Source organism: Artibeus jamaicensis, unplaced genomic scaffold (genome assembly GCF_021234435.1).
Source record: "Artibeus jamaicensis isolate MK-2021 breed Jamaican fruit bat unplaced genomic scaffold, CSHL_Jam_final contig_648, whole genome shotgun sequence".
Lineage (NCBI taxonomy): Eukaryota > Metazoa > Chordata > Mammalia > Chiroptera > Phyllostomidae > Artibeus > Artibeus jamaicensis.
The window spans coordinates 801,240-853,395 of NW_026521912.1; the positions used below are offsets into that span (position 1 = coordinate 801,240).

Genomic DNA, 52,156 nt, shown 5'->3' on the forward strand with positions numbered 1-52,156 from the left:
GGAAAATATTCTAGGGCTAAGCTGCTCACAAGGCTCTTTGGACAGTCTGCCACTTTAAGGAGCCAGGCTGCAACAGAATGAAATGCCTCCTCCTTCTGACACCTGTGGGCAGAGTGCTCTTGCTGCAGACACGTTCCTGAACAAGAGGAATGCTGCTGGAGGCTCAGCAGCCCTCTTGTCAGCACAGAGCTGGGGAAATACATGCAAGAGTAATAATTATTTCTCAAAGATTCACAGGTCTCTGTAACTGGACTCAGATCATGGTGAGGGGTGGGGGGGTCAACCCAACTGGGAACAAAGGGATTGAGAAACTTCGTACTCCTCCTTGGATCCCTTTTGAAACCTGAGCACCCACCCCTTGCCTCATCCCTTCTCCCTTCCCTCAACAATGAAGATGCTCAGACTCCAGACTCTCTTATGATAGATTTGACAATTAGTCCTCCCATCTTCTTGAGCTAGGCCTTCTTGATCAACAAACCTTCCCTTGTCCCAGACTTTGTTCTCTTATGTATTGACCATTCTATTAAAGCATCAGACACACAAACCCTGGGCCTATAACAAGGCCTAACCTCTTAGCAGTGCTAAATTATCTACCTAACCACAATACTTTGAGGCTAGCCCTTTCAAATGTTTCAATTTCTTTTAAAATGAGAAGGAAAAACATTTAATGTAGTCTAAATTATATTCCTCTCTAGGCCAACTCAGCTGTAAAATATAATTTTTAATTTTTTTAAATGGAGGAGGGACTCATGAAGGCAGAAGTGCCTGGGGCCCATGGAAGTCACCGTGGGGTGTGCTTTTAGCAAGTTTCTTGGGCCTTTTCATGCTACGGTCATCTCCTCAGCCTTGGATGTTTCATTATCAACTCCTCTTCTGTTACCATGTCTTGGGAAGGGAAGCTGGGGTTGGGAAAAAGAGAAAAAAACAGTGGGACCAAAAGATTTTTGCACACCTTTGTTCACAGTAGCATTATTCATAATAGCCAAATGGTAGAAGCAACATGAATCCATCAACAGATGATAGATAACCAAAATATGGCCTGTCCTTACAATGGAATATTATTAAGCTACAATAAGGAATGAAGCCATTATGCATAGTACAACATGGGTGAACCCAAACATTTTCTAAGTGAAATAAACCAACATTTTCCCCCTATTTTTAAAAAATTGGTTTTATGGAGGAAGGGGGAGAAACATTAATTTGTTATTTCACTTATTTAAGCATTCACTGGTTCATTCTTGTATATGCCCTGACTGGGGATTGAACTTGCAACCATGGTGTAGGGGGATGATGCTCTAACCCGCTGAGCAACCTGGCCAGAGCTTAGCCAACAATTTCTCAAATGCACAAGAGCTCTATGGGCAAAGAGCCATTCCCAGAGAGCTCTCAGCATTCGGGTGGGTTTAATAGATGGATCCCATGGCCTCTCCCCCAGCTTAAACTACCTTATGCTATAGATTGGTAGGTTTGCTTGAATGGCAGAGTATTTCTGGAGGGTCACACTCAGGCAGTGCTAGGAAGGAGAGCTGGGTGGCTAGAAAACCTGACAGAGGGGAAGTCTGGCTTGTGTGAATCATTCCACAGGCTCTGAGGCACAGGTGCTATCCCTGGTTATCTGGCTGCTGGCCCCAGGGTGATGGGGCAGAGGGGTGGGCTGACAGCCTGATGGCAGGGGTGGTTGGGAGGGGCAGCTTGAATTGGTCAATCTGCATTTAGAAGACCTGCTTCTTGGCAAGTCTCTATGTACTGGACACCCCTGGGAGGGGCCACCCCTCCAGGGCCAGCAATACCCCAAGATATCAAAGCCTCAGAATACAGAAAATAAAAGACCTGGTTAACATGCAAAGAGAAGGAGCAGCCCAGCCAAGGATCCGACAGGCTGGAGCAGGACTGGGGGCTGGAAGTCACCATCCTAGTGGGAAATGGCTGATCTAAGATATGGAGGCAGTGGGGAGTTGGGAGGCCCCCCCCCCCAGGACTTCAGCCTTTGAGCATTGTCTGGGAGGGGCTGAGGACACTGTTGGTACCCAGCCAGGGCTCCACCTCTGGTGTGCCCTCCTGGCCTCTGGCACACTCAGTTACTTATGGATGTCTGTCCTTTCCACAAGACCAGTGCTTTTCCAATAGTCTGTAGCAAAGGAGCAAGTTTTGGATTTTGCCCCTTTACAAATTTCTAATCTATTGAGAAACAATATGTGGTTCCCTGTACACCCAGTGACTTCAACACCATCCTAATTGGTTGAGAACCGGGGCAAGGAGATTAGTCAATTGAGGATGTAGAGACAATGTCAAATCGCTTTACATCCTTCTAAACACTTCCACTGGAATCCTGTGCCTCTCTAAGTGTGGAAGACTGTGAGCAGGGTAGCACTGTAAGGACAGGAACTACGTCATTTCAGCTGGTCTTTGTGCTCTCAGAGCTGGCACACAGGTGACTGTAAAGGGTTGAATTGTGTCCTCATAAATGTATATGTTACAGTCCTAACCCCCAGAGCCTCAGAATGAGAGCTGCTTGAGGAATAGGTTCATTGCAGATGTAATCAGTTAAGACAAAGTCACACTGGAGTGGGGAGAGCCCCAAACCCAATCTGACTGGTGTTTTTATGAAAAGGGAAAATTGGGACACAGAGGAAAGATGCCATCTGAGGATGAAGGCAGAGGTCTGGGTGGGGCTACCAGAACTGTAAGATGCCAAATTCCCATGCTAGCAAATAAACACACATCTGTTGAGAGTCCACAACCTGCTCAGGAGGCCAAAACACTAAAGGGGAATACCCCAAGGACTCAGCACCCATGAACGGGACAACTGGTATACCGTGCATGTTAGATGCTTGGCAGGAAGCCCCTAAGAAGATGTTTATTTTTTTCCCAAATATATTTTATTATGTTATCACAGTTGTCCCATTTCCCCCCTTCATTCCCCTCCACCCTGCAGACCCCCTTCCACCCACATCCCCCCCTTTAGTTCACATCCATGTGTCTTAAGTTCTTTAGCTTTTACATTTTCCATACTACTATTGCCCTCCCCCTATTTTCTACCTACCATCTATGCTACTTATTCTCTGTAACTTTTCCCCCCTCTCCTCCTCCCACTCCCCTGTTGCTAGCCCTCCATGTGATCTCCATTTCTGTGGTTCTGTTCCTGTTCTAGTTGTTTCCTTAGTTTGTTTTTATTTTAGGTGCGGTTGTTAGTAATTGTGAGTTTGCTGTCATTTTAGTATGCATGTTTTTTATTTTCTTCTTCTAAGATAAGTCCCTTTAACATTTCATAAAATAAGGGCTCAGTGATAATAAACTCCTTCAACTTGACCTTATCTGAGAAGCACTTTATCTGTCCTTCCATTCTAAATGAAAGCTTTGCTGGATAGAGCAATCTTGGATGTAGGTCCTTGTCTTTCATGACTTAAATACTTCTCTCATTAAATACTTCTTTCCAGCCCCTTCTTGCCTGCAAGGTCTCTTTTGAGAAATCAGCTGACAGTCTGATGAGAACTCCTTTGTAGGTTACTATCTCCTTATCTCTTGCTGCTTCTAGGATTCTCTCCTTCATTTTTATCTTGGCTAATGTAATGATGATGTGCCTTGGTATGTTCCTTCTTGGGTCCAACTTCTTTGGGACTCTCTGAGCTTCCTGGACTTCCTGGAAGTCTATTTCCTTTGCCAGATTGGGGAAATTTTCCTTTATTTGTTCAAATAAGTTTTCCACTTGTTGCTCTTCCTCTTCCCCTTCTGGTACCCCTATAATTCAGATGTTGGAACGTTTAAAGATGTCCTGGAGGTTCCTAAGCCTCTCCTCATTTTTGAATTCTTGTTTCTTCGTCCTTTTCTGTTTGTTTCTTTCTTCCTTCTGGTTCACTCCATTGATTTGAGACCCTGTTTCCTTCCCATTACTATTGGTTTCCTGTGCATTTCCCTTCATTTCACTTAGTTTAACCTTCATTTGTTCATCTAATTTGTGACTGAAGTCAACCAGTTCTGTGAGCATCCTGATCACCAGTGTTTTGAACTGTGCATCTGATAGGTTGGCTACCTCTTTGTCACTTAGAAGTATTGGCTCTAGGGCTTTGAGCTGTTTTTCTGCTTAGCCATAATGTTTTGGTCTGTTCGCACCTGTTACATATGAGGGGCGGAGCCTTAGGTGTTCACCAGGGTGGGGCAACCCAAGTCGCTGGGTTGTGACACTGTATGTGGGGGCAGGGTCAGAGAGGGAAAAAAAATGGCACTTTGCTCCACTCTCTGTTGTACCTCAGCCTCATCCACTGCTTCCCCCAAGCAAATTGAGCCTTTCTGATGCTGATTCCCATGTGGGTGGGCTTGTGTGCATTCTAGGACCCTGTGGGTTTCTCCAATAAACTTTCCTGTGAGGGTGGGAATCTCTTCCTAGGCCTCAACTCCCACAAGTGTTTTCAATTGGTGTTTTGGGGCTTTATTTCCTGGCACTAGGACCCTGGGTTGCACGGTCTGCCTCGTTCCCCAGTTACTGTGCACGAATGTGGGATTGCTGCCTGGTCAGCCAGTCCCCTTGCACACGGTGCCCCGCTTCTCAATCACCACCTCGCGGGGTCTGCCCATTGCCGCCCCATGCCCAGGGTCTGCCAGCTGCTGCCTGGGTGCCCAGGGTCTGCCCGGTGCCTTCTTGCTCGCCCATTGCCGCTTTGTGCGCCAGTGTCACCGCTTCCTGTGCCACAACCCCTCTCCACTCAGCCGCCTGACAGTGCCCCACCTCCTGGTCTGGATGAATGAGTCTATTTTAACTCTTGGTTGTCAGACTTCCATACAGTTTAATTTTCTTTCAGTTTTGGTTGTTACTTTGTTTCTGAATTGTTGTTGTCTTTATTTTGGTTGTTCGAGGAGGCACAGTGTGTCTACCTACACCTCCATCTTGGCCGGAAGTCGTCTTTTTAATTGAGGTGAAATTCACCTAACAGAAAATTCATTTTGAAGTATGGAATTCAGTGGCCTTTCATACATTCGCAATGTTGTGCAACCACCACCCTGTCTAGTCCCAAACATCTTCATCCATCTCAAAGAAATCTCTGTATCCATTAAGCAGTTGCTCCCTGTTCCCTCCCACCACCCCCAGCCTCCGGCAGGGTCTGATCTACTTTCACATGAGCGGATCACACACTGTGTGGCCTTTTAAGTCTGGCTTCTCTCACTGAGCATCATGTTCTCTAGGTTTATGCACATTGTAGAGTGTGAGAGAGCTTCACTCCTTTTCGTGGCTGAATAATATTCCAGTGTCCCGATGGACTGACTGGCCTAAATAAAATGTTTTCCACAGTGAATATGTGTGGACTGAGTAAGAGAATGGTTGGAAGGAGACACAGAGAATGAGTGAACTGTGGGAACAGAGAACAAGTGGCCCAGGCCCTGCGGCCCTCTGAGGGCCAGGAGTCTGGTGGGGAGTCTACAGTTAGTCACAGGAGTACAGAGGAGGGACATGGGGAGCGTGATATGGCAGGGTGGTGGTAATGGGTGAGGAAAGCAAGCTCTGTCTGAGAGTGAGAGCGAGAGGAGTGAGAGGCTGCTGGCAGGGGATACACAGGTAGCAGACAGATAGCCACCATGGGACAGACAGGGTGCTAGGTAGTGAAAAGGCAGATCTTGGAAGCTGGGAGCAGTTCTGGATGTATGGCCCAAAGGGAACTGGCTCCCTTGTAACCTACAGGGGCTTAGGACAAGGGCTGACCTGCTCCCCTCTCCAGGCCAACTGAGGCAGACCTCCCCCTGCAAGTTTGGAGGGGCAACACCCAGACCATGGTAGGATGGAGGGCAGGATTCCGCCCTTGGAACACCATCTCCAGCCATCTTGCTTCTCTTTATTCCAGGTGTAACTGGCCAGCGAATTCATTGTAGATTTTCACACACACAGACCTGGACCAGACCTGCCCAGTGCTGTAAACACCAGCTGCGGGGAGCAGGTTTCTCTCCACCTGAGCATCAAGGGCAGGGAGTCTTGGCTGCACTGGGAAGGTTCCGGCTGCATGCAGCAGCAGGTATAAAAAACACCCAACTAGGCCAATGTTGGCCCCTGGGTTGGCCACCTAGGCAAGGGACTCATGCAGACACACGAGGTCCCAGCTTGCTTTTATGCTCTGCCATTGCTGTCTTGAAATTCTTATTAATTTTTAAAATAATTTGATTCTTAATTGTGATAAAATACATATAACATACAATTTACCATTGTAACTGTTTTTAACTGTACATCTCTGTGGAATTAAGTACATTCACATTGTTATACAACCATCCCTGCTGTCCATCTCCAGACTTTCTCGTCTTCCTGAACTGACACTGTCTCCATGAAACACTAGCTCCCTCTGCCCCTCCCCCAGCCCCTGGCTCCCACCATCTACTCTGTCTTTATGGGTCTGACTCCTCTAGGGACCTCCTGTGAGTGGAATCACACAGTATTTATTCTTTTGTAACTGCTTATTTCACTGAGCATAACGTCCTCAAGATTCATCCATGTTGTAGTGTGGGTCAGAATTTTCTTCCTTCCTTTTTAAGGCTGGATAATAATCCACTGATGAATGGACAACACTTTGTTTATCTAAAACTCTTAATTTTGAAAATGAGCCCCATAAATTATGTAGCCCAACCTGCTGGCCTCTGTTACACTAAGTATGTCCTACCTGCCTGCTTGGAGGACATCTAGGAATGACTTGGACAGTCGTGGCCTCCTCCTTCCCTGGTCCCTCTCCACTGTCGTCCTTGGCATGCTGTCCACACCTCCCAGTGTGACTGTGGGATTTCTAAGAATGTAACTTGCATGACAAAGAGGAGGGGGAGCAGGGAGGTAAGGGGAAGGCTCAAAGGGCCTGAGAAAGAGGTAGGAGAGGGAAGGTGGTACTTTATACATGTCGCTCTTTAAATTAAAAATGTTTAAGGCTGCATCTTCACGTGCAATTTCAAACTGAAGGGTTTAAAAATAACTTGCAGCCCTGGCCACATGGCTCAATTAGTTGGAGCATCGTCAGTACACCAAGTTTGTGAGCTCAACCCCCAGTCAGGGGTGAATGAGAGGCAACCAATAGATGTTTCTCTCTCTCTCACCCCCCTTCTTCTCGACCTAAAATCAGTTTAAAAAAAGAAAACATCCTTGGGTGAGGACTAAAAAATTAAAAAATGAGAATAACTTGTGAAACACTGCAATTTTATTTTTTTTCTTCAGTCACAGAAGCAGATGTGGAATGTTTTAGGATTAAAAAAATTACCAGAAAAAATCAGAAAACCTATTCACAAAGTATAGTAAAGGTTTGAGTTTGTTTTTCTGTGGGTCTGAGCCCCATTTGACTCCACAACCAATCATCTTCCTCTGGATTTCACTTTCACTCTGTGCAGTGCTCAGACCTTGCTACCTCCTTCTCTGACACATCCCTTTCAAAGATTCCCTTATTTATTCACTTTTCATCTTTACCTTGAAACAGTTGCACTGTGGTCAATTTGCTCATCACCCCCACTTGGCATTCTCCATCAGGGCATATACCATCGCCAGACACCCTGTAAAAACCCTTTAGCATGTCCCCTAAACATTGTCCCCTCCTGGCCCTAGCCTGGCAGGTGGAATTTAAGCAGAAAGAATGAGCAAAGTGACAAGGCCACTTTCAGCAGGAGCAACAACCCTCGGAGAAAATGAGCACCAGTTCCTCTTCACCCTTGGCATTAATGACCCTGGCATTCAAGGACCACTCCCCACCTCCACCTCTCCTTCCTCAGCCCTGCCTGTTGGGGAGACTTTCGAACCTTTGAGAGACACCCTTGATGCAGCCCCTTCCCCATGGAAAGGCCTGCACACCTTGTAGACTCTGCTAAGAAATTATTGAAGTTAAACCAAAAAACCCCAGGCATAGGGATGGAGGGGTTAGGCCCTCAGAGCCTCCAACATGAAAACATCCTGTTCTGGGCAGTCAGTCCAATAGCAAGAGCTTGCTACCTGGCCCAGGACTCAGCTTCTCTGGGCTTGAAACTCTGGGTGAGGGGACTCAGAATCCATCCCGAGCACTGCAGGGGAGATGGGGCAGCAAGGCTTTGCTAAAACCACACCCACTTGAAGCACCCTCTCAAACCTCTTGCTTCTCAAAGTGGGTCCCTGGAGTATGGGCCCCGCCTGGGGCTGACTAGGAATGCAGAGTCTCAGGCTTACCCCAGACATGCTGAAGATGAACCTGCTTTTACACAGCTCTCCTCCTCCCACCTGGAAGAAGAACGATACACTGCATGCAGAGAAGCCCTGCTCCCTGACCCATTCGGAAGGGCTGGCCCCCAGGTCCCTTCTCCTTAGTGCAAAAGTGAGATGACATCTGGGACTCCCTACACCCAAGGAGATGCCCAGAAACCACAGGAGCCCCAGCTGAAGGCCCTGAGCTGGCCTGTGGGTCTTAGCACGCAAGACACCCTGAAGCACCTCCTGCTGGAGTATGCTACTTCTTCCCCAGGCACGACGGGCCTGCCCTCTATGACAGACACAGACTGGACATTCTGAGGCTTCCCTAGAAGTCATGGACTGTTTAGCCAGATCTGGAGAAAGGGAGATGAACAAAAGCTGCAGAAGACACACAGACACACACAAAAGAAAACCCTGAGACTTTAGAAGAGGCCCATGTACGGGTTCCAATGGAGCCCACAGGCTGTGGGGCAGTGTTGAGGCTTGCTACTCTCTGCAGACCCCAACCTTGCTTCTGAATGCTTCTTGGATTGAGTGGCTATGGTATGTGTAGTACCTACTTGATCTATTCTCCTTTTCAAAGAATCCTGTGGGATGGGTGTTACAGATCCCATTTCAGATGGGGACACTGAGGCTTGCTTGGACAGTCAGTGTCTTGCCCCCAGTGCAACACTGGGGAGAGGGCAGAGCCAGGATTCAAACCTAAGTCTGTTGTACTTCATCCTGTCTCTAGGTCAGAATTTGCTTTCCCATCACCAAAGATTGGTGTCAGAAGACAACTCAGAATGGCCATCTGGCTTAGGTGTGAGAAGCAGGACAGGAAACTCCCAGGGACGACGATGCAGGAGGCCCAAGAACATTTGAACGTGGAGAAGAGGGGCCTGTGAGTCTCAGGGGAGGTGAAAAAACCTGGGCAGAGGCACAGGTCCATGGGAGAGCTGGTCAAAGAGCAAGTCATAGTGCCTTCCCCACAGCACCTCCAGCTGGGCTAAGGATCTCTCTCTCCTTGCATGGGCTAAGGCCATGCCTGGCACACAGGGAGACCTCAGCAGATGGTAGCCCGAGCTTACCTAGGAGGAAGGCACCCACAGCCTCGGCTGGCGCTGTCGGCGCTGCGTGCTGACATGGTGCACACCATCACTCTACACCACCACCTCTCAACGACCCCACTTCATTTATTACCAAAATATCGCAGAATTCCAGCCATAGTCACATATAGGGCTTAGCACAAACCTGATACCTGTGGAGAGAACTAGGTATTCGGACAATCGAATGTTTGGAATTGTTAACACCCCAAACCATTATCACTCTGTACTCCAAAAATAAGCTTTGAGAGCTTTGGAAACTGAATTAAAATGTCTACACAGCTATGAACAATTGTTTAATAAAACTTTTTCATGTTTCCATTACATGTAAATATATCAATTTGGCATCTCTATAAAAACTCTGAAAATGGTGCAAAAGTTTCATTCTCTTCGAGAAAGCCATTGACAAAAAATATTCACACTTCACTAAAATTTTGAAAAATGGTCTTCTTTCAAAGCTTCTTTATTAATCTGAAATCTTCTGAATTATCAAAATCTAGGTTTGCTTTTTCCGCTTAAAACACTAAAGAACATTTATGCACAAGGATAAAAAGGCAAATGGGGAGATGGAAAACTGAGAAGGGCTCCCCCCAAAAAAAACTAAAAAAAAAAAAAAAGCTATTACATAAGCACCCTCACAATAACACAGTGGGCTTCGTTTTATTGTTGACTTTGGACAGCAGTGTCACACTTTATTGAAAACAAACCCATGTAAAAACAAAGTTAAAATGAAAAATGGTATCTGAAAAATAAATTACTTTATATAAAACAAATCAGTAACTTAAAACACCAATGTACAAAATGTCTACCCACCTACTGTACACAACATGGGGATCAGCCAGTGGAGCCCCCGCCCCCAGAGCGAGCCGCTGTGAACAGAACATTGCCTGTGAAGAGGGTGGTCCTGACCAACAGACAACCCCTCTCGGGTGTGTGTGGGGGGGGGAGTGCAGTGCAGCCCTCTCCAAGCCACTGCTCAGACCATTGGTTAGCCAAAGATAGATCCTGGCAGTGACTTACAAGTATTTTCTTTTTTAAAAATGACTAAGCAGAAAACTGAACTATGTTACCAAAAGGTTGTGGAAAGTAGCCACTACAATCATTAGAGGTCAGAGGTGAATGAAAAAGGGTTAGAACCTTCAACCCTGCGGAAGACCTGGGATTCAGGCTCTACTGCTGCTGTAAAGAAGGATCCATTCTCAAGGCCACACACCATAAAGCCCTGGCGACTTCCGTTGGTGGCTGGCCTGGGGATCTGATGAATGGGAGGGAGGTAGGTGCCTTAGGTCCAGGGAAGATGGGAGGAACTTCAGGTGCAGGGCTGGGGTTGGGGGTGGGCAGCTTATTCTTATTCTTTTTTTATCCAACCTAGGAAGGCTGCAAAAAGCAGAGGAAAAAAATATCAGGCTGAATCAGATGTAACAGAACAGCTGGGTAATGCTACCTTTGATTTTCAAGCTCAACGGCAGCCTTAGGTCAAAAGGCCCTCATTTGGAGGTAAGCCAGAATAAGGTACTGCCAATCACTGTCGCAGGGTCCCTCTACTTGTCTGACCCAGCAAGTCCCTCTCAGCTGCCTAGTGCAGCGCCTCAAAGCTGGTTTCCAGCGCTGATGACACCAAGTGTGCACTCTCAAAGGTTAAGGTAGCTCTTTGACAAGGGAAAGACTCGCCTGAATAAAGAAGGCAGAGCCCACCCAGCACCATCTGCTGATGAGAGGCACAGCCAGCGCAGAAAAATCACAGCCTAGCATGTTACACTGAAAGCTAAAGAAGGGCAGAGCCAACGGTGAAAAATGGGCAACTCCACTGGAACCAGGTTCACAAGTTCAGAGCTGCTTAGCCTATGACTGTTAGGACAGTTACACAGGCCCAGAGAATTCAACCAGAGCCTCTGGTATTTATGTACCAAACTAAACTTCTGATAAATTAACTTTATCTACTCTTAATTCTTTTTCATCAAATTCCCAAATATGAGCATTCATTTTGTGAAATACAAATATGATTGATTTACGTAAAACTTTTTAAATGGTTTCTTTCAGACTGTGACTTTCAAAAAAATGGCTCTTCCTTTTGCAAACAAGCCTGGGTAAGACACAACGAACTTTATGGACACAGGACCAGCATCTGGATGGGGATGACAGTTGCTTTTCAGGAGAAACATATCAAAAGCAGAATCCTGCCACACACCTGTACATCCAAACTCCTAAAGAAACACAATGGGGTTTTAGCCAGAAGGCTGTGCAGAGAGTGATGGGGTGACCACATAACGTGAGAATTCAACTGATCTGAGAAACTTCAGGCAGTTTTCAAAGGCTCACATGTTCTTCACATCTCCTCATCCAAGCTGGCATCAGAACCATCAATAGGGTTCAAATAAAAGGAAGGGGGGAAAGAAGCCGGGGTGCCAGCTGCGGACCCAGCATCATTTCAGAAAATGAGCAGAGGGCTGACAGGAATGTGTGTCGATGAGGAGGTTTGAGAGTCAGTTTCAGAAGTGGGACTCTCACTTCTGAGAGGGTGATGGCTCAGGGCCGCACAGCCTGAAAGGCACACTTTTCTAGAAAAACATCCCACTCCCAGGGTGAAGAGCACTCTGGGGCAACACAGCAGGGACTCTCCTTGAGCTGGGTTCAAGGAGGAAGCATGCCAACTACCTTTGACTCAGGACCTAGAAAACTATGTTGGAGGAAGGCGACCCTCTATGGCACAGGCCAACTTATGAGATGAGGCCCCAAGGTATGAACTTGGCCTTTAGTAGGAAAAGAACATGGCAACTTCTTATATGTGGGAGGATAATGCAAGCAGCTGGCAACCCTTCAATAAGGAATGAGGGTAACAGGGTGGGGACAAGCAGCCTTAAATTTAGCAAGGGCTTCTCAGAACACTGATCTGGCCCCCCAATAAATAAATAAATAAATAAATAAACAAACAAACAAATAAATAAATAGACAAGTAGATAAATAATGCTGCAATTCCATGATCTCAATAACTAAAAAACAGCCTATCATTATGTGTTTTAGTCTCATGTCAAGTTAAAAACTGCTGGTACTAAGTTATCTTGTTTTTTATTCTCCCTGTACACTAGTTATTTATAAAAATCAGATTGTGCTCTGAGAAGCTGCCTGGAGAGCGGCCCTGGCTGCTTCTCAGGCCCTCTCTTGCACTCTCCCAGCTGGCTCCCCATTTTAAAAACACCACCTGAGACTGCACAGTCCCACATCACAGATTTGTAACTGCTTTGTCTTGAGGCAAGATTTTGTTTCTTAAGGTCTTATACATCCTCCCTGAATGCTAAGCTATCCATACCTCACCTAGCCAAAAAGAAAGAAAAGGTAAAATAAAAAACAAAACAAAATTTGAGCAAAACAAAATCAAATTTAATGGTCTTAAATGCAAAAGTAAAAACAAAAAACACAAAAAAGCAAAAGAAAATTAACAGAACAGAACAACCCAAAATGTCAAAGCAATTATGAAGAGAACTTTGAGGGTTAATCTTTAAAACTACAAATCAAAAGGTTTTTTTGTTAATAGATAATTGGCAAGAAGTACTTTTCTGCTGAGTGTTCATATGAAAGCAAAGTTTCAAAACAAAATCCAACTAAACAGAAAAGGCTAGCACTCACAAGAAGGGATGCGAGAAATACAATGCTCAAATGTTTGTGTTATTAAAATAGAGCTATCTTAAGCATCCGAGCTATGTTAAATGCTCTCGGAAACTGGAGAAATGGCTGTGAACAACAATATCTGATGTGTGGGGCACAGTGCATGCAATGTGTGGGCAGGGACTCAGGGTGTCAGAGCAGCAACACATCTTCCCGCATGCCTGGGCTTAGATCTGACTCAGGAATATATGGAGTTTCCCTGAAACTCTTTGGTCCATTCCCACTGATGCCTGGGCTTAGGAAACACTGTGTCCTCCTCTGGAGGGTCTGGCCTGGCATTCAGCCCCCTTCCCTGGTGGCAGCCCACAACAGATGAGCCCAAGATCGATGCCAGGACCAGTTGGCAGAGCCTGGGGCTGAGTGAAGAGGGGGTGGCAATGGGACCTGCTTAGGGAAGCAATTTTGTGTCAACCAAAGCAGAAATCGCTTAAAATGTTGAAGCAGTTGAGAACATACACTCAGCATCTGTCTAACATCTTTAGATTAAAAGTGAAAACTAACAGGTTGTTCCTTTTGTTTTATCCAGTTTGTGGAGACACCGAATGAAACAGGTGTTAGACAGTTTCAGGAGTTAAAGCATGCTTCAGTTTCACCACATCCCGAGGGACTGGGAGTCAACGCAGGCTACTCAGATGTCTGTTTAATATATATTTTAAAGGAAATAACTTAAGAAACTTAAAGTTGGTCTACCATTGTGGGAATTCAAACATTTGAACATGTCGGTTGCATCTCAGAGTATAAAAACCTTTTCATTTCTCATATAGACTAAGACAAACACTTGTGAAAATTGGCGCAAAATGAGTTGTACACTAACAAAAAAATTTCAACTTCTTCACTCTGAATTATCTATTCCGTACAAAAAAGCATGAGTGAGTTATTTGTGGGACTTGTTGGTTTTGAAGGAAACCTGTAATATTTTGTCCCCCAGGCGGTAGCCGTTCAGGCTTGCTATGGCCATCGCGGCTTCTTCATAGTTTGTCATGGTCACAAAACCAAAGCCTTTGCACTTGTTGGTGTTGAAGTCGCGAATCACTTTCACATTGGTGACGGCGCCAAAGGGGCCAAACATCTGCCAGAGGATTCCCTCATCAGCATCTTGACCAAGGTTGTAGATGAAGATGCACCAGCCCGAAGACGCGTTGCCTGGGACATTGACACCAGAAAGCCCACTCATGTGATCTACACCCATAGGGGAGAACCTAGCAAACAGAGAGCACAGCATTCAGGTCAAGGTCAAGGTCAGTGTGGGCCGGGATGCCACCACCACTGGGGGAGCAGACAGGGAGCCACATGACTGGCTCAGGCCCTTCCCTCTCTTCTCAGCCAGGAGTGGAATCCCAAGGCTGGCACACCCCACCAGGCACCAACAAGGTTTCTTCTTCGTAACTGAGAGGAATTCAGTAGGGTGGCTGAGGGAGGCAGCTGATTCTGAGAAGGGACACTTGTGTCTGGAAGGTCAGAGACTCAACCGATTTCACTCGAGAGTGTTGGCCTGTCAGTGGCTGACCAGCTGCTCCCTCCACCCCTCCCACAGTGTGTGTGGCAGGGAGTTCCTACTAGTCATTTCCACGCTTCCCACATTCCAAATGATGGAAGATTCTCCATACCCTCTGAGGGGCTCTTACACCCTCAGACTGCCCTGGAGAAAATGCTTTCCTCATACTCCATAAGTGTGTGCTGGGAAGGCCTGCATCTTTTTCTTCTCTTTTTCCAAATTTTGTACCTTCCCTGGTTATGACCTGCAATCTCCAAGGGCTCACAGCTGAGTAGTGCCTGGTCACACATGCCCGTGGGGGACCACTGCCGGCACAGGGAAATTCCTCGCTAAAGCTCTGGGCACCTTCTGTGGCTGGTTCCTAACAGCCTAAAAGGGCCAGGGGCCAAACTACAGAGTCATTGAACTGTACCAAGAATGTATTCAAAATGACACGTTTAGTTACATCAAACTAAACCTTCTACCAGTGTGTGGCCATTGCAACAAGGATTGAGGCAGACAACAAAATTGTTACTGAAGCTATGTGGCCCTCTAGGTGGTTCACAAATTAAAAGGTCATATAGTCTCAAGTCGATTTAAGAAGATCTTAAAGTACAGCATCTGTGAAGCCACATATGCAAATGGAGCAGTACTGCCCACTCCAAAACAAAGTGGGGCTTCAAGCTGTAGGGCTTATCTAGGGGAGAGTGGGCCCTTTCAAGAACCATTAAACAGATTCACCCTCTGACCAGACGTGACCCTAGGCAGGGTGACCAGTCCCTGAGGTACAACCAAAGCAAGAGTTCTGTTCAACACAGGTATTGAAGAATCCAAATATATCGTTTGCCATGGTTTTGACTTGGCAAGAATAATTTTAAACAGCCACACCGGAATGTCTGAATTGATTCAGTAACTCTAGTAGCTTGTCAGTGATCCTGAGTCTGTCTGGGAGGACAGTGAGACCCCAACAGCACTGAAATGGGGGTGGGAAAAAGGCACCCAGGTAATTCTCAATGAGAACTGGAAAGGGGTTCCCACTTTAAGAGGACCCCCTTTCCTCTAAATTTTGTAGGGTCCCAAATACAGACTTGACTTACAACCTCTTTATGTAGCAATTATACTGCCAACAATTTGATGTAATATTTTACTTCCTTTTACTGACATGATTCTCGTTCTTATGAACCAGTGTTAATCAGTTTTTCTCCTCCTAACTGGAGCTGATTCCTTTCATCCTGAGACTATATTCTCTGATGGCACAAAAGGATGGCTGACCTTCCTGATCTGGGGCTCTCCTCAATATGAAAAGAACAGAGGCACTCTCTACTCTTCTAGGTCTTTCTCTCACTGGCTCTTATCTTAATCTGCCTTCTGCAGTGAGTCTTCTCTCCCCTCTCCTTCCCCCCCACCCCACCCCACCCCACCCCACCCCACCCCACCCCAGCATGTCCTCTGTCTCTTTCTGCTCTGCTCCTCTGGCAGTCATGACCCCTTTGCCTGACTGGCCAGCAGCCCGGTTCCTCTGGCCTCCCCTTTCTTTTATACTCCTTGTTGCTGTGACCAATCCTCCCTCTCCTCCTCTGGCTGCCCCTGGTTTTTCAGTTACCTTGCCCGACAGGCAGGGAGATGGGCTGCGCTATCTGACTTCCACACTAGCTCTACCTCCAGATTTGCTTCTAAAGACACTCACCCTGGAGAGGTGGGTGAGCTCTGGAACCTGAGGTAGCTGAGAACTCTGGCTTAGGGGCTGTAAAAATGACACCTCGCTAAATGGCATCTGTAGAAATATGGGCAGGGCTTTGTCCAACCTCACTGCTTAAAACAAAGACAGGACACCTGTCAAGTGGCAGAGAAAAATCCTTAACATGCCTTAGTAAGCCTTGATGCCACTTCCTGAGGGCCTGACAAAAACCAAATGGCCCCTCAGTGGAGATGGCTATGATTGGCGAGGGCTAATACACCTGATCCTGCAGGCCAGGTTACTGACTCGAACTGTCCCTGTTGCACTAGGTCCTGGCAACTGGAATCATTTTCAGTATAGAAAGACTAAGGAATGTGGGAAAAATGTTCAGCTCTATGATGGAGCTTTTAAACAGAGGGTGTATAGTTTGTATTCACCACAATAACTCCACGAGGTAGGTGGATGAGCAAGGGCTGCCTTAGGGCTGATGATCAAATTGTCTCAAGACCCTTAAAAAACTCTGGAAGGAGAACAGCTCTTGCTTGGTATAGCTAAGGCTGCATCTTTTTCTCACGGAAGTAGAATGACCTTTTACCTTCACAGCTCCGCCCTCGTGCCACTAGAAACCACATGCTGGATGGAATGTTGTCCCTGCTCTCCCAGTAGCTGCTGAGAGCTGGCACCGTCTTGTAGATTCCAATCAAAGACAACACTCGGTTGAAAAGATGTGGCTTTTGTACAGTTAGATACCTTTATGATGGAGACCAGGACTTGGAGACACAAAATAATTCTGAGCATAGCCCTCCGATGAGATCAGTCAGGCACACCCAGTGCTTCCCACTGCATGCAGCTACCCAGCCATTGGGACTCTAATAGCTTTCGAAGCACTTGGGCCATGGTGGGAAGAGGCTGGTAGGTAGCTGAGAGCACTGCCCTCCTGACCCACCTGAATCTCTGTGCTTGGTGATGCACGGGGCCTCCAAACCGTCTAGCTGGCGAGTGGTACAGCTGGGAGAGCAGGGCCATGTTTTTGTTCTGGTTGGGGTTGGCCGCAAACTTCACTGTAATGGGCTCGGAGGAACCTGGGGGTTTATGACCATTGAAACTGGTAATTGCCTCTTCTGCTTCCGAACGTTTGTCAAACCGGATAAACGCAACCCCTCTGGACAAACCTTTTTAACAAACCAACAAAAATGGAGTTAGGGTGAAAAATGCAAGGATTTTTTAAAAACTGAAAAGCAAAAGTCAAGTCAGTCTACTGTGGTTCAAAATGAATGCCTGGTTAATGAGATAAACAAAAATTAAACCTAAATATGAAACAAATGAACAAATTAAAAAAATGACTAATAAAAGATTAAGGTTTCAGACTTTCTTCTGAGTTTCTTGGTGCCAAAAGATATTTTGATGATAGACATCCCAAAGAGACAGCCACATCAGAAGCAATCACACCCCCCAACTTGTCACTATTTCAACACCAGGTGCCCACTGCAGTGTGGGAGCCTGGAAGGGCTGGGTCTGAGGAACTCTGCCTGCACTCTGGGCCCTGCCCACCCTGTCTTGCCAGCATGCCCAAGAAGCCACAGTGCTTCTGAAGGCCTGTTGTGAAGTAGTGAACAAGGAGCAACCTGGCCTCGCAGCCTGGACAGGCCTTCATAGCCTGCTGTGCTTCCAGCGGACTGATAGACTCCCTAGTTATGTGGTGCCCAGCTCGTCCTTCCCCTTCATCCTTGAAGTGTGTGGGGTCCCAGGAACCAAGCCTCATCTGAACAGATCTTTCCTGCCATGACCTCCCTTACCACTGTGTGGTCCTGGGACCTCCTGGGCCCTGAACTGCCCTCAGAATCAAGTGATGCCACTTACTCTTTCCCCCTAAACTACATAGGCACACATAGCAGTGCCACAGCCCCTACAGGCCCCTAGCAGGTTAAGAGTTACTGCCTTAGGCCCACTCCATACCTGGTCCTGTTCCTGCATGGGATGGGCCAGGGACCCCCTGGCATGGCCTCCATCTGCCTCAGGAGGCACCCTCCCTGGCTGCCTAGGCTGAAGCACTGTAAGTAAACCCTGAGTCCCTTGGCACAGCAGGAAGGTGCCCAGGCTGCCTGAGGTCCAAGGCCCAAATGCTAAAAGCAGTGTCTAGACAGTTGGCACAAGTGCGAGACTGGAACAAATCAGTGGGAAAGGGCTTAGCTGCCCGTACCTCCCTGTCTACCCATACTCTGGGTCTGGGGGGGGAAATGAGCAGATCTTGGCCCTTGGAGAACTCAAGGAAGGGGGTGGAGCTAGGGTGAGGGAATCTGGAGCCACAGAAGGACCTGGCTACTTCTCTTGAGGAGAAGGAATGGGGATCAAGTGTGAAAGTCCAAGTGTAGTGGAGAGATGACAGTGAGGGCCAGTCTGAGGGTGATGTTACTGGGCTGGAGTTATGGGTGTCATTGGTGGGGGGACTGTGGTCGACAGCCCTATCCTAGATACTCATCATGCCTATTAGTCACAGGCTGTCATAAGTCACATTTTCTTCCCTAGACAAAGGCTTTCACCACGTGGTGAATGAAACTGATGAAATCAGGAAAGCCCTTGGCTGGTGAGGCTCAGTAGGTTGGGCACTGTCCTGCAAACCAAAGAGTTGCAGGTCTGAATTCTGGTCAGGGCACATGCTTGGGTTGTGGGTTTGGTTCCCAGTTGGGTCATGTGCAAGAGGCAACCACATATTGATGTTTCCCTCTTTCTCCTTTCTCCTTCCCTTCCTCTCCCCTTTTATTGACTCTCTAGAATCAATAAAAAATAAAGTAAAACAAAATTCCAGTACCTCTCCTCACTATTTCCCACAGGGTCCTACCAACTGCCTCCATTATGGGTACCTGGCATGGGGCATGGGTCTCCTTGACTGGTCTGGAGACCACAGAAGGGCACAGAGTGACTCAGGAACATCTTAGTGGGGTGCTGAGATGACAAAAATCACTGCAAGACATGGTTGACCCCATGTTTGGGCCTGACTTGGATGTGGCACCGTGGGCCCTACTGAAGCACACAGTGAACAGTCAGGGACCCTGGCACCAGGATTTCTTTGTTGACAACTGTAACCTACAGTGGACAGCCCATGGTGTGTCCTAAGGCACACACTAACGCTCTCACCGGGAAGCTTCTCCGACCCCTAGCACAGAGCCCAGGGGCCATCTAGCAGCTCCCAGTAGCCTTCAGGCTGCCCCCAGCAGTGGCTTCCTAGCTCCTTAAATATAGCTTTCATACTCGAACAGGCAAACACTCACTGAGTTAGTGAGGTCAGACCAGGCAACTCACATGCGTGCCCCAGGAAATTCTAGAACTTGATTTTATTTTTCAATTTCAATTCAAAAGAACACCTAAAAATGTTCTTTTTATTTGTTCTTGAAGGGCATGAAAAAGTTTAGACAGATGGAAACCTGAATAAAATCTACCTACAGGCAAAAGATGCTGAAACCTGGAGCTGGCTGGCTCCTATAAGGAGACAGCTTCATTCTATTTATAAAGACCTCAAGATCAAGCAGAGAGAAAGTGTGTGTGCAAGTGGGACTTTCCTGTTTGGTTTTGTCAAATGGCTTTCAAATGAAAACTTACATAGTGCAATGGACAAAACCTGAGAAAGAGAAAGAAAATGTTATTTTGAAAACATAAAAATAGTGGGCCTGTGAACCAAAGGATTGCGGTTCAATTCCGAATCAGGGCACATGCCTGGGTTGCAGGCCAGTTCCCACCAGGGGAACCACGAGAGGCAACCATACACTGATATTTCTCTCCCTAAGGCTTCCCCTCTAAAGATAAATAAATAAATAAATAAATAAATAGACAGACAGACAGATAGAAAAAAGAGAAAAATGTTAGTTAACGCAAGGGGATGTTAATTCACATGTTTGCTGAATATACATATACTTTTGAAGATAGCTTTGTAATGTTTTTTTCCTTCTAGTGTTTTTTTAAAACTTCATTAGTTATTTTTAGAGGGAAGGAGAAAGAGAGGGAGAGAAACACTGATAAGAAAGAAACATCAATAGGTTGCCTCTCACATGTGCCCCTACTGGGACCAAACCCACAACCCAAGCATGTGCCCTGATCCAGAGTCACTTTGTGGGACGACATCTAACCAACTGAGCCACACAGGTCAGAACCCTCTAGTGTTTTTTGGAATTAAGAGCGGAAACCAATAAATGGCACAATCTCCAGATGAGTAAAGTATAAAGTTCACAATTAAAATGGATGAAGAAGCAAAGAAATTTAAAAAAAAATTAAGTTCTATGAGTTCAGGTTGTAAGGTTTCTTAAGAGAGCTTCCCCATTTCAATAATAAAAAGCATTGTCATATGAAGGCAAACCTGCCTGCCACACTGTCCTCTGCCCCAGCCCTCTATGGGCTCCATGGAGTACCAATAGAGCAGCTCTGGGTGGGTGGCCTCCTCTAGAACAGAGGGAAGAAGGGGAGCCTACAGCCCTGGGGGGCTCACCTTTGTACTTTCTAATTCCACCCCCAGGTCAGAAAGCAGAGCTGGTGGAGGGAACCCCTCATCCCTCCCTTCCCTTCCCTCTTCTCCTCTTTTGAGGATTCCACGACAGAGAAAGGTGTGGGGTGGGGACTCCCATCCCTTCATTGAAGGCAAAGGCTGGCAGGGAGGCCTGAGGGAGAGAGAGGGTGCAGGACACCACCCTGAGGTCACAGCTAAGCCTGGAGGGCAGCTCTGGTTGCCCCTAACACTCTAGGAGACAGAAAGAAGGCAAAATCCCCAGCAAATGGTTGAGGGAGCTGTTTACAGAAGGGACATAAAAACTAGGTGGCCAGGGGAAGTCTCCTCAAAGTGGCTGGACTCCAGCTCTAGAGAGCAAGGCAGTGCTCAGCAGAGCTGGACAGAGATCTGCAGAGGCAAAGCTGGGATCGTGTGAGCTAGAGAAACAGGGCTGTGGAGGCAGAAGGTGGGCCCTAGGCAGACGCTTCTATACAGGTGGAGCTGGGAATCCATACATGCACTGACCAGCTGACCACATCATTCCCTCTTAAAGGGGGCTTTAGGAACCAAAGGAAACTTATCTGGTGCAGGCCAGGGGGGTTCATCCCAAGTAAACAGTGTCCTTACCTGAACACCCACCCTCTACCTCAGAGTAAAGGGGTAGAATAAAGAAGGTAATATGGGTGGGGTAAGGCCATATACCTTCCCTACGCCCTAAACTGCTGTCATAGCAGGTGTCTGTCAGACTAGGGGAATACCCAGAGCTCCTATGAAATACCCGTGGCCTGAGCCTGTGGACCACACACCACAAGCCACTTTTCCTCAAGCCACTGGGGCACTCAAGCTGCCCACTCCTCTCAAGGCCAGGCCTCAAGAGGCACCAATCTCAGCTTCCACAACCAGGGCTGGAGAAAGAAGAACAGCAGACAAGGCTGCCTTGTCCTGAAGCACACAGCATAGGGGCAAGGTGGAAAACTGTGTGTGCCCCCACTCCGTTCTTCTTCAGAGTCTGCTCTGCAATGGGTAGCTCACCTCAGAGCTATGACGTCCTGTGACCTAACTACTCAATATTATTATTATTTTTTAAAGCCTCACCTGAGAATATGTTTATTAATTTTTTTTAGAGAGAGAGGAAGGGAGAAGGGGAGAAAGAGATAAGAGAGAAACATCGATGTGAGAGAAAAACATTGCTCAGTTCCCTCCTGTGTGCACTTCAACTGGGAATGGAAGCCACACCCTTCCGGTGTATGGGACAATGCTCCAAACCACACGAGGCACCCAGCCAGGGCCTAATATTAGTTTTAATACCACAGACAAGGGGGTGGTGCATACTCTGTGTCAGAGGAACATAACAATCAACCACAGACAAGTCTACTAGCTTCCCTGGTCTCCGTGGGCAAGAAGCTTCCTTTCTAGTTTGTTGGAATATTCCCATTCCTAGTGGGAACAGAAGTGAGGAGTCATAAAGTAGGCATGGCCCAAGCTTACTGCTCCCCAGATAGAGGCTCGCATAGCAATTGGCAAGCGATGTTCCAATCCCAGTTCCTTGGCCAGCAGGGCATGCGGGCCACACAGTCAGGGTCAGAACCCAGATTCCTGCCTACCTGCCTTCCAGGGCTGCTTCCAAGGGTGTGTGTGGAGCCTCAGCTCAGCTGTGCCTGACTGCTTCATGCAAAACCCAGAGCCCAAGCAGCTAATGTCCTGAACTGAAATGAACTGAGCAGGGCCTGGGTGATCAGCAAGAGGAATTCAGCACCTTTGAGTTCTGTGGGTGGGTTATCTAAATGAGAAACAGTTGCCCTGGTAGCTTCAGGGCAGTAAAAAGAACTGGACCATGAGGTAAGCTAAGTGCCTGCAGTAAGAATAGCAGCGAACCCTGAACCCCCGTCACAGGCCAGACCAGGACATTTGGGTATCTAAGGGAAGGTGTGTCTTGGTGCCAGAATGTTTTGGTGTTTTTACCATAAAATGCCAGCTTGACATGGGGACTCTTTCATGCCTCTTTCTCATAAAACAAAGGCCAATGTCATCTCACTTCAATTCTGTCTTCATTGGTAGAACCACTAACAACATTAAATTTACACATGACCTGTCTTCCCTAGAAAACCCAGCCCCTGCCCTGGAGGAAAACCTCACCACGCATCCCAGGCCACAGCTGTACCTGTCGTCTGGTCCACCAGGACCCGGGAGTTGATGATTCGCCCAAACCGAGAGAACATGTCCTCCACATCCTTCTGGGTCATGTTCCTGGGGAGCCCGCTGATGTACAAGTTGGCATCTTTGATGACCTCTGAGCTCGGGCGAGCATATGACACCTTGAAGACAAAACCGCTTCCTGGGGTTAGGGCAGGGAAGTGGCCAAAACGCCAAGTGAGGGAGTTAAATTCCGGAGTGAGAAAAAGCCAGCCTATGGCAGGAGAGCACACAGACACCCGCCACCCCTGGGAGTGCCTGCTGGGCCAGGCAGTGAGGCAGTAGCTGGCAGCGTTTTCTTACCTGGCCCTGACGTCTCCGTGAGAACATTATTCCTATTTTACAAAAAAAGTGACTGAGGGCCCACATCTGGTTGATGGCAGGGCAGGGACCCAACCCTGTTATCCGTTCTCCTACCAAGGCCTTATGCTTCTCTGGATGATGAGCTAGGCTGAAAACAAGATGTGCCAGAGAAGAGCCCCTGGGGTGGGCAAGAGCTAGCTGGGTGCTGCTGAGAGTGGGACACGCACCTGCCCAGAGGCAAGCCAGGAGCCCAGGTGGGGCCCACCAGTGCAAGGGGAACCCCAACTTCCACACTCAAATCCTCAATATTACATGACTCTAGGCCTCTGTGTTTATGCTTTCCAAAAGTGAAGAAAGGCTAAGAGGAACTTTTGTAGTGGCTCAGATGAAATGGTGTGTGTGTGCACTAGAGGTGGTGAGGGAAGGCTCCAGGGGCTGATGGGAAGAAAAAGTCTTTGGTGCTTTTTCAAAGAAAAGGTCTTTGAAGAAAAAGCAACAGCTTTGTGGTCCCTGCAGGCCAGAAGGAGGGATGGATCCAAAGTCACACTCCTGCTGGGAAGGGGAAGCTGCGAGGAAGCCCTTCTGCCTGCAAAGGGGCGATCTGGGGAAATGGGACTCAGTAACACCCAACGGGGTCAGAACCAAGAGAGGAGGCTGGGAGATGGAAGGGAAGGAAACAGAACCGTGTGCTCCAGAAGTTAGGGACTGTGCAGAACTTTCTGAGAGTTACAAAACTGATGTGATTGATGAGTGGCTTAAGTCCATAACATAAAAGCAAACATGATCTCTTGGTGTCACTAGGCAGAGAGAGAGCACAGACAACAGGTGTCTGCCACAACAGAGCTCAGGCCTGCCAGGAAGGGCAGGAGTGTGCCAAGAACACATGCACACCTGGCTCTGTGAGGGCACAGAATTTGTCTGATTTGTTCACTGTCTGGTATGTAGTAGGTGCTCAATAAACATGTGCTAAGTGACTACTGCATGCAGTGGCTGTGATGGGGTAGAAAGGGGAATACTGCTGTGTCACTGCAGTGAGCCAGGAGTGGGCAGGGCAGAGGAACAGGGCTGCACAAGGATGGGAATGTTGCAGCTGGTTTGCAGCTGCAGGGCAGGCCTGAGCCAGAAAGGCCTGGGTAGCCCCAGAGGCTACCCCTGTGTGTGTGCCCTTCATGGGGACCCTCCCTTTACTGGTGGGGCTGGGGAAGCTATGAGCCACAATTGGAGGTCTTGGACAGTTACCACTTAACACACACCTGACATGCAAGGCCTCAATTGTGAGCAAACAGGGGGCTCCCCAGGGGCTTTGGAAATGCCAGGGTTCCAAGGTGCTGATGGCGTCCTTGACAGTAACAGTGAGACAACATGGGCTTGGTGTCAATGCCAGCCCAGGGCAGGAATGAATGGGGTGGTGCTGGCCACTCTTTACCTTAATGGTTTTGGACTGGAGCCGCAGGCCGTTCAGTGTATTCACTGCTCTTTCTGCATCCTTTGCAGTCACGTAGTTCACAAAGCCATAGCCCAGGCTGTGTCCTGTGGGAGAACACAGGCACACTGGTAAACCAACTGAGAACGTGAGTGAGAGGATAAACAGGTTGTGCCCTCCTGTGTCTGGCTGGGTTCAAAAGAGCAAGGCCAGAGGAAAGACACAGAAAAAAATACAGGGATGTTAAGAGCTAGGGCCTGCAGGAAGTGAGTCACAGTCTACATTAATGGTTTATTTGTTAATACATTTTTGGCAAACTTGTACATTTTAGGAAAAGAACAAATGTTACTTTTGTAATAAAAAGTTATTTAAAAAGAAACATTGTGCTACTGACTACATCATGGGGAACCAATCACCAAAGCAATGACAGTGACCAGCCCCATTGGTGATGGCCACTCTGTGGGTTTCCAAGGTGGCCTGGGTCTGGGAAGGGTAGGAGGGAGGTTACGAGTGGCAGACGGGCATTTCTCCACCACTTTCAGGCCCAGAGTGGGAAAAGCTCACTGGGCCCTGGTGCCACCCAGCCTCAGTTCCACTTACTTTCCCAACCCTGCACCTCAGTTGGGAGCAGAAGGAAAGGACAGCATGGAGGGTGGTGTAGCCCCACTGGGCCCTGCACTGCCCTCACAGCCCTGGCCAAGCTGGCAGGCTCCCCTCGGCAGTGGCCTCCCTGTGACAGCACTGTCAGCTGAAGTCTGGGGGAGTCATAGGGATGCAGAAACTGAAGTTCTCACCAAACAAATCCCAGGTTACAGGTAGCATGTCCCCATCCCTTCTTTGTGAAACTTTTAGAAGTGAGATTGACCCACTAAATACCCACAGGGGACTCAGCAAAGTCGGTGAGGGACTGTGGGTTCCCAGGATGTCAGACAGGAGCAAAGGCTGAGGGTCAGAGGTGGAAGGACCCTTCCACCTTTACACCTTCATTGCAGGGGAGGAGCAGGAGGCTCAGGGAACCACCAACATGACAACTGACCTGAGCACACGCCATGCTATAGGGCGGGCCCCCACTACACACAGGGCACTGCCCTGGGCAGAAATAGACCTGTGTCTAAGACCAAGACCCACCCCCACTGAGCTTTGCTCCATTTCTCCAGCTGGCAGAGAGTTATAATGAGCAGGTAAACAATACAACCAGGCCTTGAGCACAAAAAGGCTGAGCTCCTCATCGCAGCTATGTAGGCTAGCCCATAGTGCTGGGGGAACCAACCCAGTGGACAGCCTAACTCGGTTTTGCCATTTAAAATAAAAACAACATTTTTTTTTAGATTTAAAGAAAAATTACAAAGATAATACAGGGAGTTCCCATATACCCCATGCCCAGTTTCCCATTAGTGACAAGTCATCCTAGAATGGATGGAATACTTGTTATAAGTAATGAACCAGCAGAAATACATTACTATTAATTGCAGTCCACACTTGATTTCCATTGCCTTAGTTTCCCCCTAATGTTTTTTTCTGTCCCAGGATGCCATCCCAGATCCCATGTAATATTTGGCCCTCATGTCTCCTCAGGCTCCTCCTGGGTGGGACAGTTTCTCAGACCTCCCTTGCTTGTGATGACCTCAACAGTTCTGAGGGCTGCTCAGGGATGCTGTGGAATTGCCCTCAACCTGGATTTGTCATGTTTTTTCGAATGGTGAGTTTGGGGTGGTGGGTTTTGAGAGGGAAAACAGAGTGCAGTGCCCTTCTCACCACATCACATCAGGGGTGCAGGCTGTCTGAGTGACTTAAGACAATGTTGACCGTGATCCCCTGGCTGAGGCAGGTAGTTTGGCAAGTTTCTTCTCCATTGTAAGGTCACCCCTGCCCCCATACTGTAAGCTTTGGAAGGAAGTCACTGTGTAGCCCACACTCAGGAAGTGCTTTGCGGAATTCCCCTTTCCCTCCTTCAAGGAGGAGCAGCTATAAATTATTTGCATGGCCATTTTCTATTTTTAAAGAAACAAAAACAAAACCTGACCCTCCAGAACCATATTTTCAAAACCCCAAGTATCTCAAAGACTCAGCTCCTGAGCCCCAGAAAGTGAGGACCCTGGAGAGCAGGTCTATGGGGCTCCAGCCTATCCAGCAGGAGAGCCATCCTTGCAGCTCAGAAAGCTACAGCTGGCTCAAGGTCAGGGACTTAGGGTCCTTGCAAACAGTCCAGACCACAAATGTAAGAGCTGAGAAGGCAGAAGTCTGTGGTATGAATTCCCAACCAAACTTCAGCCTGGCTGGGAGCTTTACTCCCAAATGCCAGCTCTTCAAATCCAATGTGACTGCCTGTTACCACGGCCAAACCAAGAAGCCTGTCCTCTCTGGACCAGCCCTGGACAGGCCCATTTGCCTCTCTGATCAGCACCACCTGCACATGGGTCTCTTTGTCTTTCTGCTCTTCCAACAAGGTCAACCCCACCCTGGAGCACCTGCCTTCTTCCTACTACTGCCTCAGGTGGCCTAAGCACTGCTGGGGAAAACAGGCACAAAGAAGGCTTACCCAGGCTCTGTTCCTGTGTCTTCAGCTGTGGCTGGCTCCTCTTAGCATATAAACATGGCCCTGGCTGGCTCCCCAAGGTGGTCAATGCTGACTGCCAGCACCTTCAGCAAATTCATCCATGATACCTGCGTACTGCCCCATGGACAGTTTCAGGACAGTTTCCTGAGCTCTCAGCTTGAGGCACTAGCTCCCCTATGATGTGACAATGGTGCCAGGTTTTCCTTCTCCCCGGCTGTCCTTCTTTAGGTTTGTTCTCTGCCCATTTCATAGAGATGGTCCCCAAGCTCCTGCCTATAGTTTTTATCTTCATCAGAGTATTCCTGGGTGACCTCTCTGACTATCTGTATGCCTGTTTCTGCCAATGTTACCTAGGAAGGCACATACCCTCCAACGGCCACTGCCTGCCTTCCCCAGTCCTGCCTCCATTCCAGTTCTCCCCAACAAGTCCACCCATATTAACCAAGCACCGAGTAGGTGTCATAGCCAAGGCCAAGCTGGCTGGGGTGGAGGGATAGTTTGATGATGATCATAAAGGAGGAGTTTGTACCTTAGTAAAACGCACATCCCAGTAGGCAAGGAGGACAACAAACTAGCAAGGAGGAAGAAGTAAAGCTACCACACAGGCGCTATGGGGAGAGTCTTTCTGTGGTGAGAGGCTGACAGGATGGGTCCTCGGTAAACAGGGTGGCTAGAAGCACCCTTAGAGAAGGTGATAACTGAAGTAATACCTTTGGATGGCAAGCATTCCAGACTGAAGAGCAAATGCCAAGTCTATGAGGTGAAGATGATGGGTGTGTTCCAGGAAATGGGAGAATGGGCCAGAGGTGGCTGCTGGTGGACAGCAGATAGTGAGTCACAGCAGGCAGGGCCCAGTGGAAAGTCTATTAGCTTAGGAAGGTTTGAGATGAGGGTGGTGGGCACCAGAGAGGGGGCAGTGGGAAGAAGGCCCATGGAGACTTGCAGATGGGCTGATGCAGGAGGGAACTCGGGGGGGGGGGGGGGGGGGGGATGCCTAACATGCCAGGGAGCAACTCTTCTGCCAGCACTCCTGGACTGAGCTGAGCCTTCTGGGGCCAGGTGGGGAGGGACCTCTGCATACACCTATCCCCAGGGCTGGCTCTGTCCCTTCAATCTGTTCTACCTTCTCTGGTGGGCAGCTGTGTGCAGCAGGAGGAAAGGAGGAGGGGGGAACAAAGAGGAGCCCATGGTTTTCACCTAATTGACAAGGCTGTAGACCAGAGTGCTTAACAGTGCTGAGCACCCACTTCTACCCTTTCCTTTACCATAAACCAATTACTTTCATCTTTGGCAGACCATCATAATCACCAGGGAAGCTTCTAAAAAGTGACCACTGCCAGGCAACATCCCAGACCAATGAAATTGAAATGGGGTGGAGTGGAGCAGGGGTGTGGGTGGCTTCGCTAGCTCTGAAAGCTCCCTAGGATCCCAACATGCCCAGGTGACGGCTGGTGCTGGACGTGCAGGTGGGGAGGCCCAGAGAGCAGAGTTCCCCATGGTTATACAGGGGAGTCCCGGGTGCCTCCAAGTTACTGTTTTTCTAATAGGGTCCACCAACCATGCAAGCAGTAACTCAGCTTCCTAGGGACTGGACATCAGGACAGAGAGCAGGGCAGGGCTACATAGTGACTGTGGATGGAAGAGGCAACACCAAATGCATGTCTCCAATGTGGGGGCTGCAGCCTGACTGGCCAGAAATATTCTGAATCTTGAGGCCACCACACGAAACATTCTCAGCATCCTGGCCATCACTCTGCCCCTCATTCCTCCTGTCACCAGGGCTTGGCCCATGGTTGCCAGTGAATAAGTATTTGCTGGGGGAACAAATCCCTATGCTGATATGCATGCTCCTCCAATTCCCAGACCCTTCCATTTATTCATTCCTTCAACAGACTGTGGCTACTTCCAGGGCCATAGAGATGAAATAGGGCCCCTAATTCAAGAATTATATGGACCTAATAGATAAGAAATTTCCAACTTCTGTGCAGTGTGCAAACCTATGTAGTAGGTCTGCCCAGTTGCTATGGGAACGCAAAGAGAAGCATCTAAAGCTGACAGGTGGAGCCAGGGAAGGCATCCTAAAGGAAATGGGACTCTAAACCAAGAAGTTTTAAAGCAGGCGAGTGAGAGTGACATGTGGACTGTCAAGAGATAGCTTTGCTGCAGTGAGGCTGGTCTGAAGGGAACACAGGTGGCCAGTCAAGAGGCAAGAGCACTAATGCAGGCAGAGGGCAATGTGTTTTCATCTAGGGTGAAGACAGGGGAGATGGAAGAAAAGAGATAGAAACATCCAGAAGGACAAATACCAGGGATACCTTTCAAAGGGCACACTTAGATTACTGACCAGAGCCACTGAGTGAATAGTGACGCCATCCGTTAAGATGGAGACCCTGGGAAACAAGCAGTCGGCTTGTGGGAAAGTCAAGGTCAGTTTGGAAAAGTGAATTTGAAGTTCAGGGGTCTGAAGCTTGGAGAGAGAGGTGGAAAACTAAAGGGGGAGCTAAGCTTTGGGGTACATTTGTTCACTATAGCCTAGGCTTCAGAAGAAGAGGTCTGGGAGTAACCCTGAGGACCACTGAAGTGAACAACTAGGAAGGGTCTGTGATAGAGGCAGAGTGAGGCCTCTGGGTCAGGCGAAAGCCAGGGTAAGAGGTTCACAGAAGCCAAAGAAAGAGGCTTCTAAGGAAGAGGAGATAGTTAATTTGCTGGCTCTGTGAAGAGGAGGAGGAAGAGGAGAAATAGGAGGAGGAGAAAAAGGAGGAGGAGGAGAACAGCCGAAGCAACAGTTTTCAATCATGAGTGATTCTGCCCCCTAGGAAATCTTGGCAATGACTGGGCACAGCTTTTGGTTGTCACAACTCAGAAAGTGTCACTGGCATCTAGTGGGTGAAGATCAGTGATGCTATTCAACATTCTGCAATGCACAGGATGGCCTCTCACAGGAATTATCCAGTCCTAAATATCAATAGTGCTCAAGCTGAGAAAAACTGAGCTACAGGAAGCTGGAAAATCTCACCAAGTTTTTTTTTAAAAGAGCCCTGACTGGTGTGACTCAGTGGGTTGGGCATCATCCTACACACCAAAAGGTTACCGGTTCAATTCCTGGTCAGGAACGTGCCTGGGTCACCAGCCAGATCCCCAGTTGCAAGAGGCAAACAATTGATGTTTCTCTCCCTCTCTTTCTCCCTTCCTTTCCTTCTCTTTAAAAATAAATAAATAAACATCTTTAAAAAAAGATTTTTTTAGCCCTGGCTGGTGTAGCTCAGTGGATAGAGCACAGGCCTGAGAATCAAAGGATCGTGGTTCGATTCCCAGTCAGGGCACATGCCTGGGTTGCAGGCCAGCAGGGGATGCACGAGAGGCAACCATACATTGATGTTTCTCTCCCTCTCTCCTTCCCTTCCCCTCTAAAGATAAATAAATAAAATCTTAAAAAGAAAAAAAAAGAATTGGAAGGGTTCTTAAAAGACTTAACTTCCAAGGCCCCTCTGATAAAACAATCCCCTACAGGGGGTCAGCCAGCCTCTCTGCCAGTTGTCCCAGGGATGTGCCTTGTCCCATCTGTGGCAAATGCTGGGAGTTGACAAGGAGTACAGGGGGTTCGATATCTTTCTCTGCATGTAAGTTTGAATGAGAGTATTATATTTCCATAATAAAAATACTGTTTTACTTTTAAATTAGTTTCACTGTAGGGAATCATAGTCCCACAACCTAGGTGGCAGCCAGAGCCCTCTTGGCAGGACTGTTCATTCCTTAGCTCACCACAGCAGAGAAGAGGAAGAGGAGGCAGAAAGGGAGGGAGGAGGAGGTGGGCAAGAGAGTAAGGCAGCAGGGAGGGACAGGGCTTCCTCAAACAGTATTTCTCTCTGGGGAGAAAAGAACCACAATACTTGGTCTTTCCATGTTCTTCTCAAGATTCCTTGAAACTGGGCAGTCAGAATGAGAGCCCTTTCAGGTGCTAGGCCTTCCACAAACCCTTATGAGGGAGGCAGCATCAGGAGGTAGGCAGTACCACCTCCACACTATGGATGGGGGCACTGAGACTTAGTGGTCACACTACATGGAAAGAGGGGCTTTCAGTATGCCTACCAAGCCCACACATGCTCATCCCCAGCCTGCTGAGCCACGGCCCTACTTCCACCCCCACAAAGTGTTAAGCTCAGTGTGTTTCAGATGTTCAAATTGATGGAATGACAGCAAACAGAGGAGGTGACCTGAACCTAATGAGGGGCCATCCATGAGGGAATTCAGCCCTCTGCAGTGGGCCTGACCAGGTGTAGGAGCCTGGGAAGACAGAGATGGGCCTGCCTGGCCCATCCACAGCGGGGACCACACCAGGCCTAACTGTCCTTCCTTAGTCCCTTACAGGTCTCAGAGCAGACTCAGTTTCTGGTGTCCCCTCATTTCCTCATTTTTCTGCATGCTCCCCCCTGCCCCCCTGCATCTTATTTTGGACATGCTCTCTGTCTGATGTTGACTTTTTCCTCTTTGGGGAACCTACATTCAATCTTACACAACGGCAGTAGCAAAGTATAGAGTCTGAGATAAAAATGAATCTTTGCAAGCCTTAGTGTAAGACTGCAGCTCTTTTATGCTGAGCAACACTGCAGAGTCACAGGTCAAAAAGACAGCGCTTAGCAGGACAGGCACAAGCACCTCTTTTACAAAAACATCTTGGCTTCTTTACCTGCAACTTTATCCCGAATAAGTTTTGCAGATTCAACTTCGCCAATACTGCTGAACAGACTTCGCAACTCATCCTGGGTCATGTTCTGAGGGAGGTAGTTGACGATTAAATTTGTTCTCCCAATGTCATCCCTGCAGTCTTCAGCCATGTGGTCTTCATAACCATTAGACATTGTATTTTTAAAAAATCTGCAGGAAAAGAAAGTCAAGTAAATTCCTAATTCTCACAGTGCAGAATGTGAGACAAAACTAATGACTGCATTAGCACTTGGCTTTCTCTTTAGCATTGCTTCAACCTAAGTCCACACAAAAACCTGCACATGGATGTTTACCACAGCTTCAGTTTATAACTGCCCCCAAACTAGGAGCAACTATGATGTCCTTAAGTAGGTGAATTTGAGAAACAAACACACAATCAAGGGAGTATTATTCAAGAATAAAAAAAAATGAGCTATCGCCCTGGCTGGTGTAGCTCAGTGGATTGAGAGCGGGCCTACAAGCCAAACAACCGCAGTTCGATTCCCACTCAGGGCACATGCCTGGGTTGCAGGCCAGTTCCCATCAGGGGACCCACGAGAGGCAACCTTACACTGATATTTCTCTCCCTCTCTCCTTCCCTTCCCCTCTAAAGATAAAAAAATAAATAAATAAATAAAAAAAAGAAATGAGCTATCAAGTCACAGAGACATGGAGAAACCTTAAATGCTGTTAATATTGTTAAATTAAAAAAAAAAACCAGCTTGAAAGACTTTATACTATATGGTCCCAACTATATGACACTGTGGAAAAGACAAAACGGTGGAGACAGTGAAAGGATGAGTAGTTGCTGGGAGTTGAGGAGGGGTGGGGGAGGAATACACAGGCAAAACACAGGATTTTTAAGGCAGTGAAGCTATTCTGTGTAGATATATGTCTTTCTACATTTGTCCAAAACCATGGAATGTAAAACACCAAGAGTGAACCCTAAAGCCACTGCAGGCTTCAGCTAATATGTATCAGTATTGGTTCATCAATTACAACAAAATACCACACTAATGTAAGATGTTAATAAGGGAAACTTTGTGTTGGAGGAGAGGTATATAGATACTCATTCTGTACTTTCTCTGGAATATTTCTGTAAAACTACTCTAAAAAATAAAGTATATCACCCTGGTCAGCATGGCTCAGTTGGTTGGGCATCATCCTGCAAAGTGAAATGTTGCTGGTTCAATTCCCAGTCAAGGTACATGCGTGGGCTGTGGGCCTGGTCCCCACTTGGGGCATGTGAGAGGCAACTGATGGATGTTTCTCACTCACACTGGTGTCTCTCTCCTTCTCTTTCTCTCTCCTTCCCCTCTCCAAAAATAAATCCTAAACAAAAATAAAGGTTATTAAAACAAAACAACTCCAAGTTCAACCATTTCCACTTATTAAAGAGGGCTTCAAAGAACTATACAAATAACTTTAGCACCATCATTCAAACTCCAGTGAAAAGTGTTTGGGTTGTCTTTCTGGAGGAGTCCAAAGATTTCTGATTGCTTTTTCTCATCTTCATATTCATCACTATTGATGAATGAAGATGGACACTGAAGAGTTTGCAGTATCCAACCTGGATACCTTGTCTGTCCTCTAGCAGCCAGCCAGGCAGGCAGGCAGGCAATGGCCCTTTATATCTCTTTCTTCCAAAACCCATTGAGATTAAGCCAAGAAGGAGGTTAGGATTTCTCTAGCAGTTAGAGAAAGTTGGTCTTGAGAGATTGCAGGTTTTGGAAGCCTTTAGCCACCTGCAGAAGTCTCTACTTTCAGTGACAAACATCAGAAACAGCTTTGGAGCAGAGTCCCTATCTGTGCAGCTGAGGGCGCCAACACCTCTCTGAGAGCTCAACTCACACTGGGCTTGATCACAAACACTGCTGTGAGCTCCTAATCTGATCTGTCCCACATCCCTGCCTCTAAATACACAGGCACTCAGCACTCTCATCCTCCACTCCCAGCCTGAAACACATCATCGAGAAAAGACCTCACTGCCCACTAGCCTGGAAGTCCTGGATAGATACAGCCCACCCCTTTCTCCAGATCCTAATGTCCAGCACTGCTTTTCTGCTTTCAAGAGCATTTAGCCTTCTTTTAAAATAGCCTTGCCACCTGGCTGGTGTAGCTCAGTGGATTGAGCACAGGCTGCAAACCAAAGGGTAGCTGGTTCGATTTCCAGTCAGGGCATAGGCCTGGGTTGTGGGCCAGGTCCCCAGGGGGGGCACTTGAGAGGCAACCACACATTGATGCTTCTCTCTCTCTTTCTCCCTCCTTTCCCCTCTCTCTAAAAATAAATAAATAAAATCTTTAAAAAATAGCCTTGCAAGTAGTTACATAAAAACCCAGACACATCTGCTCAGGGGTTTTCCCCCTACCTCCTGAATCAACACTGAGAGAGGAATTGGGTATGGTTTCCTGTCTCAAATTTGCTTTAGGCTGTATACCACATGCAACACTAGTCCAATCTCCCAGCATTACTTTTACTTATTTGCAAATGCTTTGTTCTCCGCTCTTTATAAAATAGGTTAGCATCAAAAGCCATAAAAAAAGGACATTGGGCCTGGCTGGTGTAGCTCAGTGGACTGAGCACGGGCCTGCGAACCAGACAATCACGGTTCGATTCCCAGTCAGGGCACATGCCTGGGTTGCAGGCAGGTCCCCTGCAGGCCAGTTCCCTGCAGGGGATGCACTAGAGGCAACCATACATTGATGTTTCTCTCCCTCTCTCCTTCCCCTCTAAAGATAAATAAATAAAAAAGATTAAAAAAAAAGGACATTGGAAAGTTAGACTTCATAAGGTTAAAAACTTCTGTATGGCAAAAGGCATCAGAGAGACAAGCAGCAGACTGGCAGAAGATACAGTTGACGTTAACACAGGGCTGAAAGTTTGCAGGCTTTGGAATGTCTCAGTAGACCCATGTAGTTCAAACTTGTGCTGTTCACGGGTCAACTATATTCTTATAGGTGGATTTCCAACTGCACAAGAGATCAGCACCCCTGATGCCCACGTTGTTCAAGGGTCAAACTGCTACCTATTACAGTACTTAGATTAGTGGTTCTCACCCTAGGTGATTCTGTCCCCAGGGAACACTGGGCAGTGAATCATGACTGGAGGGGCAGGGGCAGTGTAGGGTGTGCTTGTGCGTGTCTGTACCACTGGTGTAATGGGTATAGGCCAGGGATGCTTGTACACATTCCACAAGACACAGGACAGCCCCTACCACCAAGAACTATCCAACTTCAAAATGTCAATACTGCCAAGGTTAAGAAAACTCCATTCAGAGCACCTACAAATTAATAAGAAAAAAAGGACATATCACTAACAAAGAAGTGGGCAAAGGAATGAGCTGGGGAAACCATGGAAAGAAGCTCAAGTTCATGAATAATGAAGGAAATGTGAAATGAAAAGAGATGCTACTTTCTGCCTGTCAAATGGAATACATCCAATATAAAGATAAAGGGGAAATACCCTTATACATCAGTGACACAAGTGGACATGGTACCATCTTTTTAAAGGATAATTTGGTAGTGTCAAGATTTTTTATGTGAATGCTACTGTAGGAATCTATTCTACAGAAATAAACACACATGTTCAGGAAACATGCAAGAAACACACAAGCCCCTGGTTGGTAAAAGTGAAATACTGACTATAAGCTATATATGCATTAATGACGAATGGTTAGATAAATACCAATTTTCAGTAGAAAGCATGGGACATTAATAGGTTTAATCATGAAAAACCCCACAAACCTGTTACTCTATCTATGGTCAGAAGACTTTGAGATCGTTAGCTCAAAAGCAAACAAAAACATCTGCTGAAGCCTGAACCAAAGTGCAAGGGTAAACTCTGAGAAATTAAAATGTACTTTGCTCCAAATGCAATTCTAGCCTTTTTTCTTCTTTCCTCTTTTAGAATATATTTTACTGATTATGCTTTTACAGTTGTCCCATTTCCCACCCCCTTTATTTCCCTCCACCTGCACAACCCCACCAACCCACATTCCCTACCTTTAGTTCATGTCCATGGGTCTTACATGTGAGTTCTGTGGCTGCTACATTTCCTGTACCATTCTTAACCTCCCCATCTATTTTGAACCTACCATTTACGCTCCTTATTCTACCTTTTCTTCCTCTCTCCCCCTCTCACTCCCCTATAACCCTCCCTGTGATCTCCATTTATGTGATTTCTGCTCCTGTTCCAGTTGTTTGCTTAGTTTGTTTTTGTTTTAGGTGCAGTTGTTAATAACTGTGAGTTTGTTGTCCTTTCACTGTTCATATTTTTAATCTTCTTTTTCTTAGATAAGTCCCTTTAACATTTCATATAAGGGCTTGGTGATGATGAACTCCTTTAACTTGACCTAATCTTGGAGCACTTTGTCCACCCTTCCATCCTAAATGATAGCTTTGCTGAATAAAGTAACCTTGGTTGTAGGTCCTTGCCTTTCATGACTTGGAATACTTCTTTCGAGCCCCTTTCGTGCCTGCAACGTCTCTTTTGAGAAATCTGCTGACAGTCTTATGGGAACTCCTTTGTAAGTAACTGTCTCCTTTTCTCTTGCTGCTTCTAAGATTCTCTCCCTATCTTTAATCTTGGGTAATGTAATTATGATGTGCCTTGGTGTGTTCCCCCTTGGGTCCACCTTCTTTGGGACTCTCAGAGCTTCCTGGACTTCCTGGAAGTCTATTTTCTTTACCAGAATGGGTAAGTCCTCCTTCATTATTTGTTCAAGTAAGTTTTCAAATTCTTCCTCTTTTCCTTCTGGACCCCTATGATTCAGATGTTGGAATATTTAAAGATGTCCTGGAGGTTCCTAAGCCTCTCCTCATTTTTTTTTAATTCCTGTTCCTTCCTTCTTTTCTGCTTGGTTGTTTCTTTCTTCCTTCTGGTCTACTCCATTGATTTGAGTCCCAGTTTCCTTCCTGTTACTGTTGGTTCCCTGTACATTTTCCCTTATTTCACTTAGTGTACCCTTCATTTGTTCATCTAATTTGTGACCAAATCCAACCAATTATGCCAAAATCCTGATTACCAGCAGTTTGAACTATGCATCTCATAGGCTGGTTATCTCTTTATCACTTAGTTGTATTTTTTCTAGAGCTTTGATCTGTTCTTTACTTTGGGCCTTTTTTTTTTTTTTTGTCTCGCGCACCTGTCATGTAGTAAGAGATGGAGCTTTAGGTGTTCACCAGGGTGGGGCAACCCACGTGGCTGTGTTGTGATGCTGTATGTGGGGGAGGGGTCCGAGAGGGAACAACAGCACTTGCTCCTCTTGCTGATGGTTTCAGTTACTTCCCCCACTACCCCCAAGCAAATTGAGCCCTTCTGGTGCTGATTCCCAGGTGGGTGGGTTTGTATAAATTCTAGAACCCTTCAGGTCTCTCCAACAAACTCTCCTGTAAGGCTGGGAGTTTCTCTTGTTGCCGCCTGAACCCCCACTGGTATTTTTAGTCAGAGGCTTTGAGGCTTTATTTCCCAGTGCTGGAGCCCTGGGTCGCAAGGTCTGTCTCGCTCCCCAGTTGCTCCTCACAGTTTATCTGCATGCAAATATGGGATACCCACTCCACTAGCCACTGCCTCGCTGGTCCTCCAACTGCCACCTTGCAGGCCAGATGCAGCCTTGCCTGCCCCACTCCACAATCTGCTGCCTTGCTGAGTTCACCACCCACTGCCTTGCCACGTTTCCTCTCTGCCCAGCTGCCTGGCTCCACCCCTCCTACCGGTCTGTATGAATGTGCCTTCTTTAACTCCTTGGTTGTCAGATCTCCATACAGTTCGATTTCCTGTCAGTTCTGGTTGTTTTTTGTTTTTAAATTGTTGTTGTACTTATTTTCGTTGTGTGAGGAAGCACAGTGTGTCTACCTATGCCTCCATCTTGGCCGGAAGTTCCCTCTTTTTTTCTTTATGCCTCACTCTCTTCATCCTTGTTCAGAGTTAGAAGTCTGCTCTTCTGCCTTCTCCCTCACCCTCTTTCATGGATGCACAGTAATTACTCCTTTCTCATTATCCGGAGATGGGCAGTGTGTTTCCAATGTCTGGTGAAGAGTTACCTCTCTAAAACAGTGGCTGGTAAACCATGGCCTGGGGGCCAAATGTGACTCATTGCCTGTTTTTATAAATAAAGTTTTATTGGCAAACAACAACTCTCATTTGTTTATGTATTGTCTGTGGCTCTTTTTGCCCTATAGCTACAGAGTCAAGTAGTAGTGGACCACATGGCCCACAAAGCTGAAAATATTTACTATCTGGCTCTTTATAGAAAAACTGTGCCACCCAATGTTCTAAAATGTAAAAACAGGAAATTTCTAGGGGAAAATATATGACCTTGGGTGAGGCAAAGACTTCTTAAACACTGCACCAAAAACTCAATCAATTTAAAAGAAACTGATAAACTGAATATGATCAAAATTAAAATTTTTTGCTCTGTAAAATGACACTGCTAGGAAAATTACAATCCATAGGCTGGAAGAAAATATTTGCAAATCACCTCTCTGCAAAAGTACTTGAATCCAGAACATAATTGAAAAAAATTCTCTCTCAACTTAATAAGAAAACAGCCCAATTTTTAAAATGGCAAAAGATGTGAACAAATGCTGCAACAAAGAAGATAAATGGGTGGTAAATAAATACATGAAAAAATGCTCAACATTACTGCTTATTAGGGAAATGCAAATCAAAACCACATTGAGCCCTGGCTGTTGTAGCTCAGTGGATTGAGCACGGGCCTGTGGAGTAAGAGGTCGCTGGTTCAATTCCCGGTCAGGGCACATGCCTGGGTTGCAGGCCAGGCCCCCAGTGGGGGACGTATGAGAGGCGACCACACATTAATGTTTCTCTCCCACTCTTTCTCCTTCCCTTCCCCTCTCTGTAAAAATACATAAATAAATAAATATTAAAAAAACAAAACATTGAGATAGGTGAGACCACTCTCCATCTCGAATGAGAAACAAGATACCACTAGCCATTTATAAAGGCTACAACAAAACAAAGCAAGCCACATCTGAAATTAATATAATTTTGTATGTCAACTATAATAAAACACGCACACACATAAGCAAGCAAACCAACAACAAACAGACAGTTTCAAGTTCTGGTGAGGATGTGGAGAAACTAGCTCATACATTGCCAGTGGAAAGGTAAAAATGTTAGTCACTCTGGAAAGCAGACTGGCAGTTTCTTATAGTTAAATGTACACTTAACATATGAGCCAACCCTATTCCTAGTCTCCATAAAAGAGAAATGAAAGCCAAGTTCATATAAAAACCTATACACAAATGTATACAGCAGCCTTATCCACAATCACCCAAAGCTGGAACCCAAATGTCCTTCAAGCTTAGTGGATAAACTATAGCACACCATACAATGGCCTACTACTCAGCAACAAGAAGGTATTACTGATTCACGCAACTTGTATGCATCTCGAAAACATTTTGCTGAGTGAAAAAAACTAGACCCTGCATGATTCTATTCTGGAAAAGGCAAAACCAGACGGCCAGAACAGTGGCTGCCAGGGGCAGGAAGCAGGGGAGCACCGAGGAAATATATTTTGCCATGTATCATATGCACCCATGTTTTGGCCCAAACTTTCAGAAAAAAATTTTTTTGGTTTAATTTTTTAATATGATTTAAAAAGTTAAACAAAACCAATGATCATATTCTAGAGTATTATTTTGCATATGGATGTCTCTATTGCTTTCTAGAGTTATAATTTTATTTATTTTTTAAAAGACTATTTATTCTTTAAATAAAATTTATTTAAAAAATAAATGAGGGGAAGGGAGGAAAAAAGAGAAGGAGAGAAACATCCATGTGTGGTTGCCCCTTGCACACCCACCACTGGGGACCCAGCTGCAACCCAGCCATATGCCGTTAGACTGGGAATCGAACTGGTAACCCTTCGATTCACAGGCTGGCACTCAACCACTGAGCCACACCAGCCAGGGCTAGAGTCACATTATTAATACATAAGCCTAAATAAAAGAATTAAAAACATAATGCACATCCCAATTTCCCCTAAAAAAATTTGGGCAAAAAAGTGCACATTGTATATGGCAAAATATGGAAGTCTTTTCGATCCATGGCTGGGAATCCACGTATGTGAAGGACCTGCTTTAGTTACAGGAGATTTGACCATGCGAGTGCTTGGAACCTCTGACCCTGTCACTGTTCAAGGGTCAATTGTATTTTTGTTTCTTGGGTGATGAAACTTTCCAAGATCTTGATCATGGTGGTAGTCACTTGACTCTGCTTTTGTCAAAACTAAAAGAACTCTACACCAAAGAGAGTGAATTAAAAAATAAATTTTCAGCCCTGGCTGGTGTAGCTCAGGGGATTGAGCGCAGGCCTGCGAACCACACGACTGCGGTTCGATTCCCAGTCAGGGCACATGCCTGGGTTGCAGGCTGGTTCCCTGCAGGCCAGTTCCCAGCAGGGGATACACAAAAGGCAACCATACATTGATATTTCTCTCCCTCTCTCCTTCTCCCCTTCCCCTCTAAAGATAAATAAATAAAATCTTTAAAAAAATAAATTTTCAAAGGTTTACAAAGTTTATCTTCTGCTTTGCAGCCCTGCTGCCCAGAATGCTGGCTCCTCCTGATGCCTGGTCGGGGCTGAGCAGTGCCCCACCCCCTCAGGCCCAGTTCTTAGTCAGCTGGTAACAAGGGAGAAACCAACACCAGCAGAGCAGAGTTTCTTGGCACTTTGTGGCCATTGCATCCTATTCTCTGTATCCCTTCCTCTGGCCTGTTCCAAACCAGCTACTGTCCCCACAATCTCCAACCACTACGGGGCCTTCATTTCTACCTGATAATCAATGTCTTCTCTTCTAAGTTGTGGTTACCTCTGGCTGTCTCAGCTCCACTGGCCCTGTCTCTTCTTACTCAATGTGTCTCTCCATGAAGATGGTCCTGGAGATTCTGGAGGACAAGTCAACACGTTCAGTCCCTTCAAGCCAGTTCTTCCCCTCTATGGTGTCACCACCTACTGACGCTCAGAGGTTCCATTGCTTTAATTTGTGTTCAGGCATCACACTGTTAATAAGTGGCAGGACCAGGCCTCAAGCTGTCACTACACAGCAAGGATGAAACACAAGGCCCATCATCAGCTAGAGGCTGGCCTGCTGCTCCAGTCCTGATGCCCCTCACTAGCTCCTCCAGCATGCCACACACCTTCATGCCCCCATACCTCTGTTACAGGTGCTCCCTTTGCAGGATCACCTGCCTCTCCATCATCTCATTTATCTTTAAAAAGGCCACCAGGGCAAAAGGTTGCTCTTGTTCTCAGTGCCCACACACAATTGGTGTAAACCTTTATCCCTTCATGAATAACTCTGACTGCATTTTTCTCCCATGTCAATGGTGAGAGCCTTGAGGGCCAGGGCTACATCACTGTCACCTAAAGATTGCCAAGCAAACCCAGGATACCTAACAAACTATAGGTGCATCATGCAGACATACGCAGTAGCAGAGCAAGGACAGACACTGGGTCTCAAACTCATTCAAGACTCATGTGTCACGCTGGCTGGTGTGGCTCGGTGGATTGAGCATCAGCCTACAAACCCAAAGGTCACTGGTTCAATTCCTGGTGAGGGCACATGCCTGGGTTGTGGGTCAGGTCCCTAGTTGGTGGTGTGCAAGAGGCAGCTAGTTGTTTCTCTTTCTCCCTCCCTCCCTTCTCTCTAAAAATAAATAAATGAAATCTTAAAAAAAAAAAGAATCATGTATTTGGTGCATTCTTTTAAGTTAAAGAAGGGCAACTGAAAATTGTCCTGACAATTTATTAATAAACTCAGTATCTTTTTTAAGGATCACCAATAAGTACCACCCCATCCCACAGAATTAGTTAATTGCAGGAGCAAAAAGGGAAATTTTGAGTGCATCAAAATGACTCCTGCTGATTTAAAAGAGATTCCAGTAAATGGAGGCATCATGGAGAAGTCCTGTTTGGATGACCTGAGGGTTTTCAGCCCCACAGCACTATTTTAAACAATCCTGGTTATGGGACATTGGTAATGTTATTCACATCAGTAGTACAGTGCACCTACTGCATATATAAGGGAGATGTGTATAGAAATGACATAAAACTATACATAGTTGGTACATACATCAAACAGCAACACTGGTTTCCACTGCATATCCCTTAGAATCTGTCTCATTTTATAGTCACAGAGTAGACTTTTTAAATTACTTGAGCAAGAACAAAACTAGAACAATAAAATGTATCTTCAGGCTCAATCCTGACACTTCACATGTATGTTGGGGGGCCTGGGCTCAAGTATTCCAGATGTAAAAATCTGAGTTCTTCAGGGTAAAAGTCTTAGGAATGCAAGGTCCCTCAGGAAATACTCTGGTGCCAGAAAAAAGACTGAATATATCAACCAACCCAATATAACTGCTATGAGATGAGGGCTCAAGTGGACACAGTACATGCTTTCCTACTCACCCCTTCCCATAGCCCATGGAAAGAAAGGCCATCTGCATGGGGTGGCTCCAGCTAAGTCACAGCAATTCCACATCTGCCAAAGTGAGATACCTGGGACAGAAACAGTCAAGTGCAGCTCCAACCCTCAAGTTCAGACCATTACCAGGCCACTTCAGTACTGCAAAAGCCTCTTGATGAGTCCTTCCATCCTTGTCTCTTCCCAAGAAAAGCAATCTTCTAAGATCATCTCTCCTTTTTAAGATTTTATTAATTTTATTTTTTAGAGAGGGGAAGGGAGGGAGAAACAGAAGGAGGGAAACATCAATGTGTGGTTGCCTCTTGTGCGCCCCCACTGGAGACCTGGCTTTCAACCCAGGCATGTGCCCTAGACTGGGAATCAAACTCACGACCCCTTGATTCTCAAGCCAGCACTAAACTACTAAGCCACACCAGTCAGGGCTAAGATCACCTCTTGATTGTGCCTAGAAACCCTTTATCACCAGCCTGACATGATTTTCTAGATTTATCTCCAGTTACCTTCTGGCCCAAAGTGCTTCATGGCCCAAAGAGATCTGGTCGGCTCCACAGCCCTGCTAAGAGTTCTAGCTTCTTTTTGGCCAGTCAAGCCCACTCCAGGGCTCTTAAACAGAACTACAAAGCAACATGGCAAAGCAGGAAAATCCCACAGGCTTTGAAGCCTGGCAGATCTGAACTCTGATACTAACCATAATACTAATTAGCTGCACTATTGTGGACCCATCACTTCCTTTCCCAGAGCTGTTTCCTTACCTACAAAACAAAGATGTTACTACCTACTTTGCAGCACCCATCAGTTCTGGGTAAGTACCTACTTCACCACCCGCCTCCCGGTCCACAAAGGAATACTTCAACCCTTTTCCTTTGGGACCCTGGAAACAACCCAACCTTTGATGCCACTTCTAATGGGCCTGGGTTCCTGGGAAGCCAGAGTGGTTCCACCAGCCAGGGCTCACCAACACAGCATCCTGTGAGAGCGAAAGATCTTATTCAGAGTTCCCTGCAGGGTCACACACATAACCTCAGACAAATCAGCTGGCCTCTTAATCTGTTCACCAGATATTGCTTCAGAAGTTGCTGAAGTTCTGTCCCCTCCTAATTTAGTAACAAAATCAAGGTGAATGTGTGTGTCCCTGACCTACCTCCCTGTCTGCAGCTGCAAGCACCCTCATTTCCTCTCTTCTGGTCCTTGACCCCTCTTCAAACCTCCTCCTCCCCTGAATTATTTCATTTGGTGGCACGCACACATCCTCTAAGCCACTTGTCTCCATCCCCGTAACTAAGCAAACTCAGCATCTCCAAACCCAACTTGGTCTTTTCCCTCCAAATCATTCCTCTTCCTCTGTCTCCCTGTTTCTGTTCATGGTGACATCAGTTCTGCCATTGGGTTGTTCTGACTGTTCTCTTTCCTGTGACCCTTTCCTCTGGCATAAATGTCTCTGACAGGCAGCTAGATGTGTCAGAGACATTTCTGTCTCTGACAGAGAGACCTCACTTCCGAGCTCTCTTCTAAGCCTTTCTTCACCCAGCACAGATGGGAGTGCCAACCACATGCCAGACACAGAGCAAGGCACTGGACACAGAAGATAAAGAAGAAGTCCCCCATCCTGATCCTCAAGTTCAGGCCATTTACCAGACCACCTCAGTACTGCAAAAGCCTCTTGACCAGTCTATCTACCCTTGTGTCTTCCCTAAAAAAGCAATCTTCCAAGATCACCTCTTGATTGTGCCTAGAACCCCTCTATCACTAGACTCCAGCATGTTTTTCTAGATTTATCTCCAAGTCCACCTTATGGCCCTTGGCCTGCCCAAACTGGTCTACTCAGGCTTCTGGTCCTCCTTATGCCCTCCTCTCTTATTCACTCAGGCCACTTGCTGCACCTGGAAACTCCTGCCAACACTTCTCTGATCACAATGATTAGTCTGGACACCAGTGCTGTCATCAAAATCAAGCAATGAACAACCATCTTTCCACATTCTCTCAGTGCTGTCATGAGCTACAGCTTCAACCCTGTGTTGCTGGATCTCACACACCTGTGTCTTTTCTCCCCAGCTCAGGTTGTACATGACTTCAGGAGGCAATTTCTTCCACTTTGCCCTATTCCCTGTGACAATGGACAAGTAGTTTACGTTTCTCATTTTCAGACTCTAAAAGTGCAATCATTAACTCAGCCTATGCACCTGGAGACTCTAGGTTGAGTGGGGATGGACGATGATCATGAGTCCCCCCCCCCAACATGTAGGGACATGGACGCTGCTTTCTGCCACCTTCCCACTCACTGTCTGTATACCTACACACACGCACTCTACTTGAGTGATGCACTTTCCAGTTTATACCCACATTCTAAACTGCTCCTTCTCTCAATGTCTGTTTTCCCTAGTGACCAATCAATGTTCACCTACCAGCCATGTAGGCAGAGACCCAGAATCATTCATCTCTTGCTCATGTCCCACATCTAAATACCCACTGAGTCCTGTGTCTTTTAGCTCCTAACTGCATCTCAAACCCATTCCCCCCTTTGTTTTCTTTCACTATAACCCAGGGTCATATTCCTGACTTTTCTTATCTAAAGGAATCACCTCCTAACTGGTTTGCTAACCTTCATCATTACCCTCCTCCAACTCTTCCTCCTGTGTACAGATCTGACCACTTCATTTGGTGGGCTAAATCTACGTAATAGCCACTCTGGTGTGGACTATCGGACAACACCTGCACCCTCTGCACACCAGCTGCATGAGTTCTTTAGCAACTACTCACTTCATCTTTCTTGCCCCTGAACTACCAGACCACATGTTGTTCCACGAACAAATCTAAACGTTTTCACCTCTGTATCTTTGCCAGTGCTGTTCTTGCATTCTGCAAAGACCCTCCCCATGGTCTTTACCTGTATTAACTTCTCCCAGCATACATGCTCACCTCCTTCAAGGAACACTCTGTGATTTGTTAGTGCTCTGATTTTCAGTGCTTTCACATCAGCCACCTACAACCATCAATGCACTCACCAGAGTGGGTCAAAATGATTTACACAGATGATATAATCACTGCTGCTTACCCAGAGCCTCACTCAGGACCTAGGGCACAGCAGTGAAACAGGGAGAGTTGCTTAAAGGAGGGAAGCAAGACAGAATTCCCTTCCCAGGCTGGTTCCCTCTTTCCCTGATCCAAAGCCTCAAGTCAGCCTGGCTGTTTCACCACTGCCACCTAGAGGTGAGGAGAGCAACTGCACTTATCTCACCTCTTCAGCATTCGATTTGATTCTATAAATTGAATGGATGGGTAGGTCGCCAAGAGGAATAGTTTATTCTGGTGTTCAGTCAGAGGCTTCAAATGGTGAATGAGCTCTGGTCTGGGCCACAGAGCGAGAGGGAGAGATCTCCAGATGGAGAATAGCAATCCAGGCAGTGGGGGTAACAGGCAGAGAGAGGACTAGAGTTTGTACAGGTGAAATCAAAAAGGAAGGGTTAGAATGTGCAAGGCCCCAGCCAGTGAGGTTGGTTGGAGCATCATCCTATAAGAGAAAGGTTGCAGGCTGGGTCCCTGGTCTGGGTGTGTACAATCCCTGATCTGGGCAAGTACAAGAGGCAACCAACTGATGCTTCTCACCTGCATCGATGTTTCTCTCTCTCTTCCTCTATCTCTAAAAGGCAATGGGGGTAAAAAAAGAATGTGCAAGATCTAGCCCAGACTTTAGTTTTTAAGCCTGAAGAGATTTTTAAAATTAAGTTGTTTTTGCTGCCCAAAGACTTTTAATCAGAAGTGACACACATAGTCAGATTTGTGTTTATGACAACTCTTGCTAGAATCGTGGAAAAAGAATAAAAATGGGAAGTAGGAAGTGAGAGAAGCAACTGAGCAAGCATCAGAAAGATGCTATTTTCATTATTCTCCTCTTGCTCTCCTATGACTTCAGATTCGACACATCCAAACTGAAATTCTGTCCCCTCAAAACCAGTGTTTCCACATAAACATTATTTATGTCCACATTTTGAGATGTTCATGTATTTCGGCCTCTTTGTGAATCCTGAAGTTGCAGAGTTTTATAACAGATCCCACCACAGGTCTCTGTACACAGAGATGCTCAATGACAACTGAATGGAATTCCTGTGTGGATCCCCTGAGCCCTTGTGATTCTAAGAGCAGTAAAACTCTGTGATTAAGAGTAATAAGAACTCTGAGCCAGAGGACCTGAGTTCAAATCCTACCTTGGCCACTTTACAGTGTGTCACTGGTTATATCAAATGATCCATCCATCCATGCCTCAGGCTTTTTTTTTTTTGTCCCTAAAACAAACAGTAATAGCACCTCCCTCAAGGGCTGGAGACAGATGTCTGTGAAGTGTCAAGCATAAAATAAATCCTCACTAAAATCTGCCAATGCTTTATAATATCATTTATTCAGTGCCTGTCACTCACGGGCAATGCACAATGCTAGGGGCTTCCCACACCCTTAAATCTTCACGGCAATGTTCTTGTCAATCCTACTTTATAGATAAGAAAACTAAGGCCCCCACAGATGAGTTTGCTGAAGGTCTTGGGATCCTTAGATCTTAAGGTGTCAGGAATGGGGGTGGAGGAACCTTTAGTGGAAAATTATTTAGTCCAGTGGTCATTCTCACATGTGAGTGAGTATGTGTGTCTGTGAGAGAGAAAGAAAGACTTTTGGCAATGTGAAGACTTTTCTGATCTTCACAAGGAATGGGGGAGGCAGGGGCAGTGCTGGCATCTAGTGGGTAGAGGTCAGGAATGCTATTCAACATTTGACAATGCCCAGGGCAGCTGAAACCAAGAATGATCAGACCCAAAATGTCAGCAGTGCCAAGGTGAGAATCTCTTCTCCAGAGTAATCATTCTCTACATCTTCCCACTTCTGGAGCACTGGCCATCTGGATTCCACACAGCCACTTTGGGTAAGGGCACTCTATGCCTCTAGCAGCCGCACAAAGTTCTCCCCCACGTGCTGGGCACCCAGTAGGTTTTAAACCCTGCACTTTTTAATGAGTCTAGCAGCAGAGAACTCCAGAAAGGGAAGGAAGAGTATCCATCCTCCATTGTTCAACTGCCTGCAGTTTGTCTTTTCAACACACACACACACACACACACACACACACACACACACACACACACACTTTATAAATCCAAATATCCCCCGCCCCCAAAACTGCTTTGTTAGTGATGGAGTTCAAAAATTACATATTTTTCTAGGACTCCATACGTACTGAAGGGTTTGCACACTTCTCAAAGGACCTCAAATCAGCCGCGGTCCTCTGACAACGACCACAAAAGAATCTGCAGGATTTCCAGCGGACTGAGGCCCTGGGCCGTGACCTCTGCGCTTAAGGAGCGCACCCCATTATCTCGTCTCTGGCTTCAAACTCCTGACTCCGGATTCTCGGCTCCCAAGGACTACACAGGCTCGGATCGTGGAGCTCGGCCGGCAGGCGCGTGCCCACGCCGTGTCCCCCCTCGCCCGCCCCTCGCGGCGGCTGAGGAATCCGGCCGAGGGCCTGTCGCCGGCGCCCTCACCAGCCAGCTCCCGTCCTCCCACCCCGGCCGAGCGCGTCCCCTCCAGGCCAGGCGCGGCCTGGGCCTCAGACGTTGCAGGCCCGCGGACGCCCGCGGCCCGGGCAGGCGAGCTCTGGCCTGCCCGCGGCCTACCCAGTCCGGCACCACCGAAGGCCTACGCCTCACCTGGACGCGGACGGGTGGGCCCAGGGCTGCTCCGAGGCGGGCGAGCGGCGGCGGCGCAGTGCTAACGGCTCCGCTCGGCCTCGGTAGCAGTGGTGGCGGCGGCGGCAGCTACGGCGACGGAGGCGGCGGTGGCGGCGGCGGCGGCAGCTCCTCCTCGGCGCGCAGGACCCGCTCCGGCCCCCGGCCCGGACACGCCCACCCAGGCGCGTGCACCCATTGGCCAGCATTTGCCAAGGTGCGCTTCTCATTGGCCGATGTAGCTGTCGCGGCGACTTGGGGCGCGCGGTGGAGGCGGGACTTCCGCTCGGCGCTGCCTAGGGAAGGCTCCAAGGCCGGCGACATCCGAGTGGCTAGCGATGGCCGTGGAGGGGTCCATGATGGGTCCGGCTCTTGGAGGCCGACTGAACTCGGTGATGTAAGAGCCACGCACGTTGTCGAGCGCATGCTATGTGCCCGTCCAAACCTGTCCTGCTGCCGCCGTCACCGCCACGCAAGGTAGGAACCGTCAGCGGGCCTCGACCATGGGATCAGAACTCAGGTTCGAATCCCAGCCCCAACTTTTCTTCACTACTGGGAGTTTGACAGGGGCTGACGTCACCTCGTGCGGCCTCAGTATCTTTATCCGATGTGGTGAGGAGGCAGATTATGGGACGTGGTCAGCATTCCAGCAGTGTTGACTATTAGAGCTGTTGGCTCAGTCACCCAGAAGCTCAGCCTAACATTCATTCATTAAAATGTTATTAAGCATCCGCCCTGGCTGGTGTGGCTCAGTGGATTGAGTGCTGACCTGCGAATTGAAGGGTCACAGGTTCGATTCCCAGTTAGGGCACATACCTGGGTTGTGGCCCAGGTCCGCAGTAGGGCACTCGTGAGAGGCAACCACACAGTGATGTTTCTTTTTTCTCCCTCTCTCCGCCCTGTCCCCTCTCTCTAAAAATAAATAAATAAAACCTTTAAAAAATGTTATTAAGCATCTACTCTGTGCCAGGCACTGCATGCATGTTCAGTGAACTGACAAAAATACCTGCCCTTATTACCGAACTCACGTTCTAGACCATCGCTGTCAAGTAAAAATAAAATGTGAGCCACAAACGTTGGCACATGCATAATTTAGCATTTTGAATAGGCACGTTAAAAGAAAAAAGTAAAAAGAAAGAGAAGGCTTTAATTTTAACGATGGGTTTTACTTAAACAATGCATGTCCAAAAGGTTATTTTAACAAGCAATATAAAAGGTTATGAGATCCTTCACATTATTTTTTTTTCTTCACCCATCTTTGAACACTCACAGTCCATCTGAAGTTGGATTGGCTACTTCACTGGATTGTGTAGTGCTAGACAGAGAGGCAGAAAAATCAAAGGGATTCCACATCAGGTGGTGAAAAGTGGTAAAAAGAAAAGTAAATTAAGAAAAGGGCAGGGGGGATGTGGGAGTAGCAACTTGAAACACAGTGGTCAGCAAGCTTGAAAAGATGGCATCTGCAGAAGGGCTGGAAGAGCTGAGAAGACTGAACAAAGAATTATGCCATTCATTGTTGAGTGCAGTGTTGGTTCAGTAGAACTTTCTGTGATGATGGGCATGTGTTGATAATATCAGCACTAATTTAGTAGCTACTAGCTCCATGTAGCTTTTGGGCACATGACTTGTGATTACTGCCATTAAAGAACTGAATTTGCAATATATTTAATTTTTACTTAATTGAAATTTAAATAGTCATAATAGGGCCAGTGGCTTCTATAACAGAATACATAGATTTAGGAGAATGGTGGCAAGTGCTGTGAATTGAGCCTGTACCACATTCTCAATGCTTGATGCAGGTTCTGCTGTGTAATTTTTGAAATATCTCTGTGAGAAGGCAGAAGTGATCATTGTCACCATGTAGAATGAAGTCTTTCATTCACTGATGTATACTTTATTGTTGTCATTAATAGACTATTTTTAGGACAGTTTTAGATTTACAGAAATATTGCAAAGAAGGTGCAGAGTTATCATTTTCCTCATGTCAGTTTCCCCTATTATTGCATCTTTTATTAGTATGATACATTTTTAAAAGATTTTATTTATTTTTAGAGAGAGGGGAAGGGAGGGAGAGAGACAGAAACATCAATGTGTGGCTGCCTCTCGCATGCCCTCTACTGGGAGATCTGGCCTGCAACCCAGGCATGTGCCCCGACTGGGAATCAAACCAACAACCCTTTGGTTCACAGGCCGGCACTCAATCCACTGAGCCACACAAGCTAAGGCTAGTATGATACATTTGTTATAATTAATGAACCAATATTGATATGTTATTATTAACCAAAGTTTATATTTAATTTAATTTAATTTCCCTAATATACTCTTTCTCTTCCAGAATTCCATCCAAGATACCATATTACATTTGTTTTTTTTTAATTTTTTAAAATATTTTATTTATTTCTTTAGAGGGGAAGGGAAGGAGAGAGGGAGAGAAACATCAATGTATGGTTGCCTTTCGTGCGTCCCCTGCTGGGAACTGGCCTGCAACCCAGACATGTGCCCTGACTGGGAATCAAACCGCGATCGTGTGGTTCGCAGGCCCACACTCAATCCACTGAGCTACACCAGCCAGGGCCCGACAAAATGAAGATAAACAACCTATCGAATGCAGAGTTCAAAACACTGGTTATTAGGATGCCTAAGCAACTCAATGGGTACTTCAACAGCATAGGAAGAACCCAGGCAAAAATGAAGTTTACACTAAGTGAAATAAAAAAAAATTTACAGAAAACCAACAAGGACATGGATGAAGCCTCAAATCAAATCAATGATTTGGAACATAATAAAGAAAAATATTAAATGACAACAACAAGAAGAAAAAAGAATCCAAAAAAAACAAAACAAGGATGGCGAAGGAGCCTCTGGGACAACTTCAAATGTACCAACAGTCGAGTCATAGGGGTGCCAGAAGGAGAAAAGAAAGAGCAAGAAATCAAAAACTTATCTGAAAAAATAATGAAGGAAAATTATCCTAATTTGGAGAATAGACATACAAGTCCAGGAAGCAGAGTCCCAAACAAATGGACCAAAGAGGAACACACCAAGACATATAATTAAAATGCCAAACATTAAAGAGAGAATATTAAAAGCAGCAAGAGAAAAGCAGAGAGTTACCTACAAAGAAGTTCCCATAGGACTGTTAGCTGATTTCTCAAAAGAAACCTTGCAGGCTAGAAGGGACTAGAAGTATTCAAAATGATGAAATGCAAGGACCTACAACTTAGATTATTATATCCAGCAAAGCCATCATTTAAAATGGAAGCGTATATAATGTTCTTCCCAGACAAGGTAAAGCTAAAAGAGTTCATCATCACCAAGCCATTATTACATGAAATGTTAAAGGAACTTATTTTTGAAAAAGGTCAAAACTATGAACATTAACATGGCAATAAATTCAAAACTATCAACAATTGAATCTAGCCCCAACTGCTGGTCTCTCCTTGTGACTGTGGCATCAGAGCAGAGTATGAACTGTGGTGGCTGGAGTCATGGCAGGACAGACATTTAAAGTTTCTGCCCCTCTTTGGCTGTGTACTGGTTGAAAGGTGTGCTGCAGAAACTGTAACCAAAGGAGGCATTATGCTTACAGAAAAATCTCAAGGAAAAGCATCACAAGCAACTGTAGTAGCTGTCGAATTTGGCTCCAAAAAAAAGGGTGGAGAGATTCAACCAGTTCACTTGAAAGTTGGAGATAATGTTCTTCTCCCAGATTGTGGAGGAACCAAAGTAGTTCTAGATGACAAGGATTCTTTCTTTCTCTCTCTCTCTCTTTCTTTTTAGATTGTATTTATCTTTAGAGGGGAAGGAAAGGAGAGAGGGAGAAAAATATCAATATATGGTTGCTTCTCGTGTGTCCCCTGCTGGGAACTGGCCTGCAACCCAGGCATGTGCCCTCACTGGGAATCGAACTGCAATTCTCTGGTTTGCAGGCCTGCGCTAAATCTACTGAGCTATGCCAGTCAGGGCAGATTATTTCCTATTTAGAGATGGTGACATTCTTGGAAAGTATGTAGACTGAAATAAATCACTATTGAAATGGCATCATGTGCTGCAGTATATTCCTTTGAAGTACTGAAATCTTTCATCATGTAAATAATTTCCATGTCTCTTTTATACTAAACTAATGATATCCAAAGTAATGACGTCCAGTGTCTTTTTTTTATGCTTCTCCCCCGCCCCCAATCTGTCTTTTAAAATTTAGTTTCACTGTACTGATATAAACATTTCCAAATAAAAATATACAAATAAATGGTAAAAAATTTGAATCTAAAAAACCAAC

The 52,156-nt window shown here is 46.6% G+C and overlaps 1 protein-coding gene across 3 annotated transcripts; it reads right to left on the minus strand.

The window, feature by feature from the left end:
* Window positions 1-701: 701 nt before the first annotated feature.
* ELAVL1 (ELAV like RNA binding protein 1) lies at window positions 702-48,042 on the minus strand. 3 transcript variants are annotated; one of them, XM_053670900.1, is made up of 7 exons: window positions 47,860-48,042; window positions 40,556-40,631; window positions 31,705-31,892; window positions 24,464-24,567; window positions 22,703-22,856; window positions 17,014-17,239; window positions 13,733-14,114 (listed from the first exon to the last, which is right to left on the minus strand). In XM_053670900.1, the coding sequence occupies exons 3-7, from the start codon at window positions 31,874-31,876 to the stop codon at window positions 13,790-13,792; spliced, it is 981 nt and encodes a 326-aa protein (XP_053526875.1). In that variant the 5' UTR covers window positions 31,877-31,892; window positions 40,556-40,631; window positions 47,860-48,042; the 3' UTR covers window positions 13,733-13,789. The 3 variants fall into 3 exon arrangements, with proteins under 3 accessions (XP_037014809.1, XP_053526875.1, XP_037014806.1); XM_037158914.2 differs by lacking the exons at window positions 13,733-14,114; window positions 40,556-40,631 and adding an exon at window positions 702-899; XM_037158911.2 differs by lacking the exon at window positions 40,556-40,631.
* Between the last annotated feature and the right edge of the window lie 4,114 nt (window positions 48,043-52,156).

Excerpts from the sequence above, each read along its gene's own strand:
- ELAVL1 (XM_037158911.2), bottom strand. The coding sequence starts at position 31,876 with ATGTCTAATGGTTATGAAGACCACATGGCTGAAGACTGCAGGGATGAC. Across the intron at positions 24,568-31,704 it reads TATTCGGGATAAAGTTGCAG|GACACAGCCTGGGCTATGGC; the intron begins GTAAAGAAGCCA and ends GTTCTCCCACAG. Across the intron at positions 14,115-17,013 it reads CACCAAGCACAGAGATTCAG|GTTCTCCCCTATGGGTGTAG; the intron begins GTGGGTCAGGAG and ends TCTGTTTGCTAG.